This window comes from Rutidosis leptorrhynchoides, chromosome 3 (genome assembly GCF_046630445.1).
Source record: "Rutidosis leptorrhynchoides isolate AG116_Rl617_1_P2 chromosome 3, CSIRO_AGI_Rlap_v1, whole genome shotgun sequence".
NCBI lineage: Eukaryota > Viridiplantae > Streptophyta > Magnoliopsida > Asterales > Asteraceae > Rutidosis > Rutidosis leptorrhynchoides.
In genome coordinates this window covers 40,608,935-40,681,023 of record NC_092335.1, presented here as the reverse complement: position 1 = coordinate 40,681,023, position 72,089 = coordinate 40,608,935, and the positions used below count along the sequence as shown (strand labels likewise).

General features: G+C 35.6%; 3 protein-coding genes across 3 annotated transcripts; 1 reads left to right on the top strand and 2 right to left on the bottom strand.

Moving 5' to 3' along the window:
* The first annotated feature begins 21,157 nt into the window (after window positions 1–21,157).
* LOC139899898 (probable tocopherol O-methyltransferase, chloroplastic) lies at window positions 21,158–22,126 on the top strand. Its single transcript, XM_071882722.1, has 4 exons — window positions 21,158–21,280; window positions 21,365–21,568; window positions 21,693–21,795; window positions 22,023–22,126. The coding sequence occupies exons 1-4, from the start codon at window positions 21,158–21,160 to the stop codon at window positions 22,124–22,126; spliced, it is 534 nt and encodes a 177-aa protein (XP_071738823.1).
* Window positions 22,127–45,219: 23,093 nt separating this feature from the next.
* On the bottom strand, window positions 45,220–47,374 carry LOC139899897 (F-box protein At5g07610-like). The gene is made up of 3 exons (XM_071882721.1): window positions 47,351–47,374; window positions 46,575–46,595; window positions 45,220–46,512 (listed from the first exon to the last, which is right to left on the bottom strand). Exons 1-3 carry the CDS (start codon window positions 47,372–47,374, stop codon window positions 45,220–45,222), a joined length of 1,338 nt encoding a protein of 445 aa, XP_071738822.1.
* An 8,283-nt stretch (window positions 47,375–55,657) lies between these two features.
* LOC139899895 (uncharacterized) lies at window positions 55,658–56,601 on the bottom strand. Its single transcript, XM_071882720.1, has 4 exons — window positions 56,436–56,601; window positions 56,269–56,341; window positions 55,891–56,056; window positions 55,658–55,762 (listed from the first exon to the last, which is right to left on the bottom strand). Exons 1-4 carry the CDS (start codon window positions 56,599–56,601, stop codon window positions 55,658–55,660), a joined length of 510 nt encoding a protein of 169 aa, XP_071738821.1.
* Between the last annotated feature and the right edge of the window lie 15,488 nt (window positions 56,602–72,089).

The following is a 72,089-nucleotide window of genomic DNA, read 5'->3' as shown; positions in this document are numbered from 1 at the left end:
CAAGTGTTAAGCATGAAAATTTTAGCGGACGCAATTTTTTATGAATTTGCTATAATTCGCTGTCAGTGTGTCTAATCTTGATGGGAACACTATTCTAACTTGGTTTTTGCTGTTCTCAGGAGATAAGGACAAGGAAGAAGCTCAGAAATAATAACTGAGCAGTTGCTGGTAATTGGTGAGTGGGTCTATCTACGAATAGAGTTTAAGTAGCATATCATGCTACTGTGGTCGACTCTTTTACCATGCATAGTGTAGGAATTGCTATGATAGAATAATATAGTTTGCCTAATGTTGTATGTGAATTATGTGTACACTGTGTGAATGGCACCAGTCGGGCCTAGGGAGACTGGGGACTCGAGACCGTGCCTAGGAGAGGTTAGAGTCCGTATGAGGTCAACCGTGCCTAGGGGAGGTTGGGTCCATAGGCTACTGATTGTGGAGTATAGTGTGAATGAGGCATCCCCTGCATCTGGATAACTATACTGTGAATTGAGTAGCAGGGACTATCGGTAGACTCAGGCCCGATCAGCTGGGAGTCGTGTGCTCGTACAAGCCGCCGATCCTCGTATTGTCTTATTGTTTGCTAGTTGGTAGTTAGCAAGTGTTGTTGTTAGCATATAGCTTGTGTGTGGCTTAAGCTATATCTGTTAGATAGATTCCATTCACTTAGTGGTGCGCTAATCCCCCACATGTTTCCCCCTTTGCAGGTTTAGGTACTGCTAGATGGGATGGGTATTGATGCAGAAGACATGTTTGACAACCCAACTCTGATGTGGACTTTTGTATAAATAATGTTTTGTAATAACGTAACACCGTTGTGTAAACTTAAACATAATTGCACGGATTAATGTAATGACGTGACTTATATTGTGTTTATTATTAAAGTCTTCCACTGTGTATTAAAAAAAAATGGCCGGTGTTACAAGTTGGTATCAGAGCATGGTTTGGCAGCAAGTGTGTGCGCGTACTTTGTTCCCAAACCCCGAGGCAAGTCAAACATGTCTGTGGGAGTGGAGGGCTAAGTGAAAATAGGATATACGTGTGTTAGTTGTGATTGAACTAACTGTTATCCACTAAGCTTTTGTGTGAGCTGTTTTGTAGCACAGGTATGTCTGATAGAAATGCAACTGGCCCATCCAACCCCGGAACATTTAGAGCACCAGAAGAGGGTGTTGAGTCTGATGATGATCAGAGTAGTTACATCCTTCAATTAGAAAGTAAGCTAAAAGAGGCTGAGGACAAAATTAATGAGCTTGAATTGGCAAGGCATTCTGGAAATGATGACACACCACCTGGATTCCCAACCGCGCAATCCCAAACGATACCTAATGTGCACCAGAACCAGTTTCAGAATCAAATACCTAACCAATATTATATGCCACCGCAAAACACTTTTACTTACCAAAATCCCATGATGATGAATCCATACCAAATGCAAATGTTCCAACAACCTTACATGCAACCACCCAAAAAGTGTACTTATAAGAACTTCCGGGATTGCAAACCCTCTGAGTTCTCTGGAAGTACTGATCCGACTGTAACTCTCAATTGGTTGCGAGAAGTTGAAAGGGTATTTGAAGCGTGTCAGTGTGAACCCGAGCTGAAGGTAACATATGCTAGTAGACTGTTGAAAGGTAGGGCTATGATTTGGTGGGATTCTTTGATTTCCAGTATACCAAAAGAGCAAGTGAGTATGATCACGTGGGAGCAGTTTCATGGGAAGTTGTGTGAACAGTATTGTAATCCGTTTGATATGAACCGAATCAAGACTGAATTTCTTGAAATGAAGATGACACCTCAAATGACGATCGATGAGGTAGTAGAGAAGTATATGGATAAACTGAGGTTTGTACAACAGTGGGTGCCAGACGAAGCATCTCGTATACAACATTTTGTTAATATCATTTTTCCAGAGTACCGAACTTTTGTTAGAACGGCTACGTCTTTGTCTCAAGCGGTTGTGATGGCTAAGATGGTAGAAAGTGATGTTCAGGTCGCCAGAAACAGAATGTTTGGTAATGTGCTACAACAAGGTGGGCAAGTATCTGGTCAATCAGGATCTAAATCCAAGAAGTCTAGTGGGTTTAAATCGAAGGGTAAAAGTGGTCAGAGTAGTTCTGGATCTGGATCAGGTAAAGGGAATTGGTGTCACCCGTGTCGATCTTCTCACAGTGGTCAGTGTTCTGAGGCTACAAGAAGATGCTTAAAGTGTGGTGTGGTTGGGCATGAGTCTTCAGCATGTCCGTATCTGAATAGTGTATGTTGGAGTTGTCATAAACCAGGGCATCGTGCAGTTATTTGCCCGTCGAAGAGTGGTAGTTCCGGGGCAGGGTCAGGGGCGCGTTCAGCATCAGCCGGAGGGTCAACTGCCTCGAGTGGGCAAAAGAGGAAGAACCCTCCAACAGCAGAGGCTAGAGCTTTTCAGATGTCGGTTGAGAATGCCGTGGCAACCGACGAAGTGATCACCGGTATGTTTCTAATCAACTCAATACCTGCTCGCGTATTGTTTGATTGTGGTGCCAATAGGTGTTTTATGTCCCTAGATTTCTGTGCTAAGTTGAATTTACCAGCTACTGTGTTACCCAATCCGGTTAGTGTAGAAGTAGCCGATGGTAAGACCACACCCGTCACAACATATGTGTCAGGGGTTTGTATAGAGATCGAAGGGAAGTCTTTCCCAGTGACTTGTTTAGTGTTACCTATTCCTAGCTTTGATTTAGTATTAGGAATGGATTGGCTGAGCTCGCTTAGGGCTAATATTAAGTGCGATAGGAAAATGATTACCTTTCGTTCGACCGATGGAACCCGTGTTGTGGCCCGAGGGGAGCGGGGCGGGTATAATTTTCCGTTGATAACCATGATGAAAGCGAAAAAGTCGATGGAAAAGGGTTGTGATTCGTTTGTTGCGTATGTGATTGATGCGAAGAAAGAAAAGAGAACAGTGGCCGATATTCCAGTAGTATCAGAATTTCCCGAAGTGTTCCCAGATGAGTTACCAGGTCTGCCGCCGGTAAGGGAAGTCGAATATAAGATTGAGTTGGTTCCTGGAACAACTCCAGTTGCAAAAGCTCCATACCAATTAGCGCCGTCTGAAATCCGTGAAATGATGTCACAGATTCAAGAGTTATTAGATCGTGGGTTTATCTGACCGAGTTCTTCACCGTGGGGTGCTCCGGTATTGTTTGTTAAAAAGAAAGATGGGTCAATGCGTATGTGTATTGATTATCGTGAATTGAACAAAAGAACTGTGAAGAATAAGTATCCGTTACCTCGAATAGATGATTTGTTCGATCAGTTACAGGGTGCTTCATTCTTTTCTAAGATAGACTTACGATCCATATATCATCAGGTTCGTGTTGCTGAATCAGATATACCGAAAACAGCGTTCAGAACAAGGTATGGTCATTATGAATTTCTTGTCATGCCTTTTGGGTTGACGAATGCGCCAGCAGTCTTCATGGATCTAATGAATAGAGTGTGTCGTCCATTCTTAGATAAGTTTGTGATTGTGTTTATTGATGACATATTGGTGTATTCGAAAATAAAGAGTGAACATGCTGAACATCTGAGGTTGGTTTTGAACTTGTTAAAACGTGAGCAACTATTTGCAAAATTTTCAAAGTGTGAATTTTGGTTACGTGAAGTGCAGTTTTTGGGTCATGTGATTTGTACCGAGGGTATAAAAGTTGATCCGACAAAGATAGAAGCGGTAATGAATTGGAATTCTCCGAGGACTCCGACTGAGATTAAGAGTTTTCTGGGATTGGCTGGTTATTATCGCAGGTTTATCAAAGATTTCTCTAAAATATCGGGTCCATTGACTAAGTTGACTCGTAAAGATATAGCCTTTCGATGGACTGATGAACAGGAAAAGTCTTTTTCAGATATTGAAACAGCTACTGTGTCAGGAACCAGTGTTAGCTTTACCAGAAGGTTCAGACGACTTCGTGGTATACTGTGATGCATCATATGCTGGGTTGGGTTGTGTCTTAATGCAGAGAGATAAAGTAATCGCCTACGCCTCGCGACAGTTGAAAGTTCATGAGAAGAATTATCCAGTGCATGATCTTGAAATGGCTGCAGTAGTGTTTGCTTTGAAACTGTGGAGACATTATTTGTATGGAACTCATTGTGTTATTTGTACAGATCATAAGAGTTTGCAATATATCTTCTCACAGAAAGAATTGAATATGCGTCAGAGACGGTGGCAAGAGTTGATCAAAGATTATGATTGTGAAATTAAATATCATCCGGGTAAGGCAAATGTGGTTGCAGATGCGCTAAGTCGTAAAAAGTCAAGTGAAAATGTGAAATTCCTTCGTTTGAATATAACTTCAGATTTGATTAACAGCTTAAGAACCGTTCAGGCCTGTGCTTTGGAGGACGAACATATTAAATATGAACAAATGATCAAACGAAAAGTGGACTTAAGTGATGACTCACGTGGACTAAAGACTTTAAACAATCGTGTTTGGGTACCTAAGCTTGGAGATTTGAGGGATTTAATTATGACAGAAGCTCACAAATCCAAATTGACAGTACATCCGGGTAGTAATAAGATGTATCATGATTTGAAAGCAGTGTATTGGTGGCCGACAATGAAAACAGATATCGCTCAATATGTTGAAAAGTGTCATATATGTGCTCAAGTGAAGGCAGGACATCAGAAACCTTATGGTTCGCTACGTCAGTTACAGATTCCAGAATGGAAATGGGAACATATAACGATGGATTTTGTGACCAAACTACCAAGAACTCAGAAACGACACGATATGATTTGGGTAATAGTGGATCGTCTAACTAAAAGTGCTTATTTTCTTGCTACTCGTGAAACAGCTTCGTTAAGTGAGTTAGCCGAATTGTATGTTAAAGAAATAGTTAGTCGACATGGCGTGCCATTATCGATCGTTTCAGACAGAGATTCCAGATTTGTGTCGAATTTTTGGAACAGTCTTCAACAGAATTTGGGTACACGTGTGAATTTAAGTACAGCTTATCATCCTCAGACAGACGGTCAGAGTGAAAGAACGATACAGACTTTGGAGGATATGTTAAGGGCTTGTGTGTTAGAATACGGTGGTTTGTGGGATACACATTTACCGTTGGTCGAATTCGCGTATAATAATTCATATCATTCGAGTATAGGGATGCCGCCCTATGAAATGTTGTATGGTCGTCGTTGCAGAACACCGACTTGTTGGTTAGAAGCCGGGGAGAAACAGTTTGCAGGTCCCGAAATTGTTCAAATGACAGCCGAAAAAGTTGCAATTGCGCGAGAAAAGTTGAAAGCCGCTAGAGATAGACAGAAAATGTATGCTGATCCGTGTAGACGTCCGGTAACCTTTAGTGTGGGTGAACGAGTGTATCTGAAAGTTTCGCCGTGGAAAGGGGTTATCAGATTCGGTAAACGCGGTAAATTAGCACCGAGATTTACTGGTCCATTTCAGATCAGTGAAGTGTTGAATGATCAGACTGTGGTGTTAGATCTTCCGCCAGAGTTAGCCGGTATTCATAATACATTTAACGTGTGTTATCTTCGTAAGTGTAAAGTCGATGATGAAACGCAACTTCTTCCTTTAGAAGATTTAAGGGTCGATTTGAATAAGAAATTGGTGGAAGAGCCGGTCCGTGTAGTTGACCGAAAGGTGACTAAGTTGAGATATAAAGAGATACCGATGGTGTTGATTGAGTGGAAACACAGTTTGGGTTCTAATCTTACGTGAGAAACGGAAGAGTTGATGAGAAACCGCTACCCTCATTTGTTTGACCAAGACCAGATTCCGAGGACGGAATCTCCTTAAGGGGGGTGGATTTGTAACAGACTGAAACCCAGGCTAGTTGTAAGTGGACTATTTTTGCCCTTAGGGTTTGTGCTTAGTCTTAAGTGATTTTTATTTTAATTATTTTATTAGTGTTTTATTATAATTGTGTTGTAACCAGTTTGTGACAAGGGTCCCAGAACAGGTTTGTTTATTTTATTTGGACCTCGTTTGGGTTACCTAATCTTGTGCGAAAAGATATCAGATAACTGGTAAATACCCGTGTGGTGTGAGGTGGGGAAAATAGCAGCCTTAAGTGACTAGTGTACTGCCTTCTTCTTTCCATTTCTAGAATTTTCCCAAACACACCCGTACCTTCATCCCTCCCACCCACCCAAACCCTAATTCTCCATTGTTGATCTTGAGCTCGAATTGGTCTTGAAATCACGTTCTTTACACTCCACTGATTCTTTTAAGGTATGAATCATGAGCTTTCATGATCAATTTAGTGTTAAAATGGTGTTTTTAAGTGTATTTGTTCAAAAGCTTGATTTTTGTGTCAAAATCCATGGATTTGATGTTGTTATGGTCAAAACTTTGTGGGTTTATAGTCTATAACATGTAGTATTTGAGTTGTGGTAAGTTTTGGTGTCGAAAACGAGCTCTAGATCGAGTTTTGGTGAATTTAGCTTGATGTCCGTAGGTTGTGTTCAGAATCTGCAGATGATGAACACAGTCGGCCGACTGTCGGTCGACAGTCGACCGACTGGCTAGTGAACCGACCGACTGAGTTCGACTTTCGGCCGATTGTGGTGATACCAAATAAGTCGACCGATTGGGAAAGTCATTCGACCGGTTGTGTCTACAGTCGACCGACTGTCTATGTCAGTCGACCGATTGAGGAGACAGTCGACCGACTGTGTGTACAGGGCAGAATGTTTTACCAAAGTGCCTTTTTCTAGCCGTTATGCTGCCCGTTTATATTTTGGTGTTCAGGATGTAAATTTTGAAAGTGCACAAGTGTTAAGCATGAAAATTTTAGCGGACGCAATTTTTTATGAATTTGCTATAATTCGCTGTCAGTGTGTCTAATCTTGATGGGAACACTATTCTAACTTGGTTTTTGCTGTTCTCAGGAGATAAGGACAAGGAAGAAGCTCAGAAATAATAACTGAGCAGTTGCTGGTAATTGGTGAGTGGGTCTATCTACGAATAGAGTTTAAGTAGCATATCAAGCTACTGTGGTCGACTCTTTTACCATGCATAGTGTAGGAATTGCTATGATAGAATAATATAGTTTGCCTAATGTTGTATGTGAATTATGTGTACACTGTGTGAATGGCACCAGTCGGGCCTAGGGAGACTGGGGACTCGAGACCGTGCCTAGGAGAGGTTAGAGTCCGTATGAGGTCAACCGTGCCTAGGGGAGGTTGGGTCCATAGGCTACTGATTGTGGAGTATAGTGTGAATGATGCATCCCCTGCATCTGGATAACTATACTGTGAATTGAGTAGCAGGGACTATCGGTAGACTCAGGCCCGATCAGCTGGGAGTCGTGTGCTCGTACAAGCCGCCGATCCTCGTATTGTCTTATTGTTTGCTAGTTGGTAGTTAGCAAGTGTTGTTGTTAGCATATAGCTTGTGTGTGGCTTAAGCTATATCTGTTAGATAGATTCCATTCACTTAGTGGTGCGCTAATCCCCCACATGTTTCCCCCTTTGCAGGTTTAGGTACTGCTAGATGGGATGGTTATTGATGCAGAAGACATGTTTGACAACCCAACTCTGATGTGGACTTTTGTATAAATTATGTTTTGTAATAACGTAACACCGTTGTGTAAACTTAAACATAATTGCACGGATTAATGTAATGACGTGACTTATATTGTGTTTATTATTAAAGTCTTCCGCGGTGTATTAAAAAAAAATGGCCGGTGTTACAATATGGGGAGAACACATGCATCATGGTTTCTACGATCCAGATACTGTCGTACAAATCTCCGATCATCGCTCTGCTCAGATTCGTATGAATGAACAAGCACTCCTTTTCGCTGCTGTTACTACTGGTATATATTTTTATACCCAAACACTCCAAAAGCTCTTTTTTGTGTGTGCATAGCCCAAACACAATGTCCTGCAATATAAGCCCAAGAGTTCATCCTTTTCTAAAACCAATTGGTATTAGAGAGACTTCCCCTTAGATTTATATACATACATTTGTTTTTGTCTCCCTCCTATGTGGGATAGGTTTGCACCCCAACAATCCTCCCCTCAAACCGAAGACCACATCACCGAGCCTCCCCTTCAACGATACTCCCGCCATCTTATATCACCGGTCTCTTTTTCTTTCACTTTTCTTTCACTACCGGGACACGCACGCCTCTTATACCGCTGATCTCTTTCTTTCACTTTTCTTTCACCATCGGGACACGCCGCACTTCCACGCCTTGTGTGATGACCCGGAAATTTCCGAACAAATTTAAACTTTAATCTTTATATATATCCGGCACGATAAGCAAAATCTGTAATGTTGAGTCCCAAAAGTTTTGAAACTATATTCAGTTAATCAAATATCCTTTGACCATGCCAAATGATTCACGAACAATTATGTGTAAATAAATATATACATATACATATACATATGTCTGATTTTAAATTGAGTTATATTAATGAAACATTGAACGGATTAGTTATTATGAATATAAGATATGAAATCTATTTTTTTTATGAATTTGGAAATGCTATCAAGGTATTGAATGAATAATACTTTACATGAACGTATTTGTTCGATGTAAGTTTATCGACGAGATTAAAAGATAATATCAAATGATTGAATTATCGGATACATTGAACTTTGATTATGAGTCTCTGTTATGAGGTCCACTTTGAATTAGGAAACCCTTACTTTTTTAACGGTATTCGGAATAAATGGTAAAGTGATTTACAAGTAAGAACAAAGTATCACTTATTGGGAGTTAGACAAAAGCTAGTGGAGAAATGAATTCTATAATATTAGTTTGAATTATTTTCAAACGTACGAAAACGTTTTTCGATATAATAGAACCTGGTTATTTGATTCGATCGATATTAAAATTTTTTATTTAGAAAGTTTAAGGAAAACGTTGGCGCATAAATGAATTATATCGACATAAGTTTTAAAGTGTAAACGTTACGTGTTATAAGCTTTTCTAAACGAATTTAAAATAAACTTTTAAACTATTATTAGTTTTGGAAAAATCTAATTATTGTATTATTAAATAAATATAACAAACCTACATATTAGGTATATATTTTGATATCTTAATTAATCATTGAAACATTTTGATTTACACTAATATTAATAAATTTGCTTTGATAAATAACGAGACTACGATTTATAAAAGTAAATGACCAAAACACTCAAAAGATTAAGTTACACTCTGAGTGGGTTAGTTTTTATTTAATTTAAGTCTAGTTATTAATAAAGGTACGTGTCACAATATGTTTAATTTAAAATAAAATATTTTGACAAACAACGAGACTTTAATTTATAGAAGGAAATGACCACAACGCGCAATTTTATAAGTTATATTTTTATAAAGGTAATTTATTGTTGAGTAAGTCTAATTTTTGTAAAAGGTACACGTCACGTAATGTAAAAGGCTAGTTTTCTAAATGTACGAAAGTGCGCCCGAAAAACCGAAAGTGGTACATGAGTCGTGAGACCACGACCGTGTCATTTTTGTAAAAATTATATTTTTACCATGAACGTGAATATAATATAATATATAATTAATCATATAAATTAAATATATATTTATATATAATATTATTAAACTAAAAAGGTATGTAATTGTTTTCTTTTCACGGATCATTAGGTAGTAACACTTTTCACACTACATTACACGTTTTTTTTTTATTTTTTTTTATTATACTATTATAATTATATTATTATTATATAATATGTGTAAAGGAACCAGTGTCGGTAAAATCTACAAGTGTATATGAGCTGTAAACCTCCCTTCATGCGGTCCCATGAAATTATTGAGGTATGATTGGGGGAAAGGTCTTATAAAACGCATGGGTTCCATTTTCATTCATATTCTATCTATCTCTGTGTAGGATATGTATGTTTATATTATTATTATTATTAAGATTATTAATTTTATTATTTTTAGTATTAGTAGTACTAAGAAGCGATATTATTAGTAGTATTACATAAAATACTACGACGATGTCATGAACGAGTAATTTCAAAACTGGATTCGAGTAGGATAGGGCTAAGGAAATTATGGGTTATAGCTATGGAGGTGATGGGTATGGTTCATGGATATGCTCATGAGGTCAATTTAGTGTTTATCATCTCCGTTGCGTCTACGTACCTTCCTGCAATATTGAATCTCAATATTGATATGTGAGTACTCATAATTTAATTTTTACATACTAATAGTGTATCCCTGACTAGTGCTCGAGAAATTAGGATTATGCATATTTGTACATTTGATATTGCCTTAGATAGGTTATGTTGAATCTTAAAGGTTGTTATACTAGGGATGAAATAAGGTATAAGATATGCATGTCATTGGAAAGCTAGCGAAAAATTAAGAACTTTTCATTTAGATATCGAATGGATTCGATGAACGGTTAGAAAGTTATGAATTAAACAATTAATTTCGTAATTAAAATTGCTGATAATAATTAGTGAACTAATTTTCTGGGTAATAAAAAGTGGTTATTTGGATTCTACTCGTCGAGTAGATGAATTTTCATATAAAGCACGTCTCGTTTCGTTGAACGGTTGTCAAGTTATGGATAAAAGAAGTTTTGTAAATTTTGATGAAACGTCGATACGGAAACTGAAATTCTCGCTTATCTGCGTTGTTTCAGATTAAAACAAAAATACCACTGAATTCTTTGCTGTAAGGTCTAACAAACCACTCTAGCCAATTGTCAATTCGAGTCTCGACGATTTTTCTAAAAATCGTCAAAGTTGACTGTTGGGTCACATTTTAAAATTCTAAAAAGAGCTGAAACTTTTTTGTTAAAAATGTCAGTTTTGTATCAGTTGTCATGGTCGACCTGATGTGTGTTTACTTTTGCCAAAAATCATGTTATATCTTTGTGGTAATGAGAATTTGAAGGCTTTGACCGTTTGTCAATCCGAGTTTCGAGGAATTTTCTAAAAATCTCCAAAGTAGGCTACTCGGTCACTTTTGTAAATTTATTAAAGCTGAAAAATTAACTTTGAAACGCCGAAACCGCGTTGGCAACTACGAGTTGTCTAGGTTTAGTTTACTTCTGTAAAAATTAATGCTTAATCTTTTTGGTAATGTGTAACTTTTATCTTTGGCCGTTTATCAATCGGAGTTCCGATAATTTTTCTAAAAATCGCTGAAGTGGCCGTTTAGTCATGTTTGACCGAAAAATCATTTTTGTATAAGTTATTGTATTTTTGCATGCGACCTCGTTTTTACTTTAACCTTTGACTTTTGCACATTAGTCTCGAGCATTAGATTGTGGTACACTATGACTTGGCCTAATTTATTAGACAAATATTGACAAATACATAAATATATATAATTACTATAGGTTCGTGAATCCGAGGCCAACCCTACACTTGTTCAATGATGTTATATGTATTTTTACTACAAAATACAGTATGGTGAGTTTCATTTGCCCTTTTTACTCTTTACGTTTTTGGGCTGAGAATACATGCAAAATGCTTTATGAACTGTTTTACAATATTTATATGTGTGAGTTTCATTTACCTTTTTACCCTTTACATTTTTGGGCTGAGAATACATGCGCAACTTTTATAAATGTTTTACGAAATAGACACAAGTACGTGAAACTACATTCTATGGTTGAATTATCGAAATCGAATATGCCCCTTTTTATTAAGTCTGGTAATCTAAGAATTAGGGAACAGACACCCTAATTGACGCGAATCCTAAAGATAGATCTATCGGGCCTAACAAACCCCATCCAAAGTACCGGATGCTTTAGTACTTCGAAATTTATATCATGTCCGAAGGAGAATCCCGGAATGATAGGGGATATTCTTATATGTATCTAGTTAATGTCGGTTACCAGGTGTTCACCATATGAATGATTATTTTTGTCTCTATGCATGGGACGTATATTTAAGAGAACTGGAATTGAAATTCTTGTGGTTTATAAAAATGATGAAAATAAATGATTATGATAAACTAATGAACTCACCAACCTTTTGGTTGACACTTGAAAGCATGTTTATTCTCAGGTTTGAAAGAGATCTTCCGCTGTGCATTAGCTGATTTTAAAGATATTACTTGGAGTCATTCATGACATATTTCAAAAGACGTTGCATTCGAGTCGTTGAAGTTCATTAAAGATTATATTTAAGTAGATGACAGATTAGGTCATTTATAGTTTGGATATTATGAAATGGTATGCATGCCTGTCAACTTTCGATGTAAATGAAAGCTTTTCTTTTAAAACGAATGCAATGTTTGTAAAATGTATCATATAGAGGTCAAATACCTCGCGATGTAATCATATGTTATTGTATTCGTCCTTATGGATTGGGACGGGTCATCTCATGTGGTATCAGAGCGGTGGTCTTAGCGAACCAGGTCTTGCATTAGTGTGTCTAACTGATAGTTGTTTAGATGCATTAGTGAGTCTGGACTTCGACCGTGTCTGCATGTCAAAAGTTTTGCTTATCATTTAGTCGGAAATCATCTACCTACCATCCTTAGGAAATTACCTGATTATCATTCTTTAGTCTATACGCGTTTTCTTGCATTTATTGCATAACAGTGTATAGACGAAATCTTATCCTGGCATATCTGTTACTGTGAACTTTGACTGACATCTTTCAAAGTTTCTTCCGTAATTTATGGGATTTTGATAATATATATACATATGTAAATTATGTATTGAAGAATATCAAATCTAATTCCTATAATCTATTTCATAACAAAATTCTTTCCCTAATCATACAAGATGGATCCCTCAACCAGTTCGAACTCCTCAGATTTCGATAGCTATGTCGATATGGATTTCCATTCGAGCTCCGAAAACAGTGTGACCGGAATAGATCAACCAATCAGTCATCATCTATTCTGGATGAAATGGGGATGGGTTCGTAGCCTCCTCAATTATTGGAGACAAGAAGAAGGTGATCCTTTCCATCCACCACATTACCCTCTTGGCGATGAAACTGAAGCACTTACCGACGAACCTGTTCGTGAAACCATTTTCTCTCTCATTTCCAGAGTATCTCGTCACGATTATATACTACATCAAATTCTAGATTTTATTTATCCGCTCGTCCCAACCAACAATCATCCCGGTATACTAGCAGAAGTTAACGAACTTCGTGCTCGTGTGACAGCTTTGGAGCTTATGGTGCAAGGATTACAAACACCATCAGCAGCACCAGCAGCATAATCAGTACCGCCAGTAACATCAACATCGCAAGCCTCAATACCCTAAGCACCAGCAGCATCACCGGCATCAACAACACCACCATCAACAACATGATCATTACCACCACCAACAATCACATATGCATCACACACCTCAATATCCCAATCTATATATATGATATCAACGTCACACGCACCAAAGATACCAAGGAGTACCAACAACAACAAATGATGAAGTATTGATTCATAACTTCATCGGAGAAACATTCTGTGGTGATTATGTAATCTCTAAAGTTTTAGAGATTATCTATCTCAGCCTTAACCAAAAACTAGATGAGTGGACAGAGATGATAGAGAGAAGAACCGAAACCCTAACAAGACTAGTGCGTAAGGTACAAGCTAGACTTGTTTTACCAACAACATCAGCAGTACCAATAGCCTCACCAACACAGTCAAATGCTGTCAACATAGTGAGAATCGTCAACACCTCCAACCTCACAAGCTTCGCCAGTTCAAGAATCACTGTGGAAATCATTACGAATTAATAACGAGTATATTATATCAACGAGTTATGAAGTATTAACTCAGTTCCTCCAAAGAATTTATATGTATATCCTATATATATATATATAAAAAAAAAAAAAAAAATTTAACCATAATAAATCTTACTGTACTAAGCTATTATGTATGGAACTTAACTATCCGGTTAATTCATATTACTAATATGCTATGATGTACATTATTCGTTAACAATTTCATCATTGTTAACCACAATCTCTGCTTCAATTCAATGAATTCCGTCTCATAATAAGTCAAGTGTATCATTCAATAACATGTTTGATTTTACACTTTCATCTTCGATGCACTCGAAACTTTCTAGAAAACATCAATCGTACTTTGCGAAGTTCGCAAGAATTCTTCAAGCGTCAACATCCTTCACTGAAGAATATCAATAAGAATAAATATTGAAGTATTGACTACATTAGTGAAATACTCCGCAAAGATTATGAAATCTCTAATGTTTTAGAAAAAAAAAAAAAAAAAAAATTCATTTCTAAGTCAAGTCGAAAAATCAAATGAGCTTAATATTATATTAACTCATTGAATCTGCATTACATCTGAAGGAAATATATCCACATATATTTTCATAAGGACGGTAATGAAAATTTTTGTTCAAAATATTATTTGTGAAATTTTTTAACGGGTAGGTAATACCCGAGAAGTATTGGAATTCACAATTAATATGATTACATTCTCCGAATCTGATTCAGCAATCATCAACTATATTCACTACTTTCACAACAATATACATTCATCTATAGGAATCAAAACAACCATACTCATTCAAATCTAAGTACATATTCTGGTTTTGAAATCTCAAAATACAATTCGAGATATAACCGAAATTATCACTCTTAGATTCTTACATCTTTCAAAACTATACTTTGACTTCAAAACTGTGATAGAACACCACTTTTATTCGTAACACCCAGAAGTATATGAAAATCATTCGAAATTCCAGAAGATTTCATCATTTGGATATTGACTATGACAATCTGCATTTAAAACCCTTAGAAATTCAGGAAGACACTTCAAACATTGAACAATCGAGATGATGATCCAACCACACGTTACCCGAAGACTTGTACCTGCAAAACTCTCAAAACCAAAGTTATCGTTTAACACGTACCCGCGTCGAATTCTTTAGCATTTATTAGCAAAAAACAACATTTCGATTCCTTTTCAAAGTAGCCAATTTTGTCACAGCTCCAGCAAGTCAATTTCAACATTTCAGTCGGACTAATCTTATTTTAAACCCGATAGATACGTTGTTATTCGTCATTGTTACTGGGGAACCTTTCATATTCCACCATATTACCATCAGCAGTTAATCATCTAAAACACGATTCTTCTGAACCCACCTCGGATTGATAACCAGTGATTCAGATATTATAACATTAAATGCAGAGGAAACATAAAAATGGTAAATGGTTTAAACGGCCAAAGGTTTGATGATAAAAGATGGTGAGTTGGTAAAACTCAGAAAAAGAAAAGATTTGGTACTGAAAAACGAATTGAGCAAAGTATGAAGGAAGCAGTGGACAAATCACAAGGACTAAATCTGTCTTCAAAGAATCCAAATAAATCAGTGCCTGTTGAACTCGTTAGCAAACACCTTACTTCTTATTCTAAACCTTCACAGACAGATATTCTTCATCATCATCATATCTAAAATATTATAAGATATCTTCGTATCTTCCATTATACAGATTCTCCATATCTTTGGAGATATTTTCACAACTATTCTTATCAAGTATCATTTATCTCTCCGTAATATCTGCAACATAAAAGAAACTGTGTTAGTTTCTAAATTCTGAAAAATTTGAATATGAATGTTTTTGAAGTGGTGTTGGGAACTGATGCATGGGTTAGTATAATATAATGACACTTGATCAACGTCATTATATTACAGTAATTCATGATGAGTTTCTAATGGACGTGATGATTCACAGGACATACCGTCATCATGTGTCATTTACACGACTCTTACATTCTATTTAATCTCTAAATATATCAAGAAAATATTTCTTGATGATTCGGTCTTTTTCAGGGTATTCTGGTAATTTAACAAATCAATATTTTACCATTACCATTTCCTTCTTAGAACAATTACTATATTCCTTCTGAAATCCATACATACGAATTCCGGACCATTACGAGAGCTATTTAATCGCAAGAAGAAGAAACGAAAGGACAAAGCTCCGAAATAGAAATTCGGGGTATAAACCGCAGCAAATAGAAGAGAGCATTAACTATGGATGACGATGACTATAGAAGACAGAAGCAGGGACATCGAAATATAAGGGAAGGTGTAAAATTTAACAACAACCCGGAAATTACAACCCGTATATATCGATGCATATAGCAATGTAAAGACATGGGAGAACTAGAAACACTATAAACCCAAGAGTATAGTAGAAGTAAATAGATTCTTCTGGTGGCAGATTAAAAAGAAGAATGACAGATATGCAAGTTAAGAGGATATCAAGGATCAGGATGGGATGGAGCATATTAACGAATACTTTAAAGTAGGAATTGAGAAAGAAAGAATAGAAGGTGTGAGTTGTAAGGAAATGGAGAGGGTGGATTTATAGAAAAATTTTCGACAGAGCAATCGAAGCAGATTATTGCGTTTAATCAAAGAAGATCTGAATCTCCTTAATTACCGAAGGATCAAATCTAAATTGAAGATTTCTTCTAAATTCCTTAAATTTCAGAAATCAATCTTGACTACGACACCGGTTAAGTCAAACTTACTTTTATTCATTTTCACTCTTAAGTGATAGCTTCATTCGTGCTCTTCACAAAAACAAATCATTTTATCTATATTAATCAATGATGATAAAACTCTAATTATCAGTTCATATACGTCATGAAAACACTCTTACTGTTAGCCATGACAATCTCTATCAAATTTCGGGACGAAATTTCTTTTAACGGGTAGGTAATGTGATGACCCGGAAATTTCCGAACAAATTTAAACTTTAATCTTTATATATATCCGGCACGATAAGCAAAATCTATAATGTTGAGTCCCAAAAGTTTTGAAACTATATTCAGTTAATCAAATATCCTTTGACCATGCCAAATGATTCACGAACAATTATGTGTAAATAAATATATACATATACATATACATATGTCTGATTTTAAATTGAGTTATATTAATGAAACATTGAACGGATTAGTTATTATGAATATAAGATATGAAATCTATTTTTTTTATGAATTTGGAAATGCTATCAAGGTATTGAATGAATAATACTTTACATGAACGTATTTGTTCGATGTAAGTTTATCGACGAGATTAAAAGATAATATCAAATGATTGAATTATCGGATACATTGAACTTTGATTATGAGTCTCTGTTATGAGGTCCACTTTGAATTAGGAAACCCTTACTTTTTAACGGTATTCGGAATAAATGGTAAAGTGATTTACAAGTAAGAACAAAGTATCACTTATTGGGAGTTAGACAAAAGCTAGTGGAGAAATGAATTCTATAATATTAGTTTGAATTATTTTCAAACGTACGAAAACGTTTTTCGATATAATAGAACCTGGTTATTTGATTCGATCGATATTAAAATTTTTTATTTAGAAAGTTTAAGGAAAACGTTGGCGCATAAATGAATTATATCGACATAAGTTTTAAAGTGTAAACGTTACGTGTTATAAGCTTTTCTAAACGAATTTAAAATAAACTTTTAAACTATTATTAGTTTTGGAAAAATCTAATTATTGTATTATTAAATAAATATAACAAACCTACATATTAGGTATATATTTTGATATCTTAATTAATCATTGAAACATTTTGATTTACACTAATATTAATAAATTTGCTTTGATAAATAACGAGACTACGATTTATAAAAGTAAATGACCAAAACACTCAAAAGATTAAGTTACACTCTGAGTGGGTTAGTTTTTATTTAATTTAAGTCTAGTTATTAATAAAGGTACGTGTCACAATATGTTTAATTTAAAATAAAATATTTTGACAAACAACGAGACTTTAATTTATAGAAGGAAATGACCACAAAGCGCAATTTTATAAGTTATATTTTTATAAAGGTAATTTATTGTTGAGTAAGTCTAATTTTTGTAAAAGGTACACGTCACGTAATGTAAAAGACTAGTTTTCTAAATGTACGAAAGTGCGCCCGAAAAACCGAAAGTGGTACATGAGTCGTGAGACCACGACCGAGTCATTTTTGTAAAAATTATATTTTTACCATGAACGTGAATATAATATAATATATAATTAATCATATAAATTAAATATATATTTATATATAATATTATTAAACTAAAAAGGTATGTAATTGTTTTCTTTTCACGGATCATTAGGTAGTAACACTTTTCACACTACATTACACGTTTTTATTTTTATTTTTATTTTATTATACTATTATAATTATATTATTATTATATAATATGTGTAAAGGAACCAGTGTCGGTAAAATCTACAAGTGTATATGAGCTGTAAACCTCCCTTCATGCGGTCCCATGAAATTATTGAGGTATGATTGGGGGAAAGGTCTTATAAAACGCATGGGTTCCATTTTCATTCATATTCTATCTATCTCTGTGTAGGATATGTATGTTTATATTATTATTATTATTAAGATTATTAATTTTATTATTTTTAGTATTAGTAGTACTAAGAAGCGATATTATTAGTAGTATTACATAAAATACTACGACGATGTCATGAACGAGTAATTTCAAAACTGGATTCGAGTAGGATAGGGCTAAGGAAATTATGGGTTATAGCTATGGAGGTGATGGGTATGGTTCATGGATATGCTCATGAGGTCAATTTAGTGTTTATCATCTCCGTTGCGTCTACGTACCTTCCTGCAATATTGAATCTCAATATTGATATGTGAGTACTCATAATTTAATTTTTACATACTAATAGTGTATCCCTGACTAGTGCTCGAGAAATTAGGATTATGCATATTTGTACATTTGATATTGCCTTAGATAGGTTATGTTGAATCTTAAAGGTTGTTATACTAGGGATGAAATAAGGTATAAGATATGCATGTCATTGGAAAGCTAGCGAAAAATTAAGAACTTTTCATTTAGATATCGAATGGATTCGATGAACGGTTAGAAAGTTATGAATTAAACAATTAATTTTGTAATTAAAATTGCTAATAATAATTAGTGAACTAATTTTCTGGGTAATAAAAAGTGGTTATTTGGATTCTACTCGTCGAGTAGATGAATTTTCATATAAAGCACGTCTCGTTTCGTTGAACGGTTGTCAAGTTATGGATAAAAGAAGTTTTGTAAATTTTGATGAAACGTCGATACGGAAACTGAAATTCTCGCTTATCTGCGTTGTTTCAGATTAAAACAAAAATACCACTGAATTCTTTGCTGTAAGGTCTAACAAACCACTCTAGCCAATTGTCAATTCGAGTCTCGACGATTTTTCTAAAAATCGTCAAAGTTGACTGTTGGGTCACATTTTAAAATTCTAAAAAGAGCTGAAACTTTTTTGTTAAAAATGTCAGTTTTGTATCAGTTGTCATGGTCGACCTGATGTGTGTTTACTTTTGCCAAAAATCATGTTATATCTTTGTGGTAACGAAAATTTGAAGGCTTTGACCGTTTGTCAATCCGAGTTTCGAGGAATTTTCTAAAAATCTCCAAAGTAGGCTACTCGGTCACTTTTGTAAATTTATTAAAGCTGAAAAATTAACTTTGAAACGCCGAAACCGCGTTGGCAACTACGAGTTGTCTAGGTTTAGTTTACTTCTGTAAAAATTAATGCTTAATCTTTTTGGTAATGTGTAACTTTTATCTTTGGCCGTTTATCAATCGGAGTTCCGATAATTTTTCTAAAAATCGCTGAAGTGGCCGTTTAGTCATGTTTGACCGAAAAATCATTTTTGTATAAGTTATTGTATTTTTGCATGCGACCTCGTTTTTACTTTAACCTTTGACTTTTGCACATTAGTCTCGAGCATTAGATTGTGGTACACTATGACTTGGCCTAATTTATTAGACAAATATTGACAAATACATAAATATATATAATTACTATAGGTTCGTGAATCCGAGGCCAACCCTACACTTGTTCAATGATGTTATATGTATTTTTACTACAAAATACAGTATGGTGAGTTTCATTTGCCCTTTTTACTCTTTACGTTTTTGGGCTGAGAATACATGCAAAATGCTTTATGAACTGTTTTACAATATTTATATGTGTGAGTTTCATTTACCTTTTTACCCTTTACATTTTTGGGCTGAGAATACATGCGCAACTTTTATAAATGTTTTACGAAATAGACACAAGTACGTGAAACTACATTCTATGGTTGAATTATCGAAATCGAATATGCCCCTTTTTATTAAGTCTGGTAATCTAAGAATTAGGGAACAGACACCCTAATTGACGCGAATCCTAAAGATAGATCTATCGGGCCTAACAAACCCCATCCAAAGTACCGGATGCTTTAGTACTTCGAAATTTATATCATGTCCGAAGGAGGATCCCGGAATGATAGGGGATATTCTTATATGTATCTAGTTAATGTCGGTTACCAGGTGTTCACCATATGAATGATTATTTTTGTCTCTATGCATGGGAAGTATATTTAAGAGAACTGGAATTGAAATTCTTGTGGTTTATAAAAATGATGAAAATAAATGATTATGATAAACTAATGAACTCACCAACCTTTTGGTTGACACTTGAAAGCATGTTTATTCTCAGGTTTGAAAGAGATCTTCCGCTGTGCATTAGCTGATTTTAAAGATATTACTTGGAGTCATTCATGACATATTTCAAAAGACGTTGCATTCGAGTCGTTGAAGTTCATTAAAGATTATATTTAAGTAGATGACAGATTAGGTCATTTATAGTTTGGATATTATGAAATGGTATGCATGCCTGTCAACTTTCGATGTAAATGAAAGCTTTTCTTTTAAAACGAATGCAATGTTTGTAAAATGTATCATATAGAGGTCAAATACCTCGCGATGTAATCATATGTTATTGTATTCGTCCTTATGGATTGGGACGGGTCATCTCACCTTGGGAAGGAAGACTTTCGATATAAGGCACCATGACTCAATTATCGTTGGTAAACTGAGGGGTGTGCCATGTCACACCGTGCGTTCAGGGGTGCGCCACCATCGTCCACCACATCGGGCTATAGCCTAGCTCTGATGCCATTTGTAAGATTGCATAGCCAAAACACAATGTCCTGCAATATAAGCCCAAGAGTCCATCCTTTTCTAAAACCAATTGGTATTAGAGGGACTTCCCCTTAGACTTATATACATACATTTGTTTTTGTCTCCCTCCTATGTGGGATAGGTTTGCACCCCAACAGTATCAAATACAAAAGTTCCCAAACCTTTTAAATCAAGATGCAATTAGTTAATTATAATAAGTAGTTATCAGAGTGAAAATTAACCATGATGAGCAATAAGCAGGTCACCTTTCAAGTAGCAGATGCATTGAACCAACCATTTCCTGATGGGAAGTTTGATCTGGTTTGGTCTATGGAAAGTGGAGAACACATGCCTGACAAACTCAAGGTTCGATTTACCAAATGGTATAAGTTTGGATAAATTCTTTTGTCTTGAGTTGTGATTTTTTTTTTTTGGTTTCCAAATCAACAGTTTGTTAGCGAGTTGGCTCGAGTAGCTGCACCGGGTGCAATGATAATTATAGTCACATGGTGTCACAGAGACCTTTCCCCTACTGAAAAATCTCTGCGCGCAGACGAAAAGAGGCTTTTGGACAAGATTTGTGATGCATTTTATCTTCCTGCTTGGTGTTCTACTGCAGATTATATACAGTTATTGGAATCCCTTTCTCTCAAGGTACTCATGTTTGACTCATTTTTAATCCAACACCTCACTAATACATTTAATAAGTTTGCTGAAGTCTCTTATGTAGTTATTTTGGCTGCACCTAGAGAACTAAATATTCAGCTATTTTTCTCAGGATATCAAGGCAGCAGATTGGTCAGAAAACGTTGCCCCATTTTGGCCAGCGGTAATAAAATCTGCATTGACATTGGATGGTCTAACTTCGTTGCTAAAGAGTGGTAATTTTCTTACTTCTATTTTCTCTAAAATATATATGTTGTTGGAGTAGCGAGCCAAGAGGTGGTAATTTGGGTGGGACATGATAACAGGTTAAAATGGGGCGGGACAATCTAATCTACAAGCACTTTTTTCCTTACTATATCTTTTGTAATCCAAGTAATTGGTATGAAAATACGATTACAAAAACTATATAAACAATAATACGTGTATTATTTTTTTTGTCTAGGGTGGAAGACTATTAGAGGAGCATTAGTGATGCCATTAATGATTGAAGGTTTCAACAAAGGGGTAATCAAATTCTCAATCATTACATGTAAAAAGCCTGAATAAGTAGTGCCACACTGTCAATAATATGACAATATATATATGTACCCCCTAATTAGTACAGAGTACATACTACTGATTCTGCCGCATTTGTAATTAGGTAGTATGCACAATTTGACATCGATCATTATCTTTTCACCACCACTGTTTTATCAAAAAATAAAAGAATCAAAACATCTGGCATGTCAAGTGGAATTTGATGGTTTCCAGCCATATTCCAGCTTCACCTTCTAGATGCCGTAATCAAGATTTGTTTCTAGATATTCAAAGAAGGCAGCTTTGAACAACTCATACGGAAGTAGCAAAGTTGAATACGATGACGGCCGCCCACCTTCCTCGTTCACACCATTCCACCGCCATAGAATTTTTGCTATAAATAGAGATGCAAACTTTCATTGTAAATCATCCCAAAATCACTCAGAGAAGTGTAATCACAACCTAGAGAGTGTGTGTGAGTTTGAGAGTTTTTTGTAAGAGTTTTGTAATACTCTGTAAATCTATTCTTGTAAGTAATAGAGTTATTTTCTCTCAAATTTGTATCTCCCAACGTCCAGGCGATCCTCTCTTCCTAACAAGTGGTATCAAAGTGGTATCAGAGCTTGGTTAGAGACGTTGGTTGAGTTTTTGGGTCTTCTGAAGTTTTCTCAAAATTCAATTTTGAGTGTACCATTGAATTCGTCTCGTCGAACCGAGTCCAACGCAAAAAACGCCGACTTAAACGGAGTTATAACGAGCCTAGAAAACGCGGTCAAAGTTTGGTCAACTCGCCGGAGAAGACGACCGGTGCCGGAATTTTCGCCGGAGAAGACGATCACTGTAGCAATTCACTGTAGCAGCTGGCAGTAATGTAGCAAGTTCCAGTAGCAGTACTATAGCAGTACTGTAGCAATTCTGAAATTTTACAATTTGGTCCCTGAAATTTTCAGAAATTCATTTTTGGTCCCTGAAAGTTTAGAAAATTATAATTTTGCCCCATAAGTGGAATTTAAGCCGCGAAGTGTCTATTCCACCATTTTCAACCATTCCGAACGTAACAGTGATCTCTGTTTTCTACAATTCAACCCCGTTTGTGTTGAAAAATTATTTGTAAGGTGATAATGTCCACAAAAGAGTCAACATCATCTTCCGGAGCTATGATTATGCTCACAGCCACAAACTACATGCTGTGGAAACCTCGGATGGAAGATCTCCTCAGCTGTAAGGATTTGTTCGATCCTATTGAATTGAAGGGTATAAACCCTGATTCTACCAAAGAGATAGAGTGGAAGAAATCAAACCGAAAAACTATTGGTCAGATCCGTCAATGGATTGATCATAGTGTCTTCCACCATGTTGCACAAGAGACAGACGCATATGTCCTCTGGAAAAATTTAGAGGACATGTACCAGGCCAAGACTGCTCGGAATAAAGCCCTGCTGATGAGGCGTTTAGTCAACATGAAGCTCAAAAGTGGAACTTCAGTTGCCGAGCATACCAGTGAGTTCCAGAACTTGGTCAACCAGTTATCGTCTGTAGAGATGCCGCTTGGCGATGAAGTTCAGGCGCTACTGCTACTCAGTTCCCTTCCCTATAGTTGGGAAACGCTGGTAGTAACACTCAGCAACTCAGCCCCGAATGGCAAACTTACCATGTCAATGGTTAAAGATGCTCTATTCAGTGAAGAGGCAAGGAGAAAAGACATGGGCACAGATCAGACCCATGCCTTTGTTACAGAGAATCGGGGGAGACAGCGAATGAGTAGCAATAATAAATGGAGAGGCAGAAGCAAGAGCAGGGGCATGTCAGCTGATGGCAGAAAACCAACATATAAATGTCATCATTGTGGATTAGAGGGACATATGAAGAAGAACTGCTATAGATTAAAAGAGGAAAAAGGTCAAAGCAATTCACAGCCGAAGAATAAGGGTGGAGAAACATTAGTTGCTATCATAGGTGATGTAGCTTATTGTTCAACCCATGATGAGACATGCCTTCACGTCTCACGAGAAGACACAGAATGGGTGGTAGATACTGCAGCTTCCTACCACGTGACTCCATACAAGGAATACTTCACAACATACAAAGCTGGAGACTTTGGAGTTGTGAAGATGGGAAATTCCAGTTCCGCTGAGATTGTCGGAATTGGTGATGTCAAGATAAATACAAGTTCCGGGAGCACAATCACTTTGAAGGATGTCCGCCATGTGCCAGATCTTCGGCTGAATTTACTTTCTGGGGTAGCTCTCGACAAACAGGGCTATGATAGTCATTTCAGTAAAGGCACATGGAAATTGTCAAGAGGCGCTATGATAGTCGCTCGAGGACACATTTGTGGCACACTATACAAAACTCATGTGAAGATCTGCACAGACAGTATTAATGTTGCAGAAAAGGAGGCTTCACAAAATTTATGGCATCAGAGACTCGGTCACATGAGTGAGAAAGGGTTGTCTACCCTAATATTGAAGAAGCTTATCAATGTAGACAAGGATGCTGCACTAGATCCTTGCAATCATTGTCTGTTTGGTAAGCAGCATAGAGTCTCGTTTAATTCATCTTCAACGAGAAAATTAGAGTTACTCAGTCTGGTACACTCTGATGTTTGCGGTCCCTTAGAGGTTGAATCAATTGGCGGCAACCGATACTTTCTGACGTTTATCGATGATGCTTCTCGAAAGGTGTGGGTATATTTCTTGCGGACGAAGGACCAGGTGTTGGATTACTTCAAACAGTTCCATGTCATGGTAGAACGTGAGACAGAAAAGAAGTTAAAGTGTCTTCGATCCGACAACGGCGATGAATACTCTTCCAGGCAGTTCGATGCCTATTGTGACAACCCGGAAATTTTTGACCAAATTTAAACTTTATCTTTAAATGATTTAACGTTTCCGACACGATAAGCAAAGTCTATGAAGTTGAATCTCAAAATTTTAGAACTGTTTCATTACATTTGACTTGCTACAGTGATTTGCTACAGTAAACACTATTTGCTACAGTAAACACTATTTGATGTCGACGAACTAGCAAACAAAAACGGATAAGGCGGCCATGCGATCGCATGGCAAAAACACTGAAAACTCATGCGATCGCATGAGGTACTGTAGCAGGCCACATACTATAAAAGCTCGGTTCATTCCTCCGAATTATTATTTTTATATTATTATTATTATTATTATTATTATTATTATTATTATTATTAAGATTAATATTATTATTATTAATCTTATTATAATATTATTATTAGTAGTATATATACCTAAAATACTACGACGAGGTTATGAGCGTGTCACCTTCAAAATGGATTTTTGAGCGGGATAGAGCTAAGGAAATTATGGGTTATTGCCAAGGAGGTTATGGGTAATGTTCGGGGGTATATTTGTGAATCAAATCTAGTGTTTATCATCTCCGTTACGTCTACGTACTTTCCTACAATATTGAATCTCAATATTTATACGTAAGCACTCATATTTTATCTTTTATATATTAATTGTGTATCCATGTCTAGTGCTCGAGTATATATATATTTATATATGCTTGTATGCTAAATTTCGTCGTTAAACAGTTATAATGAATCACGAATTAAATACATATATTACTGGTAAAAAGTATATAATATACATGTTTTTGGAAAGCTGGCGAAAAATCAATAACTTTTCATTTAGATATCGAATAATTTCGATGAACGGATTAAAAGATATGATCAACTGAATTATGATTGACGTTAATTGAAATTGCTTTTGAATCTACAATTAAGATTTAAACAACTCGTTTACGAGATTGATAATTTGGATTTTTGAATATTACCAACCGAGTAAATGAATCCTTATATAAGGTACGTCTCATCATGGGTCAAAGCAATTCACAGCCGAAGAATAAGGGTGGAGAAACATTAGTTGCTATCACAGGTGATGTAGCTTATTGTTCAACCCATGATGAGACATGCCTTCACGTCTCACGAGAAGACACAGAATGGGTGGTAGATACTGCAGCTTCCTACCACGTGACTCCATACAAGGAATACTTCACAACATACAAAGCTGGAGACTTTGGAGTTGTGAAGATGGGAAATTCCAGTTCCACTGAGATTGTCGGAATTGGTGATGTCAAGATAAATACAAGTTCCGGGAGCACAATCACTTTGAAGGATGTCCGCCATGTGCCAGATCTTCGGCTGAATTTACTTTCTGGGGTAGCTCTCGACAAACAGGGCTATGATAGTCATTTCAGTAAAGGCACATGGAAATTGTCAAGAGGCGCTATGATAGTCGCTCGAGGACACATTTGTGGCACACTATACAAAACTCATGTGAAGATCTGCACAGACAGTATTAATGTTGCAGAAAAGGAGGCTTCACAAAATTTATGGCATCAGAGACTCGGTCACATGAGTGAGAAAGGGTTGTCTACCCTAATATTGAAGAAGCTTATCAATGTAGACAAGGATGCTGCACTAGATCCTTGCAATCATTGTCTGTTTGGTAAGCAGCATAGAGTCTCGTTTAATTCATCTTCAACGAGAAAATTAGAGTTACTCAGTCTGGTACACTCTGATGTTTGCGGTCCCTTAGAGGTTGAATCAATTGGCGGCAACCGATACTTTCTGACGTTTATCGATGATGCTTCTCGAAAGGTGTGGGTATATTTCTTGCGGACGAAGGACCAGGTGTTGGATTACTTCAAACAGTTCCATGTCATGGTAGAACGTGAGACAGAAAAGAAGTTAAAGTGTCTTCGATCCGACAACGGCGATGAATACTCTTCCAGGCAGTTCGATGCCTATTGTGACAACCCGGAAATTTTTGACCAAATTTAAACTTTATCTTTAAATGATTTAACGTTTCCGACACGATAAGCAAAGTCTATGAAGTTGAATCTCAAAATTTTAGAACTGTTTCATTACATTTGACTTGCTACAGTGATTTGCTACAGTAAACACTATTTGCTACAGTAAACACTATTTGCTACAGTAAAACACTATTTGATGTCGACGAACTAGCAAACAAAAACGGATAAGGCGGCCATGCGATCGTATGGCAAAAACACTGAAAACTCATGCGATCGCATGAGGTACTGTAGCAGGCCACATACTATAAAAGCTCGGTTCATTCCTCCGAATTATTATTATTATTATTATTATTATTATTATTATTATTATTATTATTATTATTATTATTATTATTATTATTATTATTATTATTATTATTATTATTATTATTATTATTATTATTAAGATTAATATTATTATTATTAATCTTATTATAATATTATTATTAGTAGTATATATACCTAAAATACTACGACGAGGTTATGAGCGTGTCACCTTCAAAATGGATTTTTGAGCGGGATAGAGCTAAGGAAATTATGGGTTATTGCCAAGGAGGTTATGGGTAATGTTCGGGGGTATATTTGTGAATCAAATCTAGTGTTTATCATCTCCGTTACGTCTACGTACTTTCCTACAATATTGAATCTCAATATTTATACGTAAGCACTCATATTTTATCTTTTATATATTAATTGTGTATCCATGTCTAGTGCTCTAGTATATATATATTTATATATGCTTGTATGCTAAATTTCGTCGTTAAACAGTTATAATGAATCACGAATTAAATACATATATTACTGGTAAAAAGTATATAATATACATGTTTTTGGAAAGCTGGCGAAAAATCAATAACTTTTCATTTAGATATCGAATAATTTCGATGAACGGATTAAAAGATATGATCAACTGAATTATGATTGACGTTAATTGAAATTGCTTTTGAATCTACAATTAAGATTTAAACAACTCGTTTACGAGATTGATAATTTGGATTTTTGAATATTACCAACCGAGTAAATGAATCCTTATATAAGGTACGTCTCGTTTTGTTAAACAACTGTCAAAATTGACTTTTTGAAACGACTTTGGATAACTTTTGTATGTCGATCTCGAGCATTAGGATTGTGATACACTATGACCTGACCTAGCTTGATAGACATTTATTGACCAATATATGTTCTCTAGGTTGAGATCTACGATTATTTGATATTCCGAGTTTCGGTCACATTACGATGAACAACTTTATGTGCTGCTAAGGTGAGTTTCATTGCTCCCTTTTTAATTGCTTTTGCAATCTATATTTTTGGGCTGAGAATACATGCAATTTATTTTAAACGCAATGGATACAAGTACATATTAAATTCTACACTGAGTTATTTGGTAATCCGAGTTTCGATCACATTTTGGTGAACGACTTTATATGCTGCTAAGGTGAGTTTCATTTGCTCCCTTTTTAATTGCTTTTGCAATATATATTTTTGGGCTGAGAATACATGCACTTTATTTTAAATGCAATGGATACAAGTACATACTAAATTCTACACCAAGTTTGAACCGAAAATCCCTTAGCTTTGGTAACTAGTAACTGCCGGTTATAAGAACTGGTGGGCGCGAGTAGTAGTATATGGATCCATAGGGCTTGATATCCCCGTCCGAGCTAGAGCACTAGCCTTTTAACGGACGTATGCTATTTGAGAAGCGTACACGTTGGTTTGCGTGTATTATTAAGATGATTATACAAAGGGTACAAATTATATATACGTTAAGTTTAGTTACCAGGGTGCTCAATTTTGTAGAATAATTTGATAAACGTTTCGGATGAAACAACTGAAATCTTGTGATCCACCTTTATATACAGATTATGCGCAACATTAAAACTATGAACTCACCAACCTTTGTGTTGACACTTGTTAGCATGTTTATTCTCAGGTTTCCTAGAAGTCTTCCGCTGTTTGATTATATGTTACACAAGCTATATGCATGGAGTCTTACATGGCATATTTTTTTAAGGAAACGTTGCATTCACCAAATCATCACCATGTATCTTATTTTGACTGCATTGTCAACGGAAGTACTATTGTAAACTATTATTTATGGTGATTGTCTATATGTAGAAATCATCAGATGTTGAAAACCTTTGATTTAAATATTCATTTATGGTGTGCCTTTTCAAAAGAATGCAATGTTTACAAAACGTATCATATAGAGGCCAAATACCTCGCAATGAAATCGATGAATGACGTGTTCGTCCATATGGATTTGGAGCGATCGTCACACCTATTGCAGATCATATGGCATCCGACATGAGAAGACGGTCCTACGTACCCCTCAACATAATGGTATAGCAGAAAGAATGAACCGAACAATCATGGAACGTGTTCGGAGCATGCTCAGTATGGCTAATGAAATGTCCCGTTCTTATTGATTAAAAACGTTCCATATTAATTGATTTCGTTGCGAGGTTTTGACCTCTATATGAGACGTTTTTCAAAGACTGCATTCATTTTAAAACAAACCATAACCTTTATTTCATCAATAAAGGTTTAAAAAGCTTTATGTAGATTATCAAATAATGATAATCTAAAATATCCTGTTTACACACGACCATTACATAATGGTTTACAATACAAATATGTTACAACAAAATAAGTTTCTTGAATGCAGTTTTTACACAATATCATACAAGCATGGACTCCAAATCTCGTCCTTATTTAAGTATGCGACAGCGGAAGCTCTTAATAATCACCTGAGAATAAACATGCTTAAAACGTCAACAAAAATGTTGGTGAGTTATAGGTTTAACCTATATATATCAAATCATAATAATAGACCACAAGATTTCATATTTCAATACACATCCCATACATAGAGATAAAAATCATTCATATGGTGAACACCTGGTAACCGACATTAACAAAATGCATATATAAGAATATCCCCATCATTCCGGGACACCCTTCGGATATGATATAAATTTCGAAGTACTAAAGCATCCGGTACTTTGGATGGGGCTTGTTGGGCCCGATAGATCTATCTTTAGGATTCGCGTCAATTAGGGTGTCTGTTCCCTAATTCTTAGATTACCAGACTTAATAAAAAGGGGCATATTCGATTTCGATAATTCAACCATAGAATGTAGTTTCACGTACTTGTGTCTATTTTGTAAATCATTTATAAAACCTGCATGTATTCTCATCCCAAAAATATTAGATTTTAAAAGTGGGACTATAACTCACTTTCACAGATTTTTACTTCGTCGGGAAGTAAGACTTGGCCACTGGTTGATTCACGAACCTATAACAATATATACATATATATCAAAGTATGTTCAAAATATATTTACAACACTTTTAATATATTTTGATGTTTTAAGTTTATTAAGTCAGCTGTCCTCGTTAGTAACCTACAACTAGTTGTCCACAGTTAGATGTACAGAAATAAATCGATAAATATTATCTTGAATCAATCCACGACCCAGTGTATACGTATCTCAGTATTGATCACAACTCAAACTATATATATTTTGGAATCAACCTCAACCCTGTATAGCTAACTCCAACATTCACATATAGAGTGTCTATGGTTGTTCCGAAATATATATAGATGTGTCGACATGATAGGTCGAAACATTGTATACGTGTCTATGGTATCTCAAGATTACATAATATACAATACAAGTTGATTAAGTTATGGTTGGAATAGATTTGTTACCAATTTTCACGTAGCTAAAATGAGAAAAATTATCCAATCTTGTTTTACCCATAACTTCTTCATTTTAAATCCGTTTTGAGTGAATCAAATTGCTATGGTTTCATATTGAACTCTATTTTATGAATCTAAACAGAAAAAGTATAGGTTTATAGTCGGAAAAATAAGTTACAAGTCGTTTTTGTAAAGGTAGTCATTTCAGTCGAAAGAACGACGTCTAGATGACCATTTTAGAAAACATACTTCCACTTTGAGTTTAACCATAATTTTTGGATATAGTTTCATGTTCATAATAAAAATCATTTTCTCAGAATAACAACTTTTAAATCAAAGTTTATCATAGTTTTTAATTAACTAACCCAAAACAGCCCGCGGTGTTACTACGACGGCGTAAATCCGGTTTTACGGTGTTTTTCGTGTTTCCAGGTTTTAAATCATTAAGTTAGCATATCATATAGATATAGAACATGTGTTTAGTTGATTTTAAAAGTCAAGTTAGAAGGATTAACTTTTGTTTGCGAACAAGTTTAGAATTAACTAAACTATGTTCTAGTGATTACAAGTTTAAACCTTCGAATAAGATAGCTTTATATGTATGAATCGAATGATGTTATGAACATCATTACTACCTTAAGTTCCTTGGATAAACCTACTGGAAAAGAGAAAAATGGATCTAGCTTCAATGGATCCTTGGATGGCTCGAAGTTCTTGAAACAGAATCATGACACGAAAACAAGTTCAAGTAAGATCATCACTTGAAATAAGATTGTTATAGTTATAGAAATTGAACCAAAGTTTGAATATGATTATTACCTTGTATTAGAATGATAACCTACTGTAAGAAACAAAGATTTCTTGAGGTTGGATGATCACCTTACAAGATTGGAAGTGAGCTAGCAAACTTGAAAGTATTCTTGATTTTATGAAACTAGAACTTTTGGAATTTATGAAGAACACTTAGAACTTGAAGATAGAACTTGAGAGAGATCAATTAGATGAAGAAAATTGAAGAATGAAAGTGTTTGTAGGTGTTTTTGGTCGTTGGTGTATGGATTAGATATAAAGGATATGTAATTTTGTTTTCATGTAAATAAGTCATGAATGATTACTCATATTTTTATAATTTTATGAGATATTTCATGCTAGTTGCCAAATGATGGTTCCCACATGTGTTAGGTGACTCACATGGGCTGCTAAGAGCTGATCATTGGAGTGTATATACCAATAGTACATACATCTAAAAGCTGTGTATTGTACGAGTACGAATACGGGTGCATACGAGTAGAATTGTTGATGAAACTGAACGAGGATGTAATTGTAAGCATTTTTGTTAAGTAGAAGTATTTTGATAAGTGTCTTGAAGTCTTTCAAAAGTGTATGAATACATATTAAAACACTACATGTATATACATTTTAACTGAGTCGTTAAGTCATCGTTAGTCGTTACATGTAAATGTTGTTTTGAAACCTTTAGGTTAACGATCTTGTCAAATGTTGTTAACCCAATGTTTATAATATCAAAATAGATTTTAAATTATTATATTATCATGATATTATGATGTATGAATATCTCTTAATATGATATATATACATTATATGTCGTTACAACGATAATCGTTACATATATGTCTCGTTTCAAAATCATTAAGTTAGTAGTCTTGTTTTTACATATGTAGTTCATTGTTAATATACTTAATGATATGTTTACTTATAATAATATCATGTTAAATATATATATAACCATATATATGTCATCATATAGTTTTTACAAGTTTTAACGTTCGTGAATCACCGGTCAACTTGGGTGGTCAATTGTCTATATGAAACCTATTTCAATTAATCAAGTCTTAACAAGTTTGATTGCTTAACATGTTGGAAACATTTAATCATGTAAATATCAATCTCAATTAATATATATAAACATGGAAAAGTTCGGGTCACTACAGTACCTACCCGTTAAATAAATTTCGTCCCGAAATTTTAAGCTGTTGAAGGTGTTGACGAATCTTCTGGAAATAGATGCGGGTATTTCTTCTTCATCTGATCTTCACGCTCCCAGGTGAACTCGGGTCCTCTACGAGCATTCCATCGAACCTTAACAATTGGTATCTTGTTTTGCTTAAGTCTCTTAACCTCACGATCCATTATTTCGACGGGTTCTTCGATGAATTGAAGTTTTTTGTTGATTTGGATTTCATCTAACGGAATAGTGAGATCTTCTTTAGCAAAACATTTCTTCAAATTCGAGACGTGGAAAGTGTTATGTACAGCCGCGAGTTGTTGAGGTAACTCAAGTCGGTAAGCTACTGGTCCGACACGATCAATAATCTTGAATGGTCCAATATACCTTGGATTTAATTTCCCTCGTTTACCAAATCGAACAACGCCTTTCCAAGGTGCAACTTTAAGCATGACCATCTCTCCAATTTCAAATTCTATATCTTTTCTTTAAATGTCAGCGTAGCTCTTTTGTCGACTTTGGGCGGTTTTCAACCGTTGTTGAATTTGGATGATCTTCTCGGTAGTTTCTTGTATAATCTCCGGACCCGTAATCTGTCTATCCCCCACTTCACTCCAACAAATCGGAGACCTGCACTTTCTACCATAAAGTGCTTCAAACGACGCCATCTCAATGCTTGAATGGTAGCTGTTGTTGTAGGAAAATTCTGCTAACGGTAGATGTCGATCCCAACTGTTTCCGAAATCAATAACACATGCTCGTAGCATGTCTTCAAGCGTTTGTATCGTCCTTTCGCTCTGCCCATCAGTTTCTGGATGATAGGCAGTACTCATGTCTAGACGAGTTCCTAATGCTTGCTGTAATGTCTGCCAGAATCTTGAAATAAATCTGCCATCCCTATCAGAGATAATAGAGATTGGTATTCCATGTCTGGAGACGACTTCCTTCAAATACAGTCGTGCTAACTTCTCCATCTTGTCATCTTCTCTTATTGGCAGGAAGTGTGCTGACTTGGTGAGACGATCAACTATTACCCAAATAGTATCAAAACCACTTGCAGTCCTTGGCAATTTAGTGATGAAATCCATGGTAATGTTTTCCCATTTCCATTCCGGGATTTCGGGTTGTTGAAGTAGACCTGATGGTTTCTGATGCTCAGCTTTGACCTTAGAACACGTCAAACATTCTCCTACGTATTTAGCAACATCGGCTTTCATACCCGGCCACCAAAAATGTTTCTTGAGATCCTTGTACATCTTCCCCGTTCCAGGATGTATTGAGTATCTGGTTTTATGAGCTTCTCTAAGTACCATTTCTCTCATATCTCCAAATTTTGGTACCCAAATCCTTTCAGCCCTATACCGGGTTCCGTCTTCCCGAATATTAAGATGCTTCTCCGATCCTTTGGGTATTTCATCCTTTAAATTTCCCTCTTTTAAAACTCCTTGTTGCGCCTCCTTTATTTGAGTAGTAAGGTTATTATGAATCATTATATTCATAGATTTTACTCGAATGGGTTCTCTGTCCTTCCTGCTCAAGGCATCGGCTACCACATTTGCCTTCCCCGGGTGGTAACGAATCTCAAAGTCGTAATCATTCAATAATTCAATCCACCTACGCTGCCTCATATTCAGTTGTTTCTGATTAAATATGTGTTGAAGACTTTTGTGGTCGGTATATATAATACTTTTGACCCCATATAAGTAGTGCCTCCAAGTCTTTAATGCAAAAACAACCGCGCCTAATTCCAAATCATGCGTCGTATAATTTTGTTCGTGAATCTTCAATTGTCTAGACGCATAAGCAATCACCTTCGTTCGTTGCATTAATACACAACCGAGACCTTGCTTTGATGCGTCACAATAAATCACAAAATCATCATTCCCTTCAGGCAATGACAATATAGGTGCCGTAGTTAGCTTTTTCTTCAATAACTGAAACGCTTTCTCTTGTTCATCATTCCATTCAAATTTCTTCCCTTTATGCGTTAATGCAGTCAAGGGTTTTGCTATTCTGGAAAAATCTTGGATGAACCTTCTGTAGTAACCAGCTAGTCCTAAAAACTGGCGTATGTGTTTCGGAGTTTTCGGGGTTTCCCACTTTTCAACAGTTTCTATCTTTGCCGGATCCACCTTAATACATTCTTTGTTCACTATGTGACCGAGGAATTGAACTTCTTCCAACCAAAATGCACACTTTGAAAACTTAGCGTACAATTCTTCCTTCCTCAATACTTCTAACACCTTTCTCAAATGTTCACCGTGTTCTTGGTCATTCTTTGAGTAAATAAGTATGTCATCAATGAAAACAATGACAAACTTGTCAAGGTATGGTCCACACACTCGGTTCATAAGGTCCATGAACACAGCTGGTGCATTAGTTAAACCAAACGGCATGACCATAAACTCGTAATGACCGTAACGTGTTCTGAAAGCAGTCTTTGGAATATCATCTTCTTTCACCCGCATTTGATGATACCCGGAACGTAAGTCAATCTTTGAATAAACAGACGAGCCTTGTAGTTGATCAAATAAGTCATCGATTCTCGGTAGTGGGTAGCGGTTCTTGATGGTAAGTTTGTTCAACTCTCGGTAGTCGATACACAACCTGAATGTACCATCTTTCTTCTTGACAAACAAAACAGGAGCTCCCCACGGTGATGTGCTTGGTCGAATGAAACCACGCTCTAAAAGTTCTTGTAATTGGCTTTGCAGTTCTTTCATCTCGCTGGGTGCGAGTCTGTAAGGAGCACGAGCTATTGGTGTAGCTCCTGGTACAAGATCTATTTGAAATTCAACGGATCGATGTGGGGGTAATCCCTGTAATTCTTTCGGAAATACATCGGGAAATTCTTTTGCAATGGGAACATCATTGATGCTCTTTTCTTCAGTTTGTACTTTCTCGACGTGTGCTAGAACAGCATAGCAACCTTTTCTTATTAGTTTTTGTGCCTTCAAATTACTAATAAGATGTAGCTTCGTGTTGCCCTTTTCTCCGTACACCATTAAGGGTTTTCCTTTTTCTCGTATAATGCGAATTGCATTTTTGTAACAGACGATCTCTGCTTTCACTTCTTTCAACCAGTCCATACCGATTATCACATCAAAACTCCCTAACTCTACTGGTATCAAATCAATCTTAAATGTTTCGCTAACCAGTTTAATTTCTCGATTCCGACATATATTATCTGCTGAAATTAATTTACCATTTGCTAATTCGAGTAAAAATTTACTATCCAAAGGCGTCAATGGACAACTTAATTTAGCACAAAAATCTCTACTCATATAGCTTCTATCCGCACCCGAATCAAATAAAACGTAAGCAGATTTATTGTCAATAAGAAACGTACCCGTAACAAGCTCCGGGTCTTCCTGTGCCTCTGCCGCATTAATATTGAAAACTCTTCCACGGCCTTGTCCATTCGTGTTCTCCTGGTTCGGGCAATTTCTAATAATGTGGCCCGGTTTTCCACATTTATAACAAACTACATTGGCATAACTTGCTCCGCCATTACTCGTTCCGGCACCATTTGTTCCTTTCATTCTGTTAACCCCTGGTCCGTAGACATCACACTTCGCCGCGCTATGACCATTTCTTTTACACTTGTTGCAAAATTTGGTGCAGAACCCCGAGTGATACTTTTCACACCTTTGGCATAGCTGCTTCTGATTGTTGTTGTTGTTACGGTTATTATTGTTGTTGGGATGATTGTTGTAGCTGCTGTTGTTGTTGTTGTTGGGCCGTTTGTTGTAGTTGCGATTGATGTTGCGATTGTTGGGATAATTGTTGCGATTATTGTTGTAATTGCTGTTGTTGTTGTATTGGTGATTCTTATCACCGTTTTCCTCCCACTTTCTTTTGACTTGCTTCACATTGGCCTCTTCAGCAGTCTGTTCTTTAATTCTTTCTTCAATCTGGTTCACTAGTTTGTGAGCCATTCTACATGCCTGTTGTATGGAGGCAGGCTCGTGTGAACTTATATCTTCTTGGATTCTTTCCGGTAATCCTTTCACAAACGCGTCGATCTTCTCTTCCTCATCTTCGAATGCTCCCGGACACAATAGGCACAATTCTGTGAATCGTCTTTCGTACGTGGTAATATCAAATCCTTGGGTTCGTAACCCTCTAAGTTCTGTCTTGAGCTTATTGACCTCGGTTCTGGGACGGTACTTCTCGTTCATCAAGTGCTTGAATGCTGACCACGGTAGTGCGTACGCATCGTCTTGTCCCACTTGCTCTAGATAGGTATTCCACCATGTTAACGCAGAACCTGTGAAGGTATGCGTAGCGTACTTTACTTTGTCCTGTTCAGTACACTTACTTATGGCAAACACCGATTCGACCTTCTCGGTCCACCGTTTCAATCCGATCGGTCCTTCGGTTCCATCGAATTCCAAAGGTTTGCAGGCAGTGAATTCTTTGTAGGTGCATCCTACACGATTTCCTGTACTGCTAGATCCAAGGTTATTGTTGGTATGTAGCGCAGCCTGTACTGCGGCTATGTTTGAAGCTAGAAAAGTACGGAATTCCTCTTCATTCATATTCACGGTGTGTCGAGTAGTCGGTGCCATTTCCTTCAAAATAGTTAAATGGAACAAGTTAATCATACAGAATATTAAGAGTAGTTAATAGTATTTCGTAGCATAATATGAACTCATTTATAAAAGCTTTTTCTTCATATTAGCGTTTTATAAGTTTAAATTCGGGTAGTACCTACCCGTTAAGTTCATACTTAGTAGCTAATATACAATTCAACTACTACAATTCTATATGAAAAACTGATTATAATAATATTTCGCGTTCAAACTTTTATACAATATTTTACAAACTTACAATACCGCTTATTTTACATAAAGCATGAAATATAGCACACAATAACTTTGATACAAGATAGTTGTGAAGACAATTCTAGCTAGTACACAAGTCGTTCAGTAAAGGCAATAAAGACACGTAATTCATACGTCCAGAAACAAGTCATGCATTCTGGTTTTACTAGGACTACTTCCCATCCTTGGTCTTGTGCAACATAACCGTTATGGCCGTTGATAAGACAGCGTGTTGTAACGTCATCAAAGGGACGAGGGTTACGTAATGTCCAACAGTCCCGTAATAATCTAAAAACCTCATTTCTTACCCCAATTACCGACTCCGTCACTTGTGGAAACGTTTTGTTTAATAGTTGTAGCCCGATGTTCTTGTTCTCACTTTGGTGAGAAGCGAACATTACTAATCCGTAAGCATAACATGCTTCTTTATGTTGCATGTTAGCCGCTTTTTCTAAATCACGAAGTCCAATATTCGGATATATTGAGTCAAAATAATTTCTTAACCCGTTGCGTAAAATAGCATTTGGGTTCCCCGCAATATATGCGTCAAAGTAAACACATCGTAACTTATGGGTTTCCCAATGTGATATCCCCCATCTTTCAAACGAAAGTCTCTTATAAACCAAGACATTCTTGGAACGTTCTTCGAATGTCTTACAAACTGATCTCGCCTTAAATAGTTGTGCCGAGGAATTCTGGCCGACTCTAGACAAGATTTCATCAATCATGTCTCCAGGTAGGTCTCTTAAAATATTGGGTTGTCTATCCATTTTGTGTTTTTATACTGTAAAATAGACAAGAGTTAGATTCATAAAAAAATACTTATTAATACAAGCAATTTTTACATATATCATAAAGCATAAGCACACTATATTACATATATTACACCACACGAATACAACTATCTTATTCCGACTCGCTCGTTTCTTCTTCTTCTTCGGTTTTGGTTCGTTTTGCCAGGTTTCTAGGGATATATGATGTTCCCCTAATACGAGCCGTAATTTTCCACATTGGTTTAGAAAAACCTGGTGGTTTAGAGGTTCCCGGGTCATTGTTACAACTTAAGGACTTCGGGGGTTGACGATACATATAAAGTTCATCGGGGTTGGAATTAGATTTCTCTATTTTTATGCCCTTTCCCTTATTATTTTCTTTTGCCTTTTTAAATTCAGTTGGGGTAATTTCTATAACATCATCGGAATTCTCGTCGAAATCCGATTCATCGGAGAATTGGTAATCCTCCCAATATTTTGCTTCCTTGGCGGAAACACCATTGACCATAATTAACCTTGGTCGGTTGGTTGAGTATTTTCTTTTACTTAACCGTTTTATTATTTCCCCCACCGGTTCTATTTCTTCATCTTGTTCCGATTCTTCTTCCGGTTCCGATTCTTCTTCCGGTTCCGACTCTTCTTCCGGTTCCTCTTCGGGAACTTGTGAATCAGTCCACGAATCATTCCAATTTACATTTGACTCTTCATTATTATTAGGTGAGTCAATGGGACTTGTTCTAGAGGTAGACATCTATCACATAATATCAAACGCGTTAAGAGATTAATATATCACATAATATTCACATGTTAAAAATATATAGTTTCCAACAAAATTTGTTAAGCAATCATTTTTCATGTAAACACGGTCGAAGTCCAGACTCACTAATGCATCCTAACAAACTCGATAAGACACACTAATGCAAAATTCTGGTTCTCTAAGACCAACGCTCGGATACTAACTGAAATGTCCCGTTCTTATTGATTAAAAACGTTCCATATTAATTGATTTCGTTGCGAGGTTTTGACCTCTATATGAGACGTTTTTCAAAGACTGCATTCATTTTAAAACAAACCATAACCTTTATTTCATCAATAAAGGTTTAAAAAGCTTTATGTAGATTATCAAATAATGATAATCTAAAATATCCTGTTTACACACGACCATTACATAATGATTTACAATACAAATATGTTACAACAAAATAAGTTTCTTGAATGCAGTTTTTACACAATATCATACAAGCATGGACTCCAAATCTCGTCCTTATTTAAGTATGCGACAGCGGAAGCTCTTAATAATCACCTGAGAATAAACATGCTTAAAACGTCAACAAAAATGTTGGTGAGTTATAGGTTTAACCTATATATATCAAATCATAATAATAGACCACAAGATTTCATATTTCAATACACATCCCATACATAGAGATAAAAATCATTCATATGGTGAACACCTGGTAACCGACATTAACAAAATGCATATATAAGAATATCCCCATCATTCCGGGACACCCTTCAGATATGATATAAATTTCGAAGTACTAAAGCATCCGGTACTTTGGATGGGGCTTGTTGGGCCCGATAGATCTATCTTTAGGATTCGCGTCAATTAGGGTGTCTGTTCCCTAATTCTTAGATTACCAGACTTAATAAAAAGGGGCATATTCGATTTCGATAATTCAACCATAGAATGTAGTTTCACGTACTTGTGTCTATTTTGTAAATCATTTATAAAACCTGCATGTATTCTCATCCCAAAAATATTAGATTTTAAAAGTGGGACTATAACTCACTTTCACAGATTTTTACTTCGTCGGGAAGTAAGACTTGGCCACTGGTTGATTCACGAACCTATAACAATATATACATATATATCAAAGTATGTTCAAAATATATTTACAACACTTTTAATATATTTTGATGTTTTAAGTTTATTAAGTCAGCTGTCCTCGTTAGTAACCTACAACTAGTTGTCCACAGTTAGATGTACAGAAATAAATCGATAAATATTATCTTGAATCAATCCACGACCCAGTGTATACGTATCTCAGTATTGATCACAACTCAAACTATATATATTTTGGAATCAACCTCAACCCTGTATAGCTAACTCCAACATTCACATATAGAGTGTCTATGGTTGTTCCGAAATATATATAGATGTGTCGACATGATAGGTCTAAACATTGTATACGTGTCTATGGTATCTCAAGATTACATAATATACAATACAAGTTGATTAAGTTATGGTTGGAATAGATTTGTTACCAATTTTCACGTAGCTAAAATGAGAAAAATTATCCAATCTTGTTTTACCCATAACTTCTTCATTTTAAATCCGTTTTGAGTGAATCAAATTGCTATGGTTTCATATTGAACTCTATTTTATGAATCTAAACAGAAAAAGTATAGGTTTATAGTCGGAAAAATAAGTTACAAGTCGTTTTTGTAAAGGTAGTCATTTCAGTCGAAAGAACGACGTCTAGATGACCATTTTAGAAAACATACTTCCACTTTGAGTTTAACCATAATTTTTGGATATAGTTTCATGTTCATAATAAAAATCATTTTCTCAGAATAACAACTTTTAAATCAAAGTTTATCATAGTTTTTAATTAACTAACCCAAAACAGCCCGCGGTGTTACTACGACGGCGTAAATCCGGTTTTACGGTGTTTTTCGTGTTTCCAGGTTTTAAATCATTAAGTTAGCATATCATATAGATATAGAACATGTGTTTAGTTGATTTTAAAAGTCAAGTTAGAAGGATTAACTTTTGTTTGCGAACAAGTTTAGAATTAACTAAACTATGTTCTAGTGATTACAAGTTTAAACCTTCGAATAAGATAGCTTTATATGTATGAATCGAATGATGTTATGAACATCATTACTACCTTAAGTTCCTTGGATAAACCTACTGGAAAAGAGAAAAATGGATCTAGCTTCAATGGATCCTTGGATGGCTCGAAGTTCTTGAAGCAGAATCATGACACGAAAACAAGTTCAAGTAAGATCATCACTTGAAATAAGATTGTTATAGTTATAGAAATTGAACCAAAGTTTGAATATGATTATTACCTTATATTAGAATGATAACCTACTGTAAGAAACAAAGATTTCTTGAGGTTGGATGATCACCTTACAAGATTGGAAGTGAGCTAGCAAACTTGAAAGTATTCTTGATTTTATGAAACTAGAACTTTTGGAATTTATGAAGAACACTTAGAACTTGAAGATAGAACTTGAGAGAGATCAATTAGATGAAGAAAATTGAAGAATGAAAGTGTTTGTAGGTGTTTTTGGTCGTTGGTGTATGGATTAGATATAAAGGATATGTAATTTTGTTTTCATGTAAATAAGTCATGAATGATTACTCATATTTTTGTAATTTTATGAGATATTTCATGCTAGTTGCCAAATGATGGTTCCCACATGTGTTAGGTGACTCACATGGGCTGCTAAGAGCTGATCATTGGAGTGTATATACCAATAGTACATACATCTAAAAGCTGTGTATTGTACGAGTACGAATACGGGTGCATACGAGTAGAATTGTTGATGAAACTGAACGAGGATGTAATTGTAAGCATTTTTGTTAAGTAGAAGTATTTTGATAAGTGTCTTGAAGTCTTTCAAAAGTGTATGAATACATATTAAAACACTACATGTATATACATTTTAACTGAGTCGTTAAGTCATTGTTAGTCGTTACATGTAAATGTTGTTTTGAAACCTTTAGGTTAACGATCTTGTCAAATGTTGTTAACCCAATGTTTATAATATCAAAATAGATTTTAAATTATTATATTATCATGATATTATGATGTACGAATATCTCTTAATATGATATATATACATTAAATGTCGTTACAACGATAATCGTTACATATATGTCTCGTTTCAAAAATCATTAAGTTAGTAGTCTTGTTTTTACATATGTAGTTCATTGTTAATATACTTAATGATATGTTTACTTATAATAATATCATGTTAACTATATATATAACCATATATATGTCATCATATAGTTTTTACAAGTTTTAACGTTCGTGAATCACCGGTCAACTTGGGTGGTCAATTGTCTATATGAAACCTATTTCAATTAATCAAGTCTTAACAAGTTTGATTGCTTAACATGTTGGAAACATTTAATCATGTAAATATCAATCTCAATTAATATATATAAACATGGAAAAGTTCGGGTCACTACAGCTAAGCTGCCAAAGCCATTCTGGGGAGAAGCAGTCAGAGCCGCATGTTACTTGATCAACCGATCTCCATCAGTACCACTGAATTTTGAAGTTCCAGAGAAACTTTGGTCTGGAAAGGATCCATCATACTCTCACTTAAGAGTATTTGGATGTTTGGCGTACGCAGATATATCCATGGAGCTCAGGCAGAAGCTGGATGTAAAATCTACTCCATGCATATTCATAGGCTATGGAGATGAAGAATTTGGATACAGATTATGGGATCCAAATGAGAAAAAGGTGATCAGAAGTAGGGACGTGGTGTTCCATGAAAGCCAGACAATAGAAGATATTGAAAAGCCCACAATATCTCAGAAGTCAAATGTTGCTGCTCAGGTGCCAGAGGCAACAACGGAATCATTCATGAGAAATGAATTTTCAGTGCAGGAAGAAATGCCAGAAGTAGAAGATAATGAGGAAAATGATGGTGCTGAGCAGGGGGAGCCACAACCCCATCTGTCAGACATTCCAGGACCATCACAAGGCGAAGATGATGGTGGATCTCCTCATTATATTCCAGAAGTTCGTAGATCTGAACGAGGTCGGATTCCATCGAGTAGATATCCGGAATCCGAGTACCTTCTACTTACTGAAGATGGAGAACCAGAGAGTTTTCATGAAACAGTATCTCATAAGGACAAAGAAAAATGGTTGCTCGCAATGCAGGATGAGATGGATTCTCTGCAGAAAAATCAAACTTATGAGATTGTAGAACTTCCACACGGGAAGAAGGCACTGAAAAATAAATGGGTGTTCAAGCTGAAAAAGGATGGCAGCGGAAAAGTGGTGAAATACAAAGCACGACTTGTAGTCAAAGGATTCCAACAGAAGAAAGGGATTGATTTTGACGAGATATTTTCACCAGTAGTCAAGATGACTTCAATTAGAGTCATACTTGGATTGGTCGCAAGTATGAACTTGGAGCTTGAACAGATGGATGTAAAGACAGCTTTTCTTCATGGAGAATTACATGAAGAAATTTACATGGAGCAGCAGGAAGGTTTTGAGGTTTCAGGAGATAACCTCGTATGCAAGCTGAAGAAAAGTTTATATGGTTTAAAGCAGGCACCTAGGCAGTGGTACAAGAAGTTTGACTCGTGCATGGTGAGTCAAGGGTATAAGAAAACTACAGCAGATGAGTGTGTCTACATTCAGAAGTTTTCTGAAGGAGATTTCGTTGCTCTTCTACTATATGTAGACGATATTTTGATCGTAGGGAAAGATGCAACGAAGATCAACTATCTGAAGAAGGAACTCTCGAAGTCTTTTGACATGAAAGACTTAGGACAGGCTCAACAGATTTTGGGAATGCAGATAACCCGAGACAGGAAGAATAGAAGGTTATGGCTATCTCAGGAGAAGTATATTGAATGAGTACTTTCACGGTTCAATATGAACAATGCCAAACCTGTTAGCATTCCATTAGCCAATCATTTCAAGTTAAGTAAGAGTTCTTGTCCCTCATCCAAGGAAGAGATCGGGGAGATGTCTTCAGTACCATATTCTTCAGCAGTAGGAAGTTTGATGTATGCAATGGTGTGTACAAGGCCCGATATTGCTCACGCAGTGGGAACAGTGAGTCGTTTTCTCTCGAATCCCGAGAAAGAGCATTGGAATGCGGTAAAATGGATTCTTAGATATCTTAAAGGTACAACAAATCTATATCTTTACTACGGGGGAGCTGATCCAATCTTGGAAGGCTATACAGATGCGGATATGGCCTGAGATCCTGATAGTAGGAAATCTACTTCAGGATTCATTTACACTTTTGCAGGGGGAGCTGTTTCATGGCAGTCAAGACTACAGAAGTGTGTTGCATTATCCACAACTGAAGCAGAGTATATTGCTGCCCAGAAGCTGGAAAAGAAATGTTGTGGTTAAAGCGTTATCTCCAAGAATTTGGAATCAAGCAAAAGGAGTACAAGGTATATTGTGACAGTCAGAGTGCTCTAGATTTGAGCAAGAACTCCATGTACCATTCCCGTACAAAACATATTGATATTCGCTATCATTGGATACGCGAGGTAATTGATCGACAACTGTTGAGACTAGTAAAGATCCATACAAAGGAGAATCCTGCGAATATGTTGACAAAGGTGGTGACTCGAGAGAAATTGGAGTTATGCAGAGACATAACTGGAATGTTCGTGGATTCGGCTGGAGGGGGAGAATTGATGGTTTCCAGCCATATTCCAGCTTCACCTTCTAGATGCCGTAATCAAGAATTGTTTCTAGATATTCAAAGAAGGCAGCTTTGAACAACTCATACGGAAGTAGCAAAGTTGAATACGATGACGGCCGCCCACCTTCCTCGTTCACACCATTCCACCGCCATAGAATTTTTGCTATAAATAGAGATGCAAACTTTCATTGTAAATCATCCCAAAATCACTCAGAGAAGTGTAATCACAACCTAGAGTGTGTGTGTGAGTTTGAGAGTTTTTTGTAAGAGTTTTGTAATACTCTGTAAATCTATTCTTGTAAGTAATAGAGTTATTTTCTCTCAAATTTGTATCTCCCAACGTCCAGGCGATCCTCTCTTCCTAACAGAATTTGCACCCCGATGCAGATACAATTTCACACAAGGTTATGATGCTACACTCAAAATTTAAAATTATATCATAGTAATAATAGAATCAGCTTTTTAAGTAAAAACAAATACCAAACACCACCACTTATCATATCTTGTTGTAAACTTAATAATTTATTACACTCTCGAGACATAAAACTAAAACAAAATTCAAAATTCAACAAATATAATAAACGTCACTTTTGTCAGAAAGGACCTATTTTCTCGATATAACGATGACCAACAAAAGGATGAAACGTTTTGCCGAATGCTTTTGAGAAACATCCCTCAGTTTCCTGAACAATATTATATTTGGGGATCTTACATAAGTGTTGAAAACTTTTGTCATGAATATTGTACCTCATGATATTATCTAAAACTTTCACCAAAATGAATGTATCTTCTTCTTCTTCTTCACCTCTAACCACATCTAGGACTCTGAATTCATTATTATCATAGACCAGGCGGGTATGGGTTATGTTTGGGTAAGTGTCAAAAAGTTGATGGAAGTCCAGTTGGTACTTGATAAACCACCCGGAATGATCTCTCCACATTTCATACACATTCATGCTTGAAGGGTTGTTTTCATGAGAGTATTCGACTAGATGTAGATGGCCACGAGATTCCCCAAAGTAAAGTGACCTATTCACGGGATAACCATAACAACCATCCGTAACGGGCAACGGGGATGGCAATGGCAATTCTTGTAGTTGTTCGGCATCAAGCCTCAAGTACATCGGGTTACGACACGAGGGTGCCCAATGAAAGGCTCCATTCCAATAAACTCCATATTTGAATTCAGTATACCAATAGGGAGTGAAAGTTTGATTAAGTTTTTTCCATTTCCCCGTATCTGACAAATATATTTGAATGTTGTACATTCTACCTCCAGTGTCCTCATTAAACCCTTGACCATGCGGAGTATATCCTGCACGAAGAATGCATACAAGTTTGTAATTAACACACTCGATTGGATGGTATGGCAGACCCATAAAACGGATTAACTCTTCAGCATCCGGACTTTCAATAACGGGCGGGATTAATGAAAATTTCTTTGTGGTGGGATTAAAAACGTAATAGTTACCCCTAACTTCATATTCAAATTCATATTCGTTTTTATCGCAACAACAAAGTAGTAATCCATTACAAGATTGCACGATTCTTATACCATTGGTATCAGGATAAAAATCAAGAGTACGAAAAGGCGGAGTGGTTGGATTTTCAACATCAAAGGAAACATGTAATTCATGATAATAAAGACCAGAAGAGTTGAAAAGTTTGTGAAACAGGGGAATGAAACGAGGGTGAGTCAAAATGGACAGCCATTGTTTTGAAACAGATTTGAAACGAAGGATGGACTTAGCAGGGAGACTAACAAGGATTTTGGTAAGAAGGTCCACGTTGGAACCAATGAGTTCTGCGGATTGATTATTAGAGTGATGTGTGATGGAATCGTCTTCATTACCGTGCTCAACATCACTCTCCTTAGTGTAGGTAACCTGTACATCATTTTATTGCCCTTATATATGTGAATTGGGCCACCCGGGTCCCTACGGCTTACTCCATCATGAGACTCTTCCATCTATAAAATTCAGAATTCAAAAACTTATAAGAAATCACAATTCAGATCGATCTATATACGACTTCTCTACCACTAGCCTTTATTCGATCATATTCATACTATCAAGTTTTAACTTTAAATAATATAAATAAATACATTTATGATAAGATTAGTCATGAACGGGTCCTCTGTGGGTTTCTTACTTAAGGACACAATCTTAATCTAAAATATTTGATTAGCAAGGTATAGTATAGTGTCTAACCAATCACTCATGGTCTTCTGTAGGTTCGATGAATTGGCAACCAGTTAAACGGGTCCTCTGTGGCTGGGTTTCTCAGCTAGCCAACACTGATATCTTACTAAGCAAGCATTAAACTCCTAAGTTGGTTTATCATTTGATCTTACCAAATGGTTATGGTTAGGTCTTCTCTGGCTGAAATCAACATCATGAGTTCGTTTAAGGGACAAGTGAACTTCCAATATAATTGTGCACCAATTCATTTGATTCATAATTTATTCTAATAAATCTATAAATATCCAGACCAGAATACAAAATTAATTTATCATAACAATATATAATTGACTCGAAAAATATAACTAAACAAGTATGATTCTACGATTAAACATAAACCTAGCACAACACATTATATTATATGAAGTAGTATATTGACATATTAAAACATACATGATAACATCATCCAATCCGTAGGGAAACTACTCAACCATAATTAAAAGATAATAAGCAATAATATTATAAAAGAAAATCATAATTGTACCTTGAATTTGGCTTCTGTGTTCATCAATGTAGGATGCCGATGGGTATTTACAATAAAACGCAAACCAGATGGCACCATCAAACGATATAAAGTTCGCGTAGTTGCCAAGGGATATACTCAAACCTATGGGATAGATTATTTTGAAACTTTTTCCCCGGTTGCTAAAATTGATACTGTCAGAGTTTTATTCTCAATTGTTGCAAATGAAGAATGGCCTCTTCACCAATTTGATGTGAAGAATGCCTTTCTTCATGGCGAATTAAAGAAAGAAGTTTATATGGAAGCTCCACCAGGGTTTGCGGGAAGCTTCAATGATGGTGAAGTTTGTCGACTTAAAAAATATCTATGTGGGCTAAAACAATATCCACAGGCTTGGTTTGGGAGATTTACAGTATTTATGAAAAGTGTGATTTTAAACAAAATAACTCAGATCACACTCTTTTTATGAAACACAAAGGAAACTTAATTACATGTTTAATCATTTATATTGATGATATGATAATAACGGGAAATGATAAAGAGGAAATTTTTAATTTAAAAATAAACTTATTCAGAGAATTTGAAATGAAAGACTTAGGCAAACTTAAATACTTCTTGGGGATTGAAGTATTAAGGTCCCAACAGGGAATATTAATTCGGCAAAAGAAATATGTTCTTGATCCTCTTGCAGAAACAGGGATGCTTGATTGTAAACCAGCTGAAACTCCGATGATTCCAAATCAGAAGCTATTTATGGAAGATGATGGTGAGCTAGTGGATAAAGGGCAATACCAAAGGATAGTGGAAAAACTCATTTATCTTGCTCACACTCGGCCAGACATAGCACATGCGGTAGGAGTTGTTAGCCAATTTATGCATCAACCACAGGTTCATCATTTGGAAGCTGCAATGAGGATCATCCGATATCTAAAGAAGACACCAGGTCATGGAGTCGTATTTAGAAAAAATGGACATCTCGAAGCACAAATATATACTGATGCAAGCTGTGCTGGAGAAAAAGGGGATAGGAAGTCAACATCTGGTTTCTTTTCAATTGTCGGAGGAAACTTAGTGGCATGGAGAAGCAAGAAACAAAAGGTTGTTTCTCTATCAAGTGTTGAATCGGAATTTAGAGGAATAGCCAAGGGAGTAGTCGAAGCACTATGGATTAAAATACTGTTAACGGTTTTCCTCCAAAATAAGCAATTCAAATCTTATGCGACAACGAAGCTGTTATTGCCATCTCAGAAAATTCAGTTCAACACGACATGACGAAGCATGTTGAGATCGACAGACACTTCATTAGAGAAAAGTTAGACAATGAAATTATTTCTCTTTTATCAATCAGATCAGAAAATCAACTAAGTAGACATTCTCACTAAATCTGTCAACGAAAGATTCTTCGGCGAAGTTCTTAGCAAGTTGAATATTGAAAACCTCACTATTCAACTTGAGGGGGAGTGTTAGAATGAATCAGCAAAGAGTCAAATTACCGTTTTAGGTAATTTGAGTTTGGGATCAGAAGTGGTCAACTTCATCATATCCCGAAATAGAGGGTCACAAGTCTGCACAAGTCCAAGCATCCCAACAGCTAAAAAGCAGGCTACAAACAACAGATCTCTTCTTTTATCAAGGTGGTTCCAAAAATAGTTTGGAGCCTTACCTTATTTTAGAATTAGCTGTTAGAATGAAAGATGTATAAAGAACCAACTCATTTGATGTAACAAATATAATACAATCGTATCAAAAACTCATATATTCAATTTTTTTGGAAAAGCAAAACTTTTATTGAAACCAAATAGGAAACAAACACACAAGGAGCCTACTGAGGAGAGGCTAAACACACAACAAAGATCACAGTGGCCTCCTCAAACCAAGAAAACACAGATAAATACAAATATATACACAGAACGTAAATATTGAAAAATAATTAACTCAAACGCCACTAGATGAAGGAATTCGGATTGTGGATCCAAAAACTCATATATTCAATAGAAGATCACATTTACTTAGAAAACATGGAGTTCATCTATCTTTATTATACTTGGAAAAGATGACTCTTTTATCCATCCATTCATAAAATTAATTGAAGAAAGTGGTGGATTCCACTGAAAAAATAGTCCCTATCCCATTCACAATTTTTATTTTTTTGTTATAATTCAGTAGGCTTATAACTATCTTTAGTGGTTTGATTCTTGATGTTATAATTCAGTAGGCTTATAACTACCTTTAGTGGTTTGATTCTTGATTAAGAATGCTAATAATGAAGTGTAAGAACAATGATAATGGAGAGAAAGAAAGAAATACTTTGTAAGTGTGAGAAATGGTGCAAGTTTAATGCTTGCATTCATAGCTATTTATAGTAAAAATATCACAAGTTTAGGAAATACAATAATATTACTTTTGTGTATCAATAATTGACTATCCATTTATATATATATATTTATATATTATAACACTCCTCCTTGGATAGCAATTTTGTTTGTTGAAGATCAACTGTAAGTTACTGCCTCGTTAAAAACCTTGCTAAAGAAAACCCAGTGGGAAAAAACTTTAGCTAAGGGAAAAAGAGTGCAGCATGGAGTTGACTCCCCTTCAAGTAGACATCGCTTCAGTTGTTACGTCTTTTGAACATGTCTCATGCCAATGTTATGAACGTGTGTTCTGAAAATAGCAGTTGGAAGTGCTTTCGTGAAAAGATCAGCAGAGTTTTTGCTGGATTGAACATATCTCATTTCAATCTCACTGTCCTTAATGAGATTTTGAGTGTATGAGAAGAATCTAGGAGGTATGTGTTTGGTTCGGTCACTTTTGATATACCCTTCTTTCATCTGTGCTATACAAGCTGCATTATCTTCATAGATAATTGTTGGACTTTTATCGCGTTCTAGTCCACAAGAATCAGTAATGATTTGTGTCATTGATCTCAACCAAAAACATTCCCGAGTAGCTTCATGTAATGCAATCACTTCGGCTTGATTTGATGATGTAGCAACAAGTGTTTGTTTTTGAGAACGCCATGATATTGCAGTACCTCCATTTAGGAATACATATCCAGTTTGAGATTTAGCTTTATGTGGATCAGATAAATAACCTGCATCAGCATAACCAACCAAATCTTGTTTTGATTCGTTAGAATAAAATAATTCTAAATCAGTAGTTCCTCGAAGGTATCGAAATATGTGTTTGATCTCATTCCAGTGTCTTTTGGTAGGAGCAGAGCTGAACCTTGCCAACAAATTAACTGCAAAAGAAATGTCAGGTCTTGTACAATTTGTAAGATACATAAGAGCTCCAATTGCACTAAGATATGGTACTTATGGTCCAAGAATATCTTCATGATCTTCACATGGACGAAATGGATCAGTTTCAACATTGAGTGATCTAACAACCATAGGAGTACTTAATGGTTTTGCCTTGTCCATATTGAAACGTTTCAAAATCTTTTCAGTATATGTTGTTTGATGTACAAGTAAACCATTAGGCATATGCTCAATTTGTAAACCAAGACAATACTTGGTTTTTCCGAGATCTTTCATTTCAAATTCTTTCTTTAGAAGTTGAATGGCTTCATGGATCTCTTTATTTGTACCTATGATGTTAAGATCATCAACATAAACAGCTATGATCACATATCCGGATGTTGTTTTCTTAATGAAAACACAAGGACAAGTAAGGTTATTTGTATACCCTTTGCTTATCAAGTAATCACTTAATCGGTTATACCACATACGTCCCGATTGTTTTAACCCATATAAAGATCTTTGTAATTTAATCGAATACATTTCTTTGGGTTTTGCATTTGATGCTTCTGGTACCTTAAATCCTTCAGGTATCTTCATATATATATCACTATCAAGTGATCCATATAGATAAGCAGTCACAACATCCATGAGATGCATTTCTAAATTTTTAGAAACTGCCAGGCTGATTAAGTATCTAAAAGTAATTGCATCCATAACAGGGGAATAAGTTTCTTCATAATCAATTCCCGGCCTTTGAGAAAAACCTTGAGCTACAAGTCTAGCTTTATACCTTGTAACTTCATTTTTCTCATTTCTTTTTATGACAAAAATCCATCTGTATCCTACAGGTTTCACATCTTTAGGAGTGAGAATGATGGATCCAAAAACTTTTCTTTTATTGAGTGATTCTAATTCAGCTCGTATTGCTTCTTTCCATTGAGCCCAATCATGTCTATTTTGACATTCAACCATAGATGTTGGTTCTGGATCATCATCATTATTCATGATGTCATATGCAACATTAAATGAAAATTTCTCATCAAGATTTTTCATTTCATTTCGGTTCCATAATATTTTTGAATGTGCATAATTGATTGCAATTTCTGTATTGACATCATCAATCTCCTCTGCAGTAGGAGTACTGATTTGTGGTTCTTCTTGAACACTTTCTTTTACCTTATTATCAGCTGATTTTCTTTTTCGAGGATTTTTATCTTTGGAACCAACTGGTCTCCCACGTTTCAGACGTGGCATAGATTCTTGAGTGACTACATTATCAGTTTTCCGATTTGGAATCTCAACTCGAGCTGGAGTATTAACTGCTGGTATATATGATTTAGTCACCCTTTTTGTATCTGTGAATGCATCAGGCAATTGATTTGCAAGTTCTTGTATATGCATTATCTTTTGAACTTCTGTCTCGCATTCTTTTGTGCGAGGATCAAGATACTTTAATTGAGGTTCACACCATGAAACATCATTTTCTTTATTTTTTATTTCTCCCCCTAATCTAGGAAATAATGTTTCATTAAAATGACAATCAGCAAAACGTGCTGTAAAAACATCACCTGTCATAGGTTCAATATACCTTATGATTGAAGATGTTTCATATCCAACATATATTCCCAACCTCCTTTGAGGACCCATTTTTGTACGTTGTGGTGGCGCAATTGGAACATATACTGCACAACCAAATGTTCTAAGGTGGGAAATATTTGGCTCTTGACCAAAAGCAAGTTGTAGGGGGGAATATTTATGACTTGCACTTGGTCTGATGCGAATCAATGCAGCAGCATGTAAAATTGCATGACCCCATATAGATACAGGGAGTTTTGTTCTCATTATCAATGGTCTAGCGATTAACTGTAAACGTTTAATCAGTGACTCGGCTAAACCATTTTGTGTATGCACATGAGCAACAGAATGTTCAACAATAATTCCTATAGACATGCAATAGTCATTAAATGCTTGAGATGTAAACTCACCAGCATTATCAAGTCTCACCTTCTTAATGATGTAATCAGGAAAATGTGCTCTCAATTTAATAATTTCGGCAAGAAATTTTGCAAATGCTACATTACGGCTTGATAACAGACAAACATGAGACCATCTACTAGATGCGTCTATTAGGACCATGAAATATCTAAATGGTCCACATGGTGGATGAATTGGTCCACAAATATCACCTTGAATTCTTTCAAGAAACATTGGTGATTCTTTCTCAACTTTAAGTGGTGAGGGTCTAGTTATCAATTTTCCAAGAGAGCAAGATATACATGGAACCATTGTATCATGAAGGATTTTTCTATCCTTCAGTGGATGTCCATGTGTACATTTAATAATTCTTTTCATCATTGTTGATCCTGGATGACCCAATCTGTTATGCCATAAATTAAATACACCAGGATCAATATACTTTTCTTTAATCACCATATGTGCTTCTGGTACATTTATATGTGTATAATGTAATCCAGAATTAAGTCTTGGCAGTTTTTCAATCACGTGATTCTTGTTAGTGATACTTAAATATTTCTCATTTTCTGCCGTTACTGACTGATAATCATACCCATTAAGGTATATGTTAGAAAAACTCAATAAATTTATGCTTGACTTAGGAGAGAATAAGGCATTATTAATTAAAAATGTTGTACCGTTTGGTAATATGAATTTTGCCTTTCCTATCCCTTCTATCAAGTTAGCAGCACCTAATATTGTATGTATAGTTCCTTCCGTTAGTTTCAAATCAATGAAATATTTTTCAGATTTAAGTATAGTGTGTGTAGTACCACTATCTGCTATACAGATATCTCTACTACTTGATTGATGTTGTGTTCCAGCAGAATTCATATTAAACTTCATATATAAGAAACAAACAGTAAGTATATAAATGTTACACAAAATGTTTATTACACACAAATAGATAAAACTGAAACATTTGACATACATAGAATTGAAACATCAAACATAGAACTGGAACATTTGATAAAACATATAGAACTGAAACATTTGAGAAAACATGATGACAAAGGTTAAATCATTTTATTTATAAAAGAAACATATTAATTTAATTCAAGAAATCTTCATATAAATCAGATGGTTGCTCAGTGACTGTTGGATCAATATTATCCACAAAATTTACTTCCTTTTCTTTACCTTTCAGCGAATCCTGATACATCTTAACAAGATGTTTAGATGTTCGGCAAGTATTAGCCCAGTGCCCCATTCTACCACATCTGTAACAAGATTCTTCAGAATTTTTAGAAGAATTTTCTTCAACATCTTGTTTAGTGGGCTTGTTTTGTGGTTGATATTTATATTTTCGTGGATTATTATTTCTTTGACCACCACGGCCACGGCCACGGCCACGTCCACGCCCATTCTCATTACCATAAGGATGGTTTCTACCATAGTTATGGCTTTTGGCATGATGATGGCGATGGTTATTATAACCACGACCTTGCCCGCGTCCTTGTCCCTGTTTATAATTATTTGCAGTATTTGCTTCAGGGATTGCAAGTGTACCAGTAGGACGGGATTGCTGATTTTTCATTAATAGCTCATCATTTTGCTCTGCAACCAAGAGATATGAATTAAGTTCAGGATATGTGTTGAACTTTAACATTCTCAAATTTCTTTGCACTGTGATGTTGGCAGCATTCATTGTGGAGAAAGTTTTCTCCAACATGTCTGCATCACTTATTTCATGTCCATAAAATTTAAGTTGTGAGACTGTATTATACAGAGCTGAGCTGTATTCATTTACTTTCTTAAAGTCTTGGAACCTTAATGTTCTCCATTGATCCATAGCAGCTGGAAGTAAAATTTCTCTTTGATTATTGAATCTGCTTTTGAGACCTTCCCATAAAACATGGAGATCTTCTACAGTCACATAATTATTTTGTAAGCATTCATCAATATGTTGATGAATAAAGCAACATGCCGTTGCTTGTTCTTTTTCAGAACAAGTGTTGTTTTCATTTATGGTTTCAAGAATGCCCATTGATTTAAGATGCATTTTTACTTTTATAACCCATGGCATGTAGTTGTTTCCCGTTGATTCTAAAGGAGTAAATTTAAGCTTTTCCAGATTCGACATTTTCTATTATCAAAAATTAAAACAAACAACATGATAAATTAGAGTCAATTTATATTCATAAGTATATAAACATTAAACATAAATTTAATATAACATAAATGATAAGTAGGCGGCAGTGTCGACCATATGTAAGCAATCATAAATAAATGTTATTTAACATAAATGATAATTAGGTGACAGTGTCGACCATATAAATGTTAGATAATAGAAATATAAATGTTAGTAACATAAATGATAATTAGGCGACAGTGTCGACCATATATTATTCAGGTGGTATAACTGACCATATATCATTTAGGTGGCAGAGCCAACCATAATTAGTATTAAGATTATCGTGCTGATAACGTGTTATAATTCAGTAGGCTTATAACTACCTTTAGTGGTTTGATTCTTGATGTTATAATTCAGTAGGCTTATAACTACCTTTAGTGGTTTGATTCTTGATTAAGAATGCTAATAATGAAGTGTAAGAACAAAGATGATAATGGAGAGAAAGAAAGAAATACTTTGTAAGTGTGAGAAATGGTGCAAGTTTAATGCTTGCATTCATGGCTATTTATAGTAAAAATATCACAAGTTTAGGAAATACAATAATATTACTTTTGTGTATCAATAATTGACTATCCATTTATATATATATTTATATATTATAACATTTTTTTTATTTTTTTTAGTTACTACAGATTAAAGATTAAGTATAGTATATAGTATTTGTTCATGATAAATGTAACATATACGTTATCACATATCAGATCAAATATGGATTTATCAAAATCAACAGTTATTAATAGAATACATCATAAACATTAAGAAATAAAATCTGGTTAATGAGTTCTCATCGATCATCATCTCTTCACCACCACTGTTTATCAACAAATTAAAAGAATCAAAACATTTGGCATGTCAAGTGCAATTTGCACCCCCATGCAGATAGAATTTAACAGAAGGTAATGATACTACACTCTAACTCAAGCATCTATACTCACCTTAGATAGTAAGTCCACCTTGAGGAAACTTTCTATCAATTTGTCCTGCTCTTTGAGGTGGCCAGATAATATATGTAACCCTTCCACGGATTAAGCCTAGCGGAATCTAAAAAAAAAAAAAAAAAAAAAATTTAATGAATTATTAAGACATTAAGTGGGGGTCCCACTAACAACTTTTTATTCATTTCTATGGGCATGTCCAACATAAGAAATAAAAAAATGAGGCCAACATACCAAGCCAAAGGATCGTGAGTCCTTGCTGTCTATTGGATTGTCTCCTTCAACCCAACAATGTCCTTCCGGAATCTTCACAGCATCATAAGACAAAGGAACGCTTATCCAATCACCTGACATACCAGTTATACGTTTTATGTTTCTCTCCTTGTAATTACTTGGGGAGCTGCAAAACGACACTATAAACTATTAATGTCATGTGAATGTAATTCACTAACTATGTACACAAAACAACATTGTTAGGACTCATGCAGTCTACCTAAAAGAGGCAGCTTTGAATTTTTAAGTCAAGATTATGTTCCAACATAAACAAATCCATATTCATTCAATGTAATATACAAGACTCGACAATGAGAATGGCGATAAGTTAGAACATACCAGAAAACTACAACATCACCATGTGAGAACTTGTAATCTGTCAAACAGCGTTTCTCCACCAGGACATGGTCATCTGCAGATGAACCATTGACTCGGTAAACAAAGTCAAACTGGCATACACCAACCAATTTAAGTTTTCATTGAAAATTTTTAAAATAAAAACCTACCAATTAAGAATCCTGAACTAGTAGTATAATGAGGATTGAATGTGGGGTACATAGAGGTCCCACGCACGGGAACAATACCAGCAACACGATCAGATATTGTGAGACCAATTAACCCAAATGTGAAGGACGATTTACATACATTCCATAGTAAGTTTGTACCTCTCATATTTGTATTATACTGACAATTCAAGGCCCCTGTGAAACGAAATCCATTTATCTGCGAAAACAACATCAATGAATCAAGACGCTAGCAAAAACATTAGGGTTACATAACACTAATGTTAGCAACTCGAAGTATCTCATAAAACAGTAATACACTACAAAATAGTTACCGTATATAAATCCCATTACGAGAATCTCAACTTAAATCCCCGTATGTGAATAAATCAATAATATAAAGTTTAATTCGGAATACTGATTTAGTTTGTATAGCACACAAACTAGATAAAAAATTTCAAGTGCAGAATATAAAATCAGCATCAATTATGCTTATCCAGTAAGTATAATCATGCTCTAACTTCTTAAAACTCCACCTCAACTATGAACATTATACGAGTATCATTTTTACATATTACATAATTCAAATTCATGTTTGTCCACATCCACAACGTCCTGGTACAAATTCATCTCGTTTTTTTTGAGAAAATAAAAATAAAAAATCATATGTGAGTAATTTGAGGTGAGATTTTTCATCACAAACAGGATATACATCGCATAAAATAAAATCAGAGCTCGTGAGTATACGCTGCGTGCAAATATGTACTATAACCGATTAAAGGACAAAATAACTCAAGATTAATGGAGAAAATTGAAGGAGGATACTTAGAGCACCCAGTGTCCGGGGTCGTCGGCGTCGGTTCAAATCGACGGCGGGATCTCGGCGTTGGTGGACACCGCGTCACCGTCAAATACGGCGTCGGTTGTCAGTGTCGCGTAGGCGACTGTGTGATTTTCGACCGTTAATTTTATTTTTAATGTTTATTGTATGCGAAAAAATGAAAATGGACACCGAAATGTACATTGAAATAGACACGGTGGACACCTCTACTCATTTCACTGTTAGTCAATTTTGGCTTCTGTTGGAAGCTTCGACGAGCCCAACACACCCACTATAGAGGACCTAGATTATACTACACTCACTATACCAACACTTTGACGTTGGTTAGCCTTTAATTTTATAAATCCTTAGTGCACAATAATGCTTAGGCGACAGTGTCGACCATATATCATTCAGGCGGTATAACCGACCATATATCACTTAGGCGGCAGAGCCGACCATATAATTGATACAACACAAGTGCACTAAGAACTTAAACACAAACTGAGGCTTAAATGAGAAACTTAACGAAGAACACTTTTATTAATACAAAGAAACAATTACAATATTATGAACTAACTCACACTCTTCTTTACTTCTTCACCTTACTTCTTCTCTACTTCACACTTCACTCTTACAAATGAAATCACCACCCATATTTATACTAGTCCATAGAAGTTTATACAAACTAGATATTTCCATGGATAAATAAATATCTAGATATTTCTATTCAAATATCTATATTTTCCTTTTCTAGATTTTTCTTTTATTTTCTAATATCTAGATATTTTCTTATACATATTAATATCTAGATATTTTACATATATACATTTACTAATTCCATATTATTCTAAATTTGCATTGTATTTTAACACTCCCCCTCAATGCAAATTTTCTTCCAACGATGTCTTGCAGATCATTCCAAGTGCTTCTCTGAATTTTGTAAACTTCGGTTTACTTAGGTTCTTGGTGAATATATCTGCAACCTGTTCATCTGTCTTTGTTGGCATCATCTTGATATCTCCTTCAAGAACCTTCTCGCGAACATAATGATAGTGCACTTCTATATGTTTTGTTCTTGCATGGAAGACTGGATTCTCTGCTAATCGAATAGCTGATAGATTATCGCAGAAAAGTTTTACTTGATAATCTGTTGATTGATGAAGATCTTCCATTAGTTGCTTCAACCAAGTAATTTCTTGTGTTGCTGATGTTGCCGATCGATATTCTGCTTCAGTGCTTGATAATGATACTGTTGGTTGTCTCTTGCTGCACCATGATATTACTCCCGATCCAAGACTAAACATGTATCCAGTTGTTGACCGTCGTGTATCATAGTCTCCCGCATAATCGGCGTCACAATATCCAGACACGTGACATTCTTTTGTTTTCTTGTATAAAATACCAAAGTTAATAGTGCCTTTAACATTCCTTAAGATGCTTCGTACAACATCAAGGTGAGGCTTCTTCGGATTGCTCATGTATCGACTAACCACTCCAACTGCATAAGATATGTCTGGTCGGCTTAGTGTGAGATAAATTAGACTTCCGATCAACTTTCGATACATGGTAACATCTTGAAGACTTTTTCCTTCATCTGCTTGTAGTTTTGTATTCGGATCCATCGGAGTTGAGATAGGTTTGCAATTAAGCATTCCGTACTTTTGTAAAAGATCTCGCGCATATTTCTGTTGTCCCAAAAATAATCCTTCTATTTTCTGCTCTATTTCGAGTCCAAGAAAATGTTTTAGTTCTCCAAGCTCCTTCATATGAAATCTGATAGAAAGATTCTCCCTTGTTATTTAGATCTCCTCATAATGATCTCCCGTAATGATTAAGTCATCCACATATACTAGCACTATGGCTAGTTTTCCTTGATCTTGTTTCACAAATAAACTAGAATCTGAAGGAGCAACTGTGAAACCGCTTTGTACCAAAAACTCGCCAATCTTCCCGTACCAAGCTCTTGGAGCCTGCTTCAAGCCGTATAGTGCTTTCTTTAATTTACAGACATGGTCAGGATGGAACTTGTTCTCAAAGCCTCTTGGTTGTTCCATATAAATGTCTTTGTCAAGTTCTCCATGTAAGAAAGCGTTCTTGACATCCATCTGCCACAGCTTCCAAGATTTGCTAGCGGCTAAAGCTAGTAGAGCTCGAATTGTTGTGATTTTCGCTACTGGACTAAACGTTTCTTCATGATCCAGCCCATATTGTTGAGAAAAACCTCTAGCAACAAGTCGAGCTTTATACCTTTCAATGGAGCCATCTGATCGAGTCTTCACCTTGTAAACCCATTTACAAGATATTGGTTTTACATCTTTTGGCTTTGGAACTAAACTCCATGTCTGGTTTTCTTTTAGTGCATTAATTTCTTCTTCCATCGCTTTCTGCCATTCTCGACTTTGTGCTGCTTCTTCATAAGTAGAAGGCTCAATAGGTATTGATTCATCCACATGAGCAGCATTGGCATACCTTGGATTAGGTTGTCGTGGCCTTGTTGATCTCCTTAATTCTTGTGCATGCTCCTCGACTTCTTTTTGGCTTGGACGAACCTCCTCGGATATAGATTGATGTACACCAGTTTTCCATGGACTCTTTTCCTTAGAGTACGACTCTTCTCCTTCTTTAGTTGGATCCACTATGTGCTCTTTACGTTCTTCTTTTTCTTCTGAAACTTCTTCTAATCCATGAGATTCTAGAAGCTCTATCTTTTGAGGTGACCACCATGAAGAAGCTTCATCAAATACCACATTTCTTGAAGTATGACACTTTCCAGTATTTGGATCACAATATCTCCATCCTTTTCTTGATTCATCATAACCGACAAAAATGCAATGAATTGCCTTCTTATCAAATTTGCTTCGTAGATGATCTGGCACGAAGACGTAACATACACATCCAAAACCTTGAGATGGTTGATGGTTGGCTTGATCTTCCATAATCTTTCATATTGGTGAGATATGCCCCAACTTTGTTTGTGGAAGCCTATTAATCACGTATGAAGCCGTCCTCATACATTCAGCCCAAAATCTTCCTGGTACATTCTTACCATGAAGCATACTTCGACAAGTTTCAGCAAGGTAGCGATTCTTACGTTCTGCCACTCCATTCTGTTGTGGAGTATTGGGGCAAGTTAATTGCCTTCTCATCTTGTGCTTCTCAAGATAGATATTGAACTCATTCGATAAATATTCTCTTCCATTATCTATGCGTAAGCACTGAATCTTATTATTGAGCTCACTTTCTATCTTCTTCTTGAACTCTTTAAACTTCTGAAAAGTCTCTGACTTTTTCTTCATGAAGTAAACCCACACATACCTTGAGAAGTCATCAATGAATGTCACCATATACTTCATACCTCCAAGTGATGTTTGTTTCACTGGGCCAAAGACATCTGAGTATATGAGCTCTAGTGGTGTCTTGGACTGATGTTGTAACTCCTTGAATGGCAATTGGTGAGCTTTTCCGAATTGACATCCAGCACATATTGTATCTGTTCGGATATCAATTTGAGGAAGCCCATTTACTATGTGTTTCACCATCATCTCTTTTAACTTGTTGTAGCCCACATGCCCAAGACGTTCATGCCAAAGATCAGTCATCTCATTCTTTTGAGTCTTATCCACATATGCTGTTTCAGCAGATAGTACATAGACCGACTCTATTCTTCTTCCTTGCATAATTGAATTGCCAACCACCTTCACTCTCTTAAATATGGACACATCTTCTGCTCCAAAGAGCACATAATTCCCTTCTGTTGTCAATTGTGGTACTGATAGTAAATTGTTCTTTAGGCCAGGGACAAGATACACCTTCTCGAGTTGGAGCTTATGAGAGCCGCCTTCATTTGGAATTATCGTCTTTCCAATGTGAGAAATAGACAACCTTGAATTGTCGGCAGTTAACACGACTCTCTTTCCTTTGTAATCATCCTTTTCTTGCAGCTTCATCTCATCATTGGTCATATGATTTGAGCACCCAGAATCGATGATCCAATCATCTTTGTAGTTTATTTTTGACTTTAAAGTTGTTGTAAGAGCTTGATCATCTATGTCAGCTTCAACAGAGAGTCCAGCTTCTGCATCCCATGTTTCCTCATTAATGGTTGCTTCGAATATGACCTCTTTCTTCTCATCTCTTGCGGCGGCCACATTTCCTTCGAACGTTCGCCTTCTAGGGAATCTACAATCTCGAGCAAAATGACCCTTCTTGCCACAATTGAAGCATTCACCATTCTTTCTCTTATCATTTCCCCGTATTGTTGGCGATGATCTCTTCTTCCTTGTTGAGCTCCCCCTGAAGCATTGCCTTTTGATTTTGGGTGACCCTTCCACCCATATGTCTTACTTTCTTTCATCGCCTCTTGTCTTCGAGATGTTGCTTTCTTCTTATTGGTGAAGAGTGCATCTTCTCCGTCTTTTATGATTACTTCATTCATCTGCTTGGCTAATGCCTCTTGATTAGCCAATAAATTCTCCAACTCTATTAATGATGGTTCAGTAGGCCATCCTCTCACATCGGCTATAAATCCATTATACTCGGACCTTAAGCCATGGATGATAATTCTCTTCATCCTTGCATCACTCACTTTCTCTTCAGGAGCAAGTTAAGATATCTCACGGCAAATAGATTTCACCTTGGTGAAATACTGAGAAATAGACAGACTTCCTTGTGAGATACCCGCGAGCTCATTTTTCAAGAGCTGGAGGCGTGCTTCATTCTTTTTTGAAAATAATTTTTCAAAAGTTTCCCAAGCTGCCTTTGGTGTTTTCTCGTCACGTATGTGCTCCAATAGATCCTCCTCGATTGTAGTCTTCAATATAAATAAAGCCTTCCCTGCCTTGATGTTCCATTTTCTCAAGGCTTCGGCATTTTCTTTCGGTGGAGGCGTTGTGTCACTGCCAGCAACTATTTCCCATAAATCATGTCCTTGTAGGTAGGATTCTATACAAGTCCGCCAATAACCATAGTTGTGGTTATTGAGACTCTTGATTCCACTGCTCGTACTTGCAAGATCTGCCATCAAGACGTCCAACGTCCAATAAGCTTGGTCCCTGACCGATGAGCTTTCACACTTCCTAACTGTACTCCGACAGAATCTCCCTTAGAGCCTTGGTGAAAACAAGTCGATGTAAACGTCCAACGTTTACCAATTTCCTCCACTAGAAATGGTCCCGAATGACCCGCTCTGATACCAATTGTTGGAAGCTTCAACGAGCCCAACACACCCACTATAGAGGACCTAGATTATACTACACTCACTATACCAACACTTTGACGTTGGTTAGCCTTTAATTTTATAAATTCTTAGTGCACAATAATGCTTAGGCGACAGTGTCGACCATATATCATTCAGGCGGTATAACCGACCATATATCACTTAGGCGGCAGAGCCGACCATATAATAGATACAACACAAGTGCACTAAGAACTTAAACACAAACTGAGGCTTAAATGGGAAACTTAACGAAGAACACTTTTATTAATACAAAGAAACAATTACAATATTATGAACTAACTCACACTCTTCTTTACTTCTTCACCTTACTTCTTCTCTACTTCACACTTCACTCTTACAAATGAAATCACCACCCATATTTATACTAGTCCATGAAAGTTTCTACAAACTAGATATTTCCATGGATAAATAAATATCTAGATATTTCTATACAAATATCTATATTTTTCTTTTATTTTCTAATATCTAGATATTTTCTTATACATATTAATATCTAGATATTTTACATATATACATTTACTAATTCCATATTATTCTAAATTTGCATTGTATTTTAGCAGCTTCCATTTTCAACACTGAAAATGGACACCGAAATGGACTACGGAAACCTGTGCTTTTACTTTTGGTATGCAGTAGATCAACTAGCCGGGGAAGTAGATCAAAGTTTCATTAAGCCCCCCACAATTTTAGTTTAATTGTTATTTCACGCTCTCAGCTCTACCAACTGCAATCCTATGCGAATATTTTCTTCACTTTCTTTGTAAAAGGGACATATAACATATATGATCAAGTCAAATTGATGTTTTCATTATAAATAATATTGATTAAATTATTAAGAGATACTTTTGAGCAGACTAGCATCCCTTTTCATTTTGCATTTATCGAATAAAGAAGACGACTATACGATCAAATTCGATGACTTTTACTTGTATCAAATTCGATGACTTTTACTTGGATCAATCCGCAAATGTCACTAATACATTTTATAAGATGAATGAAGTCTCTTATGTAGTTATGTGGCTGCACATAGAGAAGTAAATATTCATTTATTTTTCTTTTCAGAATATCAAGGCAACAGATTGGTCAGACAACGTTGCCCCATTTTGGCCAGAAGTGATAACATCTGGATTGACAAGGGATGGTCTAACTTCGTTACTAATTAGAGTGGTAATTTTCTTACTTCTATTTTCCTCTAAAATAAGTTGTTAGAGTAGCGAACCTAGAAGTGGTAAATTGAGTGGGACAGGATAACGTGTTAAAATGGGTCAGGATAACCCAACTTAAAACCACTCATTTACTTGCAATTTCTTTTGTTATGCAAGTAATAATTGGTTTGGAAATATGATTACGAAGATTATATAAACAATAATACGATTATGATTCGTTCTTCTTCTCGTTTTTGTCTGGTTTAATTGGAATCTAGGGTGGAAGACTATTAGATGAGTATTAGTAATACCATTGATTGATGATTGAAGGGTTTCAACAAAAGGGTGATTAAATTCGCAATCATTACATGTAGAAAACCTGAATAAGTAGTGCCTCACTCTCAATAATGCGATAATATATGTATGTACCCCCTAATTAGTACACTACACACAATCTTTTCTGCCGTATTTGTAACTAGTTAGTTATAACAAAAAAAGAGCCTTGTGAATGGAGTGAAGTCATGGTAACACAGCCTGCGTCCTTGGCTTATACTGTCTTGCCCTTTTTTTCAACATTTGAGTTTATGTTTGTTAGGCTATTGGTCCCAAATCAAAAAACGATAAGTACGTTTAACTATATAAGGAGTAATATAACAAAAACTCTGAATATTTTATGGGACGGCAGAATAGTTTAAGATGATACTCAAACAACAGTATACACAGTCAAGTAATCAACAATGTATTAAATGTCACAATATGCCATCATTATCTGGTTAATGGATTCTCTTAAACATTAAAAGAATCAACAAATTTAAAAGAATCAAATGATTTGGCATGTCAAGTGCAATTTGCTCCCAGATGAAGATACAATTTCACACAAGGTGCTGATACTACACTTAAAATTCAAAATTTTATTATAGTAAAAATTAAAATCACCTTTTTATGTAAAAACAAACACCAAACACCACCACTTATCATATCATGTTACACTCTAGAGAGATAAGACTAAAACAAAACTCAAAATTCAACAAATATAATAAACGTCACATGTGTTAGAAAGAACCCGTTTTCTCGATATAACGATGACCAACAAAAGGATGAAACGTTTTGTCGAATGCTTTTCTGAAAGTTCCCTTTACTTTCTCAATATTATTGGGGATCTTACTTAACTGTTGGAAACTTTTGTCAAGAATATTGTATCTCATTGTAGTGACCCGAACTTTTCCATGTTTATATATATATTAAATGAAATTGTTATTTACATGATTAAGTGTTTCCAACATGTTAAGCAATCAAACTTGTTAAGACTTGATTAATTGAAATAGGTTTCATATAGACAATTGACCACCCAAGTTGACCGGTGATTCACGAACGTTAAAACCTGTAAAAACTATACGATGACATATATATGGTTATATATATAGTTAACATGATTTTATTATAAGTATGTATCTCATTAGGTATTTTAACAATGAGTTATATACATAAAAATGAGACTGTTAATTTAAGAAACTCGAAAACGATATATATAACGATTATCGTTATAACAACGTCTTACTAGGTACATATGAATCATATTAAGATATTGATACACTTGGTTAATTATGTTAAATGATAAGTAAATATATTATTAAGTGTATTAACAATGAAATACATATGTAAAAATAAGACTACTAACTTAATGATTTCGAAACGAGACATATATGTAACGATTATCGTTGTAACGACATTTAACTGTATATATATATATCATATTAAGATATATTATATATCATAATATCATGATAATATAACAATTTAACATCTCATTTGTTATAATAAACAATGGGTTAACAACATTCAACAAGATCGTTAACCTAAAGGTTTCAAAACAACATTTACATGTAACGACTAACGATGACTTAACGACTCAGTTAAAATGTATATACATGTAGTGTTTTAATATGTATTCATACACTTTTGAAAGACTTCAAGACACTTATCAAAATACTTCGACTTAACAAAAATGCTTACAATTACATCCTCGTTCAGTTTCATCAACAATTCTACTCGTATGCACCCGTATTCGTACTCGTACAATACACAGCTTTTAGATGTATGTACTATTGGTATATACACTCCAATGATCAGCTCTTAGTAGCCCATGTGAGTCACCTAACATATGTGGGAACCATCATTTGGCAATTAGCATGAGATATCTCATAAAATAACAAAAATATGAGTAATCATTCATGACTTATTTACATGAAAACAAAATTACATATCCTTTATATCTAATCCATACACCAACGACCAAAAACACCTACAAACACTTTCATTCTTCAATTTTCTTCATCTAATTAATCTCTCTCAAGTTCTATCTTCAAGTTCTAAGTGTTCTTCATAAATTCCAAAAGTTCTAGTTTCATAAAATCAAGAATACTTTCAAGATTGCAAGTTTACTTCCAAGTTTTCTAAATCCATTCCAAGTAATCATCCAAGATCAAGAAACCTTTATTACTTACAGTAGGTTATCTTTCTAATACAAGGTAATAATCATATTCAAACTTTAATTCAATTTCTATAACTATAACAATCTTATTTCGAGTGGAAATCTTACTTGAAATTGTTTTCGTGTCATGATTCTGCTTCAAGAACTTTCAAGCCATCCAAGGATCCTTTGAAGCTAGATCTATTTTTCTCATTTCCTGTAGGTTTATCCAAGGAAATTAAGGTAGTAATGATGTTCATAACATCATTCGATTCATATATATAAAGCTATATTATTCGAAGGTTTAAACTTGTAATCACTAGAACATAGTTTAGTTAATTCTAAACTTGTTCGCAAATAAAAGTTAATCCTTCTAACTTGACTTTTAAAATCAACTAAACACATGTTCTATATCTATATGATATGCTAATTTAATGATTTAAAACCTGGAAACACGAAAAACACCGTAAAACCGGATTTACGCCGTCGTAGTAACACCGCGGGCTGTTTTGGGTTAGTTAATTAAAAACAATGATAAACGTTGATTTAAAAGTTGTTATTCTGGGAAAATGATTTTTATTATGAACATGAAACTATATCCAAAAATTATGGTTAAACTCAAAGTGGAAGTATGTTTTCTAAAATGGTCATCTAGACGTCGTTCTTTCGACTGAAATGAATACCTTTACAAAAACGACTTGTAACTTGTTTTTCCGACTATAAACCTATACTTTTCTATTTAGATTCATAAAATAGAGTTCAATATGAAACCATATCAATTTGATTCACTCAAAACGGATTTAAAATGAAGAAGTTATGGGTAAAACAAGATTGGATAATTTTTCTCATTTTAGCTACGTGAAAATTGGTAACAAATCTATTCCAACCATAACTTAATCAACTTGTATTGTATATTATGTAATCTTGAGATACCATAGACACGTATACAATGTTTTGACCTATCATGTCGACACATCTATATATATTTCGGAACAACCATAGACACTCTATATGTGAATGTTGGAGTTAGCTATACAGGGTTGAGGTTGATTCCAAAATATATATAGTTTGAGTTGTGATCAATACTGAGATACGTATACACTGGGTCGTGGATTGATTCAAGATAATATTTATCGATTTATTTCTGTACATCTAACTGTGAACAACTAGTTGTAGGTTACTAACGAGGACAGCTGACTTAATAAACTTAAAACATCAAAATATATTAAAAGTGTTGTAAATATATTTTGAATATACTTTGATATATATGTACATATTTGTTATAGGTTCGTATTCAAGAAACTGATTTCGATGTATAAGGACAAGATTTGGAGTCCATGTTTGTATGATATTGTGTCAAAACTGCATTCAAGAAACTGATTTCGATGTAACATATTTGTATTGTAAACCATTATGTAATGGTCGTGTGTAAACAGGATATTTTAAATTATCATTATTTGATAATCTACGTAAAGCTTTTTAAACCTTTATTTATGAAATAAAGGTTATGGTTTGTTTTAAAAATGAATGCAGTATTTGAAAAACGTCTCATATAGAGGTCAAAACCTCGCAACGAAATCAATTAATATGGAACGTTTTTAATCAATAAGAACGGGACATTTCAGTTGGTATCCGAGCGTTGGTCTTAGAGAACCAGAAAATTTGCATTAGTGTGTCTTATCGAGTTTGTTAGGATGCATTAGTGAGTCTGGACTTCGACCGTGTTTTCTTTAAAAAATGATTGCTTAACATTTTTGTTGGAAACTATATATTATTAACATGTATATATTATGTGATATATTAATCTCTTAACATGTTTGATATTGTGTGATAGATGTCTACCTCTAGCACAAATCCCATTAACTCACCTAATAATAACGAAGAGTCGAATATATATTGGACTGATTCACAAGTTCCCGAAGAAGAACCGGAAGAAGAATCAGAACCGGAAAAAGAATCAGAACCGAAAGAGGAGGAACCGGAGGAGGAAATAGAACCGGTGGGGGAAATAATAAAACGGTTAAGTAAAAAAAAATCCTCAACCAACCGACCAAGGTTAATTATGGTCAATGCTGTTTCCGCCAAGGAAGCAAAATATTGGGAGGATTACCAATTCTCCGATGAATCGGATTCCGACGAGAATTCCGATGATGTTATAGAAATTACCCCAACTAAATTTAAAAAGGCAAAAGAAAATAATAAGGGAAAGGGCATAAAAATAGAGAAATATAATTCCAACCCCGATGAACTTTATATGTATCGTCAACCCCCGAAGCCCTTAAGTTGTAACAATGACCCGGGAACCTCTAAACCACCAGGTTTTTCTAAACCAATGTGGAAAACGACGGCTCGTATTAGGGGAACATCATATATCCCTAGAAACTTGGCAAAATGAACCAAAACCGAAGAAGAAGAAACGAGCGAGTCGGAATAAGATAGTTGTATTCGTGTGGTGTAATATATGTAATATAGTGTGCTTATGCTTTATGATATATGTAAAAACTGCTTGTATTAATAAGTATTTTTTTTTATGAATCTAACTCTTGTCTATTTTACAGTATAAAAACACAAAATGGATAGACAACCCAATATTTTAAGAGACCTACCCGGAGACATGATTGATGAAATCTTGTCTAGAGTCGGTCAGAATTCTTCGGCACAACTATTTACGGCGAAATCAGTTTGTAAGACATTTGAAGAACGTTCCAAGAATGTCTTGGTTTATAAGAGACTTTCGTTTGAAAGATGGGGGATATCACATTGGGAAATCCATAAGTTACGATGTGTTTACTTTGACGCATATATTGCGGGGAACCCAAATGCTATTTTACGCAACGGGTTAAGAAATTATTTTGACTCAATGTATCCGAATATAAGGCTTCATGATTTAGAAAAAGCGGCTAACATGCAACATAAAGAAGCATGCTATGCTTACGGGTTAGTAATGTTCGCTTCTCACCAAAGTGAGAAAAAGAACATCGGGCTACAACTATTAAACAAAACGTTCCCACAAGTGACGGAGTCGGTAATTGGGGTAAGAAATGAGGTTTTTAGGTTATTACGAGACTATTGGTCAATACGTAACCCTCGTCCCTTTGACGACGTTACAACACGCTGTCTTATCAACGGCCATAACGGTTATGTTCCACAAGACCAAGGATGGGAAGTAGTCCTAGTAAAACCAGAATGCATGACTTATTTCTGGACGTATGAATTACGTGTCTTTATTGCCTTTACTGAACGACTTGTGTACTAGCTAGAATTATCTTCACAACTATCTTGTATCAAACTTATTGTGTGCTATATTTCATGCTTTATGTAAAATAAGCGGTATTGTAAGTTTGTAAAATATTGTATAAAAGTTTGAACGCGAAATATTATTATAATCAGTTTTTCATATAGAATTGTAGTAGTTGAATTGTATATTAGCTACTAAGTATGAACTTAACGGGTAGGTACTACCCGAATTTAAACTTATAAAACGCTATGCATACCTTCACAGGTTCTACTTTAACATGATGGAATACCTATCTAGAGCAAGTGGGACAAGATGATGCGTACGCACTACCGTGGTCAGAATTCAAGCACTTGATGAACGAGAAGTACCGTCCCAGAACCGAGGTCAATAAGCTCAAGACAGAACTTAGAGGGTTACGAACCCAAGGATTTGATATTACCACATACAAAAGACGATTCACAGAATTGTGCCTATTGTGTCCGGGAGCGTTCGAAGATGAGGAAGAGAAGATCGACGCGTTTGTGAAAGGATTATCGGAAAGAATCCAAGAAGATATAAGTTCACATGAGCCCACCTCCATACAACAGGCATGTAGAATGGCTCACAAGCTAGTGAACCAGATTGAGGAAAGAATTAAAGAACAGACGGCTGAAGAGGCCAATGTGAAGCAAGTCAAAAGAAAGTGGGAGGAAAACGGTGATAAGAATCACCAATACAAGAACAACAGCAATTACAATAATAATCGCAACAATTATCCCAACAATCGCAACATCAATCGCAACTACAACAAACGGCCCAACAACAACAACAACAACAACAGCAACAACAACAACAACTACAACAATCATCCCAACAACAATAACAATCGCAACAACAACAACAACAATCAGAAGCAGCTATGCCAAAGGTGTGAAAAGTATCACTCGGGGTTCTGCACCAAATTTTGCAACAAGTGTAAAAGAAATGTTCATAGCACGGCGAAGTGTGAGGTCTACGGACCAGGGGTTAACAGAACGAAAGGAACAAATGGTGTCGGAATGAGTAATGGCAGAGCAAGTAGTGTCGGAGCAAGTTATGCCAATGTAGTTTGTTATAAATGTGGAAAACCGGGCCACATTATTAGAAATTGCCCGAACCAGGAGAACACGAATGGACAAGGCCGCGAAAGAGTTTTCAATATTAATACGGCAGAGGCACAGGGAGACCCGGAGGTTGTTACGGGTACGTTTCTTATTGACAATAAATCTGCTTACGTTTTATTTGATTTGGGTACGGATAGAAGCTATATGAGTAGAGATTTTTGTGCTAAATTAAGTTGTCCATTGACGCCGTTGGATAGTAAATTTTTACTCGAATTAGCAAACGTAAATTAATTTCCGCAGATAATATATGCCGGAATCGAGAAATTAAACTGGGTAGCGAAATATTTAAGATTGATTTGATACCAGTAGAGTTAGGGAGTTTTGATGTAATAGTTGGCATGGACTGGCTGAAGAAGGTGAAAGCAGAGATCGTATGTTATAAAAATGCAATTCGCATTGTACGAGAAGAAGGAGTACCCTTAATGGTGTACGGAGAAAAGGGCAACATGAAGCTACATCTTATTAGTAATTTGAAGGCACAAAAACTAATAAGAAAAGGTTGCTATGCTGTTCTAGCACACGTCGAGAAAGTACAAACTGAAGAAAAGAGCATCAATGATGTTCCCGTAGCAAAAGAATTTCCCGATGTATTTCCTAAAGAATTACCGGGACTACCTCCACATCGATCTGTTGAATTTCAAATAGATTTTGTACCAGAAGCTGCACCAATAGCTCGTGCTCCTTATAGACTCGCACCCAGCGAGATGAAAGAACTGCAAAGCCAACTGCAAGAACTATTAGAACGTGGTTTCATTCAACCAAGCACATTACCATGGGGAGCTCCTATTTTGTTTGTCAAGAAGAAGGATGGTACATTTAGGTTGTGTATTGACTACAGAGAGTTGAACAAACTTACCATCAAAAACCGTTATCCACTGCCGAGAATTGACGACTTATTTGATCAACTACAAAGCTCGTCAGTTTATTCGAAGATTGATTTACGTTCTGGATATCATCAAATGCGAGTAAAGGAGGATGATATTCCAAAAACTGCTTTTAGGACGCGTTATGGTCATTACGAGTTTATGGTTATGCCGTTTGGATTGACTAACGCACCAGCTGTGTTCATGGACCTTATGAACCGAGTGTGTGGGCCATATCTTGACAAGTTTGTCATTGTTTTCATCGATGACATACTTATTTACTCAAAGAATGATCAAGAGCACGAAGAACATTTGAGAAAAGTGCTAGAAGTATTGAGGAAAGAAAAACTGTACGCTAAGTTTTCAAAGTGTGCATTTTGGTTGGAAGAAGTTCAATTCCTCGGTCACATAGTGAACAAAGAAGGTATCCAGGTGGACCCGGCAAAGATCGAAACCGTTGAAAAGTGGGAAACCCCAAAAACTCCGAAGCATATACGTCAATTTTTAGGATTGGCTGGTTACTACAGAAGATTCATCCAGGATTTCTCCAAAATAGCAAAACCCTTGACTGCATTAAGGCATAAAGGGAAGAAATTTGAATGGAAGGATGAACAAGAGAAGGCGTTTCAATTATTGAAGAAAAAGCTAACTACGGCACCTATATTGTCATTGCCTGAAGGGAATGATGATTTTGTGATTTATTGTGACGCATCAAAGCAAGGTCTCGGTTGTGTATTAAT

What these genes read in the sequence shown, in the direction of transcription:
- LOC139899897 (XM_071882721.1), bottom strand. Translation starts at nt 47,374, where the DNA reads ATGAACACAGAAGCCAAATTCAAG. An exon ending in ACACAGAAGCCAAATTCAAG is followed by an intron (nt 46,596 to 47,350) that starts GTACAATTATGA and finishes TGAATTTTATAG; the next exon opens with ATGGAAGAGTCTCATGATGG. An exon ending in TGGAAGAGTCTCATGATGGA is followed by an intron (nt 46,513 to 46,574) that starts GTAAGCCGTAGG and finishes AATGATGTACAG; the next exon opens with GTTACCTACACTAAGGAGAG.
- LOC139899895 (XM_071882720.1), bottom strand. Translation starts at nt 56,601, where the DNA reads ATGAGAGGTACAAACTTACTATGGAATGTATGTAAATCGTCCTTCACA. An exon ending in TAGTTCAGGATTCTTAATTG is followed by an intron (nt 56,342 to 56,435) that starts GTAGGTTTTTAT and finishes GTTCATCTGCAG; the next exon opens with ATGACCATGTCCTGGTGGAG. An exon ending in ACTCACGATCCTTTGGCTTG is followed by an intron (nt 55,763 to 55,890) that starts GTATGTTGGCCT and finishes TTTTTTTTTTAG; the next exon opens with ATTCCGCTAGGCTTAATCCG.
- LOC139899898 (XM_071882722.1), top strand. Translation starts at nt 21,158, where the DNA reads ATGATGAGCAATAAGCAGGTCACCTTTCAAGTAGCAGATGCATTGAAC. An exon ending in ACATGCCTGACAAACTCAAG is followed by an intron (nt 21,281 to 21,364) that starts GTTCGATTTACC and finishes CCAAATCAACAG; the next exon opens with TTTGTTAGCGAGTTGGCTCG. An exon ending in AACTTCGTTGCTAAAGAGTG is followed by an intron (nt 21,796 to 22,022) that starts GTAATTTTCTTA and finishes TTTTTTGTCTAG; the next exon opens with GGTGGAAGACTATTAGAGGA.